Below are 72,089 nucleotides of genomic sequence, written 5' to 3' on the forward strand. Positions count from 1 at the left end.
GTATGTATGTATGTATGTATGTATGTATTTATTTATTTAAACATTTCATAATAGGTTGTTGTAGAAGGCCTAGTAGAGATGATAAATGCTTCTCTGAGGGAGGGAAGGATGTTTGCTTCCCTTAGGGACACAATTATTAGACCACTTCTGAAGAAACCTGTCTTGGATTCCTCAGAGTTGAGCAACTAAAGGCCTGTCTCCAACCTTCCATGGCTGGGCAAGGTAATTGAGAGGGTTGTAGCCTCCCAACTCTCATTTCTATCTAGACCCATTACAAACTGGCTTTCAGGTGGGCTATGAGTTGGAAATTTCCTCATTTGGCCTGATAGATGATCTCAAATTGGAAACTGAGAGATGAAGTGTGACACTGTTGGTCCTTTTGGACCTCTCGGTGGCTTTAAATTCTATCGAACATAGTATCCTTCTGGAGCATCTGAGGGGATTGGGGGTGGGAGGCACTACTTTGCAGTGGTTCCACTCTTACCTCTTGAGCAGATTCCAGATGGTGTCTCTTGGGGACTGATGTTCTTCAAAATTTGAACTTTGGTATGGTGTCCCTCAGGGCTCCGTATTGTCTCTGATGTTGTTTAACATCTACATGAAACTGCTGGGAGAGACCATCAGGAAATTTGGTGCAGGGTAGTATGCCAGTGACACCCAAATCTTTTTCTCCATGTCAGCTTCATCAGGAGAAGGCATAACCTCCCTAAATGCCTGCCTGGAGGCAGTGATGGGCTGGATGAGAGATAACAAGCTGAGGCTGAATCCAGATAAGACAGATGTACTTATTGTACATGGTCGGAACTCAGGAGATGATTTTGATCTTCCTGTTCTGGATAAGGTCACACTTCCCCAGAAGGAACAGGTCTGCAGACTGGGGGTGCTTCTGGACACATAACTCTCCTGGTGTTCCAGGTTGAAGCACTGGCCAGAGGTGTGTTTTATCAGCTTCGGCTGATACGCCAGCTGCATCCATTTCTTGAGATAAATGACCTCAGAACAGTAGTACATCTTCTGGTCACCTCTAGACTTGACCACTGCAATGCGCACTATGTGGGGTGCCTTTGTATGTAGTCCAGAAACCACATTTGGTCCAGAACGCGGCAGCCAGGTTGGTCTCTGGGTCATCTCGGAGAGACCATATCACTCCTATCTTAAAAGATCTATACTGGTTGTCGATAAGTTTCCAGGCAAAATACAAGGTCTTGGTTATAACCTATAAAGCCCTAAAAAGCTTGGGCTCTGGGTATTGCGCCTTCTTCACTATGAACCACTTCGCCCATTGAGATTATTATTATTTCTTCTTTACACAGTCAGACAGGTGTTATTGACTGTTTTGTTTTATCCAGACATTGAGTCCTTCCCAAGGACCTGGGATGGCTGGATTTTATTATCAATGTTGTTACTGTTATTATAGATATCATCGCAGAATATAGGCTGATCCCAGTAAAGATGCTTTTTGTAATTGGCTGGTGGTGCTTTCTGTGTCCCCTATGGTGTTGAGGTGCTCTTCAAGTTGTTTTGGAATTGCACCTAGGGCCACAATTACCACTGAGATTATTTTGGTCTTTTTCTGCCACAGCCTTTCAATTTCAATGTGTAGATCTTTGTATTTTGTGTTTTTTTCTATTTCTTTTTCTTCTATTCTGCTATCCCCTGGTATTGCTATGTCGATTATTTTGACTTGTTTTCTTTCTTCTCGACTACAGTTATATCTGGTGTATTGGGTGGCAGATGTTTGTCTGTTTGTAGTCGGAAGTCCCATAATATTTTTGCATCTTCATTTTCTACAACTTTTTCAATTTTATGGTCCCACCAATGTTTGGCTACAGGTAGCTTGTATTTTTTGCAGATGTTCCAGTGTATCATCCCTGCTACCTTGTCATGCCTTTGTTTGTAGTCAGTCTGTGCGATCTTTTTACAACAGCTGATTAGGTGGTCCACTGTTTCATCTGCTTCTTTACAAAGGCGGCACTTGCTGTTTGTGGTGGATTTTTTGACTTTTGCTCTTATTGCATTTGTTCTTAGTACCTGTTCTTGCGCAGCCAGTATTAAACCCTCTGTTTCTTTCTTCAAGTAGACATTCTTAAGCCATTGCCAGGTCTTGGTGATGTCTGGTTTTCCACTTATATTGTGCAAATATTGACCATGCAGGGGCTTCTTTTTCCATTTTGCTGCTCGGTTCTTGACTTGTTCTTTCTTGTAGGCCTGCTTTCTTTCATTGGTGTTGAATAGTTTCGTGTTATTGACCATTTGAAGTGCATCTTCTTCACTGTCCTTGATATATTCTTCAAGGCCTCTTTTCTCCTCCTCTACTGTTTGATGGACTTGCAGCATTCCTCTTCCACCTGAGCTGCGAGAGAGGTATAGCCTATCTACATCACAGCGGGGGTGCAGAGCATGATTGATGGTCATGATTTTCCTGGTCTTACGATCCAGCGTCTCTAGCTCTGCCTGGGTCCAGTCTATTATTCCTGCAGTGTATCTGATAACAGGTATAGCCCAGGTGTTTATGGCTTGTATGGTGTTCCCGCCATTGAGTTTGGACTTGAGGATTTTTCTAACTCTCCTGATGTATTCACTTCCAATTTTTCTTTTAACTTCAGTGTGTGCGAGGTTATCAGCCTGGAGAATGCCCAAGTCTTTGTAATGTTCTTTCTCTTCCAGGTTCTTGATCTTGCTTCCATTGGGCAGTTCTATTCCTTCTGTTTTTCTTATTTTTCCTCTGTTCATTATTAATGCAGCACACTTGTCTAGTCCAAAATCCATTGCTATATCGCTACTGAATATACGGACAGTGTTTAACAGTGATTCGATTTCTGACTGGGACTTTCCATACAACTTCAGATCATCCATGTACAGCAGATGGTTGATTTTCCTTGATGTTTTAGATGTTTGGTAACTGAGGCCTGTTTTGTTTAGTATTTGTGAATTTGGGGTTATGGCAATTACAAACAATAGAGGGGATAGTGAGTCCCCTTGGAAAATGCCTGTTCTAATGCTAACCTGTCCAAGTGTCTCACCATTGATTGTTAACTGTGTACTCCACAAGCTCATTGCTTTTTTAAAATAAATATCTGAATGTTTTTCCTGACACCAGTTGTTTCTAAACATTTTAGTATCCATGTGTGAGGCAATGAATCAAAGGCTTTCTTGTAGTCAATCCATGCAACACTTAGATTTGTTTTTCTTCTCTTGCAGTTTTCTAAAATCATTTTGTCAATCAGCAGCTGGTCTTTTGTGCCTCTGGTGTTCGGGCAATTTCCTTTCTGTTCAACTGGAAGCTGTTTGTTAGTTAATAAGTGTTGCATCACTTCATCTGCTATTATTCCAGTTAATAATTTGAACGTGGTTGGCAGGCAGGTTATTGGTCTATAATTACTTGGAACTGCACCTTTTTCTGGGTCTTTCATGATGAGATGAGTTTTCCCAGTTGTTAGCCATTGTTCAATATCACCTCCTTGCAAAATGTGATTGAACTGTTTTGATAGTTGTTTACGAAGGCTTGTTTAAGACAAAAGCCATGCAGTTCATCGTCGCCTGGCGCAGTCCAATTTTTAATTTTCTTTGCTCTTCCACTTATTAGTACTGGTGTTATTATTAGATCTTGCATTTGTTGGTTACATTTTTTGACCTCTTTCATCCAGCCTGCTTTTTTATTATAGTCTATTGGATTGTCCCATAATTTCCCCCCGAATTGCACTGTTTCTTCTTTATTTGGTGTTTCGAAGTTTCTTGCAGTTTCTCCTTCTATGCTTTGGTAGAAACGTATCTGATTCGACTGGAATTGGAGATTCTGCCTGTATTGTGTAATTCTGGCTTCATACCTGCTAATCTTCTTTGACACTGCTGTTATTTGCTGCTTTATTATTTCCAGGACTTCTCTAATTTTCCTTGAATCTAGGTGGTATTTTTGGATCAGATACTGTTTGGTGTTTTCATTCTTCAGCTTCTTGTCTTTCATATCTTTCAATTTACTAGCATCTGATCTAAGCCTGGAGATTTTATTTTCTAATCTAATCTTCCATTTAGGTGATGTACTGCTTTCTTTTTTGACAGGTCCACTGATCTTATATCCGAGCTCTTGTGTTGTTATTGTTGCTGCACTGTACATTAGTTGGTTTGTTTCTTGCAAATTCTTGGTTGTTATTTCTGCAAGTGCAGCATTGACATCTTTTAATGCCTGAGCAAGTTGCTTTTTGGTAAATGTTTTTAGAGCTGGAAGTCGAACCCTGGTGGTTGTTTGGTTCATGTGCTCAGATATTTTTCGCTTTAGTTCTTGTTGCTTTTCTGTTAAACGGCATTTGGGTTTTTGAGGTGAAGGCGAAGGGGTGGTTGCCTGGTTTTGATTTTGAAACAGTTCAGTAACAGTGGCGTCCTCTATTTCCAACACCTCCTCCACCTGCGCCTGAGCAACCTCTTCAATTGGTGGTAATTCTTCTTCCATATCTTGAGTCTGTGTTGGTCTTTGCAGTTCTTCCAGCTCAACTCCTGTGAATACTTTATTTCTTATTATGTATCTTCTCTGGTCTGCTAGCCTTTGTTCTCTTATTTCTGTATCTGGATGCTTCTCTTTCCAAATTTGGTACATTCTTTTTAAATAACCTCTTCTAGTTGGACTAGACTTGTAATAGCAGATCATTATTTCCATGTTGGCATTTTTGTATATTTTTTTCGGTTAAGCGACATTTCTTCCAGTAACTTTGCTGTCTTCAGCCCTGGTTGCTCAACTGAAGATCCTGTGTCCTGTTGCCCACTTGCCACCAGATGTCCAGGGACTATAGCACCTGGCGCAGTCCTTGTTGACCCGGGCGATGACCGATCCGGTATAGATTTATTAAAGTTACGTCTCACCATATTGTTGATGGGAGAGGCACTCTTTGTCTGGCTCCTCTGGTGAGACCTGTCCAGTATGGTTGGACCTCTGGCATAGCTCTCACCTTCCTCAGAGCACACAAGCCGCACAACCACGCCAAGGTAGTGCCTCAATGGGGAATTATTATTATTATTATTATTATTATTACTATTATTATCTTAATTTTTTTATATTGTTGTATTGCTGGTTTACGACCAAAACAAAGTTTTACTTACTTTACTTACTTATAAATGGGGAAGTATCAAATAACTGTAAAATACAAAAAGGAACTAGACAAGGTTGTCCACTTTCCCCATTACTTTTTATATTAGTTCTGGAAGTGCTTTGTAGAAATATTAGAGAAGATGACCAAATAGAAGGACCGAAACTCGGGAAACAGGAGTATAAACTTCACATATGATGTGGTGTGTTTTTTTGGAAAATCCATTAGGAAAGGTAATGGTAATTTTTTTTCTTGGGAAGAAATGGGCAAATTGGCTGGGTTTTATATTAATAAGAGTAAAACAAAGGTTTTGACAAAAAATGTGGACCAGATATCAAATGATAAACTTTATGAGATAAATTAATTGAAAGTGGAGAAGAAAATCAAATATTTGGGAATCTGGTTGACAAATAAAAACTCTTTGTTGTTTTCAAATAATTATATTAAAATATGGAATACAGTAATAGTTGATTTGCAAAGATGGACTAGAATGAATTTATCTTTAATGGGAAGAATTTCAGTTGTGAAGATGAATGTTTTACCTAAAATGTTGTTTCTCTTCAGATTATGCCTATAATTAATACAGTAACCTGTTTCAAGCAATGGCAAAAGGATATAACTAAATTTGTTTGGCAAGGAAAAGACCGAGAATTAAATATAAATATTTAACGGATGCTAAAGAAAGAGGTGATCTTACCCTGCCTGATTTAAAGCTGTATTTTGATTGCTGTTTGTTTGACGTGGTGTAAGGAATGGATAACATTAAGAAATCCCAGAATACTTGATTTGGAAGGATTTGATAGAAGGTTTGGCTGGCACTCATATTTGTGGTATAATAAAAGCAAAGTGCATAAAGATTTTCTTAATCACTGTGTAAGAAGGCATCTGATGGGAGTATGGGCAAAATATAAAAAATGGCTGGAGTGTAAAACTCCACTATGGGTATCCCCGATTGAGGCTTTGGCATGTAACGAGAAAACATGCAATCTGAATGGGGTACTTATAGAGATTTGTTATATTTTCAAGACAAAGGCTGTAAATTAAAAAATTTAAATGAAGTACAAAATTTTGTTAGTAATTGGTTTCAGTATCATCAGCTAAATAAAATTTATAAAAAGGATCTTAAGGTTAGTTTTGTGGATCAAATGTCGAGATTTGAGAAGGAGCTGTGTGAAAATGATGAAAGATTAGTCTCTAAGATGTATAAGTTGTTGCTTTTGGAGGAGACAAGGGATGAAGTGCGCAAAACAACTATGATAAAATGGGCTCAAGATGTGGGTCATCATATAAATATCGCTGCTTGGGAAAAATTATGGAAAACTGATTTAAAGTTTACTGCATGTTATACTTTAAAAGAAAATTATTATATGATGATGTATAGGTTGTATCTGACACCGAAAAAATAGTGTTAATGTATAACAATGTTTCAAATAAATGTTGGAAATGTGGACAATTTGAGGGAACTTTTTTCCTTATGTGGTGGTCATGTGGGAAGGCAAAGGCCTTTGGGGATATGATATACAATGAGCAAAGAAAAGTTTTAAAATGACATTTCTTAAGAGGCCAGAATCCTTCTTGCTGGGAATAACTGAAAGAGAGTTCTCCAGAAGAAATTCAACATTTTTAATGTATGCAACCATGGCGGCCAGGATAGTATATGAGCAAAAATGGAAAGACACTAAAATGCCCTCAAAAGAAGACTGGTTGATAAAAAATTTGAAATATGCTGAGATGGCAAAGCTTACAGCAGTTATAAGAGATGAAAATCTGGAATGTTTCAAAGAAGATTGGGAACCATTTTTGCTTTACGTAACAAATTATTTTTCTAATATGGGCTTTTCAGTAGGGTTTGAAATATAGTAATAACAGCAGGTTGGGTTGCGTAAGATCGAGTAGTATTGTGGAGTATGTATGTTTTGAATTATTATATCAATGTTTTATATGTACAGTTGTGAACTGTGCAGATAGGCAAGCGGGAAGTCAATATTTACTTATGTGTAGAATTAGATTAATGAATGCAATTTGAATGTAAAAGCTATTGTAAAATCCAATAAAAATTTAAAATGGACTTTAAGATGTCCGGGGGGAAGAAAGAAAAAAGAATGAAAGACCATATCAAGCGTGTGACCAGCAATGTGCATCGGTCCCGAGACCCTTTGGGATAGGCCCATAGTTGTCACTATGAACTCCTGAGCCACTCCGGACAAATCCCCTGCTAACTTGGCAAAGAGGCACCTGTTAATGTGGTGATTCTCTTTATTTAGCAGGGGGAGAATAACTGGCCCTATCCACCCCGAGCAAAGTACCTCCAGTGACTGTTGCTGGTTTCTATCTCATGTTCCTTTTTAGATTGTGAGCCCTTTGTGGACAGGGAGCCATCTTTCTTATTTATTTATTTATTTATTTATTTATTTATTTATTCATTTATTTATTTATTTCTGTGTGAAAACGGTATAGAAATTGAAATAATAATAATAATAATAATAATAATAATAATAATAGGTCACAAAGTGAACATTTATAAATAAATAAACATTGAAGTCCCCCAGCACCACAAGCCTGGCAGACTCCAATGCCAAACTCAAGACCAAGTCCATCAGCTGAGTTAGAGACTCCATCGGGCAGTGGAGCAATCAGTACACCAACAGAAGTCCCAGTCTATCCCTGGTCCCCAAACTAGGTGCACACATTCAATATGGTCAGACACTTCCACAGGGATCCTGGTCAGGAAGAGGTTATTCTTATAGACCATAGCCATTCCACCTCCCCGCTCACGTCCCTGCACCTGCTCTTCACCAGAGTACCCTGGAGGAAGAAGATGGGACTGGACTGGGCCACCTGTCTCCCCCAATCAAGTATCTCTGTAATACATACCAGGTTTGCTCCTTCATCCAGAATCAGATCATGGATACTTTCCGACTTATTCTGGACAGACCTGGCATTACAGAGGAGCAAGGTGAGGGTCTGTGGGAGGTTGGCACTGCTCCCCAAGGTCAAAGAGCTGGCTGGACAGCTGGAAGGGGAAACAGCTAATAAATTTCTGACTTGCCTTCCTGTGTAACAACTCACTGACCTTCCAACTTTACTTCTTCTATTCCCCACCACCACCACAATAGCAACCCCACTGTCTTTGGACACCCCCCCAATCTCCCGATCCCCAGACAAATCAAGACACATCCTGGAGAAGGTGGGGTGTATACATGAAATAAGGTACCAAAATATTTACAACTGTGGCCTAACATACTGGTAATTTTTAATGGCATTGAGAAACTGAACAGACACTGACCTTGTGCAGATTGTGTGGCATGTTGACATGTAAAACATCAGTCAGGTGAGGCTCTTTTCAAGTTCTTCATGAAGGCAGACATATAATCGTTAGTAATGATGATCTGCTGACTCATGTAAGAGATTTGAGATGCCCCGAAGCTTGTGGGTGTGGGGGTGGTTGGCACCCTATGTGCACTACACAACCCCTCGCTCTGGGCAACCCCAGTGCCCCACAAGTGGAATTATGGAGCTGCTGAAACCTCCATTATTCCCCATGGGAGAAATCTTAAAGACAGATAAGCTTCAACAAATCACAAAAAATCAGCCCTTTGCCTAATTCCTTTGAAATTTGGGTGGTAGATTCCATGCATTGGACACTACCACCACCAGCCACTCTTTTTGCCCTGGGACCCTTTTTAAAAATCCAAATCGATTCGGATTCGGATTTGGATTCGGAAAATTTGGCTACAAAACAAAACAGGGCTGATTCGGATTCAGAAAATTTGGGTACAAAACAAAACAGGGATGTTTCGATTCGGATACAAATCAAAACAAGAAAATTCCAAAATGCACACCCCTACTCTGTTCTACCTTTTTTTCTACCTGATGTCAGGTACTGGCTCAATTGACTGATTCACTCCCCTTCCCCTTTCTCCCATAAAACGTGACTTAAGTACCTTTTTCAGGTCACCCACGCATCAATATATTTTCACCTTTTCTAATAATGATTGGTCAAAAGAGTCTTGACCATTGGTGACCTATATTTTAATTTGCTATTCCCTTTGACATATAATTTTATTGGTAGGGGGTAGAGCATGCATCAATGAAACTCCAAGATCTGTAGTTTTGGGCATAGCCACCACCTCAAGCGAAACGCTTGTGGTGAGCACATCCTGTTTCTAGACCCTGTTTTCAGCGAAAATGAGGAAGAATCCTCACAGATTTGGGAAAGTTGGCCATAGCAAAACAGATGGTATTTCAAATTGTACAAAAAAGGTGGGGTGTTTTTTTTTGACAAGAATAGGGCAGAGGAAAATACACTTTAATTGAGATGAGGTGTGTGATGATGCAGTCAATTTGAAAAAGGTGCTTCTAAAATTGGGTAGAGCGGGGGGACTGGAAATCATCTACTACCTACTACCAGGCAGGCCAGAAACATGATCAGACTTGACCATGATCCTTTTCGATGGGCCTGGACCAATGCCAAGCACATAGGTCAAAAATGACCTCTACTTTGTCTTACACTCAGTCTATGGGAAAAGCTGGAGAAACATACTGCTTCCTTTCTTGAAGACCACAACTGATCAGTTTAGTGTTAGACTACAGGAAGGGCATTGTTCTATGGCCAGATTGACCAGTCTGCTTGACAATGGTTTTAGGAAAAACTAGGCTTTTGGGCCTATGATGGCAAAATCATACCTTCTCTGCCATCTTTACTGTGATCTGTTTTTCAGACAGTTTCAAGCAGTTTCCAAATGTCAAACGGTGTTCTTTTGGTGGTGCACCGGAGGGCACAACCAAGTGCATCTTGGCAACTTTCCTAGTTTAGCTTGAGTTCTACTTCAAAGGTAATTTAAAGGGATGTGGCATTTTGACAGGATGAGCATAAACCACAGAAAGTTCTGTATGATCTAGTTGTGATATAGGTAACTTTATTAAAAAAACACCTAGACACAAATTTTGTAGGTATTGATTGCGCAAATTCTACACACAATATGATTGACCAATTGATTTATAGGTCACAGAGGGGTGACAAATTAGGTGATAGGTTATCAGTGGTCTGAGTTCTTCTGACCAAGCATTATTAAGACAAACAAGGGGACAAAATTGGGGGGATGATGTCAAAACAGGTTATAAGAGGTAACTACAGAGACAGAGGAAAGAGAAAGTGTGAAGACAGCTTTCGATTCTCGACAGCCAAATTTCTGTTTGACGCCTAGAACATGGTGTCTGAACCCTGAAATTGTCTCTTACTGCTGTCTGCTGAAGGTTGTCAAGATTTGGGCAAGAATAAACGCTATTGATTTTTAATCTCTTGTATGTGTGTTTTTATGGGTCCTGGAGGAGCAAAACCAGCCAAGCAAAATGCAAAGTACCCAGACTTCTGAATGCTCTTTTCTCTTTTGGGGGAAGGAATTATGATGTCCCAATCTCTTACACTAGGCAATGAGGTGCTTCACACAATTAGTGTGAAGTGCCATGAGGGCTTCTGCAGGGAGAGCAGGCTTAGCCCGTGCTCCCTGAACATGAGCAGGCTCTTAGGCCTGGGCGGCCAGATCAGCTGCCCACACAATCTCTCATGGAATCGGTAGGGGCTGCAGGGATTGGGGGCCACCCGGCCCCCAGAAGTCCCAGAACACCCCTCGCGAGTGTGTGGGGCATTCTGGGGAGACCAATTTTAGCCTCCCAGTCAGGGGTCTCCTCGCAAGTTGCTGTAGCGTGGAGACTCGATGCAGTGTCTCACAACCAAGAAAACCAGGTTAATGGAGCACTCACTCCATTAACCTGGTTTAAGGGGAGGGTTTCTTAGCAGACTAGCCACCGTGGAACCACTGGGATTGCCCATGAGCCCAGTGGTTCTCATGATTGGTAGGCTCCCTTAGCCCAGTTCTCCCACATCGAGAGAATAGCCTCAATGATTAAGATAGGAGCAATGGTCAATTGTTCCAGAGTAACTCTGGCCAAATTCAGCCATAATAGGAAGCCTCCAGTTCCTTTGCCACAATTCTGAATTCTGCAAACCAGAGTTGAAGGCAAAAAGAGACCCATGGTTTCCCTCGCCAATCTCCACTCTGAACCTTCGGTCAGTGGCATTTCGCTGCCCTTAACTCCGGTTCTGTGGCACCAGCATTACATACGAACACTGGCACCACAGTTTCACCCCCATGGAGCCAGAGTTGAGAAAGGAAGCTCCTCACTTAATCGAGCCCAATTGGCTGTACGGGCTGTCTTTCTGTTGCATGTTACTTCTGAAGGTGGCAATTGTCTGCATGGAGGAATATTTTGTGCTTGCAAGAAGGGAGGAGTGATTTTTGGCAATCCCCCCTTCCTTCTACAGCTGCTTGTGCCTCCCATAAATATGCCCTTGAGGATTCCATAAGCCTCGGGGATATATTTTTATGTCTTTGCAGCTGCAGAGGGAAGATGGGATCACTTAAAATCACTCCTTCCCCATTGCAGACATGTAAAACATTCTTGCATGCATATGAAATTAGTTTGAATGTCAGCTGGTGTGAAATTCGCACTCTTATCTCACCAGTATGATGCTTCTTGAAGGTTCATTTGTGGAGTTCATCATGATTCACTGCTATGTACAGCTTAGGTTTGTTTTTCCTTCCTCGATACAGGATCATCAAGTAACTTCAGAAGAGTTCTGAACCAAGAGTTCTGCCCATTCTGTACATTCTTCATGCTATTCCACCCCTTCATCATTGTTCAGGATCTCTGCCTGCCTTCCTGCAATATAGATTTTCAGTGTTGTTGAAAACAGCAAATTATGTTCTGTCAGTCAGCTTTTTAAAACCACAATGGTAGCATGTATTGTGGTCTTTTGAAACAGTATGAAATTTATTATAATTGAAGTATCTTAATAGCAGCGATTTATTAGTGAGTATAATGGAAGTGTGTTTTGCTGCACATGAAAACAGCATGCTGAGGAGAGGAGAAAAACTGAAAAATACTGTCAAGGAAATCAAAATGTATTTCCACAAAGTCAGTGGCAGGCAGTGCAGTTTTAATTGCATGTTTAAAGTAAAGCAGCTAAACAGAAGACTTTCAATTAAAATTATTAGAATTCTAGGATATTTGAAGAGTTGAATTTCACCTCAAAGCAAATCACATCTGGAGGCCTACCTACAGGAGAGACACTATTGTTAGCATTTTAGTGGTGAGGTTTTAAGCTTTTCAGCTTGTATTGGTTTTTTATTCATGGCTAAGAACTTTTTTAAAGAGATCACACATACTAAAAATGCTTTTTTTATTGCTTTTTCCAACAGCTGTAATAAGTTACAAGAACTGCTGGGATGAAAATAAAAGGAAGTAGCAATTAAGGGGAAGAAAAACCCTAGAACAGAACACACTATGTCCTCATATTCACCTACCCTTTCATTATTATTTTTTAGTACAGAGAGTGCCTTGTAATGTTTTGACATCCCAATAGGTGGCATTACTTGCTCTAGGAACAAAAGATGAGCCATATGATTACCACCTCATAGTCCCTTCCGGTTGGTATGATAATGTTTCCATTCTAAATTACTTAACCCTAAAACAGGAATCTATATATATAATTCTCTAAGGGTGCCTGTGGCTAATCCCATGCATGGCAGTTCTCACAAAAGTTCATGAGCAGAAGCACTGTGGTGATTGGGCAGTGGGGATTCCATATGCAGATAGGGAGGAGGAGCCTGTGATGGTTAGGGTCAGTTGGAATGCAGCTGTTACTGGTTGAAGATGTTCTTGATTGTAGAGGAGAGGGAGATAGATAGATAGATAGACAGGGGTGTGTGAAGAGAGGGGTCGTGAGGGAGGAAAGAGCACCTTCAGGAGAAGGAAGCTGCCGTTGTGTTAATTATTTTATTTTATTTATTCTATTTCTATACCACCCTTCCAAAAAATGGCTCAGGGCGGTTTACACAGAGAAATAATCAATAAATAAGATGTATCCTGTCCCCAAAGGGCTCACAATCTAAAAAGAAACATCATTTAGACACCAGCAAGAGTCACTGGAGATACTGTGCTGGGGGTGGAGAGGGCCAGTTACTCTCCCTCTGCTTAATAAAGAGAACCACCATTTTAACAGGTGCCTCTTTGCCAAGTTCGCAGGGGTTACATGCTGAAACAATAATTAGATGATGAAACAAGATGAACAAGATCTATTAACTCAGGAAGGGAGAGAGGGAGAGAGAAATAGAGAAAGAAAAAAGAAGGGAGGGGAAGGAAGACAGGGGAAGAGCAAGTGGAGGATGGAGAAAGAGAGAAAAAGAAGGGAGGGGAAGAGAGAAAGAAGGAGGGGCAAGGGACGGGCCTGAGCCTGACAGCAGCCTGAGGGGAACAGGTGGGGAGGTCTCTGGGGACAGGGGACTGCAGCTTGGCCAATAGGTGCCACAATGCTGCTACCGCAACCAAGAGGAGTGAGGGGAATGGAGGAGTGACCAAGAGGGCTGAAGGGGATGGAAGCAATAGTATGGAGGAGGAGAAGGAGTATGGCTCAGGTGAGGGTGGAGAGATCTCTGAGATGAGGGGAGCTGTGCAAGGGGGTGAGGGGAGCAATCAAGTACTAGTGTGCAGATGTTCTATGCGGGTTAAGTACACACCTTATCAGATTTATATAATTAAAGTAGTTTACATTTTGTAAATGATTTTGATTATCTTTTACACAGAAGGGTGGGGAAATTAATGCCTACAAATAAATATTTTCTGTGAATTGCATTTGCAATAAAAAATAAATGCCTACAAATGAATATATTTTGTGAACTGCATTTGCAATAAAAATGGAGACTGCCAAACCATGGAAATTAGAAGAAATAAAATCTTACTAGCTTAACCCACATAGAGCATCTGCACACTAGTACTTGATTGCTCCCCTCACCCCCTTGCACAGCTCCCCTCATCTCAAAGATCTCTCCACCCTCACCTGAGCCACACTCCTTCTCCTCCTCCATACTATTGCTTCCATCCCCTTCAGCCCTCTTGATCACTCCTCCATTCCCCTCACTCCTCTTGGTTGCGGTAGCAGTGTTGTGGCACCTATTGGCCAAGCTGCAGTCCCGTCCCCAGAGACCTCCCCACCTGTTCCCCTCAGTTTTTACATTATGAATGTAAAAACAGCCTTGTGTACTGACTGCTGATACAAGCCTTGATGTTCTTCTAAATTACCCCTCCCCCACTCGCACAGGCACACAAAATAAGCACTAATTGGTTAAAGGATTTTGGCATGTTGACATAATGTGAGTAACCTCTTTACCTTTTTTGTCAAAATTATCTAGACTGACACTGATGACATAGGCAATTATTTTGTTTAGTCTGAAGTTAAGTGGAACAGATAGCTAGACCCCAAGCAAAGCAGGATAAAACGGATCGTCATGTAGCACAGAAATTAACTGCAAGGCATACATTTGGGAAGGAGGCCAAGAGTAAATTAATTAGTGGGACAAGTTTTTCAAAAGAAAAAGTTGAAATATCTGTAAGTGGGACAAGAATTCTAAAGAACTTGGCTCCCATCTGGGCAGCTAATTAAATGGCTGGCTAGCAGTTCCTTCATAGTTCAAAATCCATCTGCAGTTTGGATGCGTCTGTGGGATTTAAGTGGCCTTTGGCCTTGCAGACGTTCCTGAAAGATCAAACATTTTTAAAGAACCAGGCCATTACTCATTTACCTTATTATGACAAAACCTTAAAAAATGAAGTAAGTTCATAGAATATGTTGCAAGGTGGTTTGTTAGGAATGAGGAGTACAGTGATTAAATGTGTAGTTGTTTACACAGTTTGATACTTCTCTTTCAGTGCTGAAAAGGTTTAGGGCAGGCTTTACTTGGGAAAAGAGAGCACTTGAAACTGATACAAGAATCTGCATATTATTGTTTAATTTTACAGGTTGAGCCATCAGTATTGTGGTGCAGAACCAAGCACATATGCAAACAGCACCAGTTATTTAGCAATATTAGTCCAGCATCCCAGAACACTAAACTAGCTCCTTAGATACATATATACAAACTAGGGATGTGCATGACTATAACAATTGCATTAGGTTGGATAGGATCAGATCTCTAACACACAAGTAACTAAGGATGGTTGGATTCTGTTTAATTAAAAGTAAATCTGACCATCTGTTGGTTTTTTTTTTTTTTTTAAAGTAACTGGGAATTGTACTCACAAAGAATGCGGAAGAAAAGTGATGTAACATCAGAGAATCTAAGGGGAAGTGATGTACTATCAGATAATCACAGAGGAAATGCAGAAATCAGCCACTTTATTTTTAAAACTGTGTGAGTAAAAACTCGGCAAGCAGGCAGGCTGGTAGATAAGTAGCAGATGGGGTTTTCCCCCCAGCTGGGAACTGGGCGGGGGGAGGGGGCGGGGAGTGGACTCCCATTGCCATTTGGAGCTCCAAAGTGTTCTGATTTTGTTCAAACGGCATCAGAGACCACCCACCTGAACTAGGCTTACCAAGGCTGGGATGGAAGTATCTCCAAAATCCTCCAGCCTGGCCCATGTTGGGCCAGGTCTGACCTCCCCGATCTGATCTTGCACACGCCTAATATAAACTACTGCTCATCACCACACACTTTCTAGATCTAGGCTGGAAAGACTGTTCTAACACTTTACAATTCTGCAGATGGATTTGGATCAAAGTGCTTTCTAGAACACTGATGATGCAGGCAGGCTAGCAGGTTATCTGCTGTACTTATTGCCATTTATTTATTTATTTATTTATTTATTTATTTATTTATTTATCTATCAAATTTATACCCACCCAAACTTACCTCTCTGGGCGTAAAGATAGTTAATAGTAAAGTTAATGTTTATTATTTCTGTCAACTGTCAGACTATAAGCCAAATTATAATGATCAGATAATATTCAGAATCCACTATATTTTTTCTATGGAATTTGTGACCTCACCCACTTAGAAATTGCAACTCTGATATTGTTTATTAAGTTAGTTTGGACATTTCATTAATCACAATGATTTCACACTAGGGGGACTACTCCATCAAATATTTTAGTAGAATTCAACACATGAATCCTGTCTACCATCAAGTGAGTTTCCCACTCTGCATTAATTACCACTATTGGCATGGGTGATGGATGGACAAACTGACTACATGATGAGAAAGATTCAGGCAATCTTTGAGTTTTTCAAAATGCTCTGGATGGAGGGGGGGAAGTGGACTACAAGGATACTAATTCAATTGCTGAACCAGCTCCATTTCTTTTATCCTTAAATGAAAGAGTGTTCATCAAGGCTCTAAATTTCTATTTTGTAAACAAAGTCTGAAGTTTTAAGGGTGTTATCCCAAGTTAACTGTAGTAGGTCTTAAACCGATTGTCTGGATTATTCTTTCTGTCCCCATAGTACTCATAGAAATCCCTGTCTCTCTCATCCTTGCCCTAAAGCATATTCATCAGAAGTGTGGCACATATTCTGTAATTCTTTTAAAAAGAAATAAAAACAACTAGTTAAAACAGAGCCTAGACAAAATTCTGCAAGTATCCATAACTGAGAGACAATCTGATATACTTACAATAATGGAACTGGGCACATTATCTTAGAACAGTTTAGCATTAATAAGCCTGTGTGAAGAGCCCTGCTTCACTTTGCGGATCATTTTGAAGCTTCCAAAGAATTCCCATTTGACTCAACCCTATTCCGCCCCACTTTGAGGGAACCTGCTTTGCTCCACTGCAGCCTCAGAAAAGACTACAAAAAAATGACCACAGCCTCAGAAAAGATGACAGATCCCACTTGCACCATTACCTGGACTCCCTGGGAAAGGAGTTCTTTTAAATTAAGTTCTTTTAAAAAGAAAGTAAGTTCTTTTAAAAAATTAAGCCATGGAAAGTGGCTGCTTCCTCCCTTGCAATACTGTTCCCTGCAAGTCCTGGTAAGTAGTATTTGAGTTGGGGGTGAGGCAAAGCAAGGCTTCAAGGGGCGAAAGGGTATTGCCTGGTTTGCTTCTCTTAGACTCCACTCTGGCCCTCACCAGACAGCACTTTGCTTCAGGCTGAAGCAGGCCTAACCCTTGAAGCTCTGCACAACGCTAATGATTAAGACATGTACACACTGAATGGTCATGGAAAGGTATAAACCATAAGTGAACTCCTTGGATTCATGCTTGAAATAGAAAAGTTGCCTTAGGGTACATATAATCAGAACATAATCTGTTCAGTGAGGAGAAAAAACATAGTTGTCACTCCTTAAATCCCTTTGGTGTGACAATCCTTGTCATTGGAGAGTGTGGCCAGCTGGAAAACAGATGATTACATCTTGGTTTTTAAAAAAAGACTGACTATATAACTGTCTATATTGCCCCAAATAAATAATGCTAGCAAAAAACCCTCGCCCAGAGTTCGCTGTTTTAAAATGTAAAACTCATTAAGCCTTTTCACATGATCATCTAAATCTCAGTTAGAGACAGATAATCTAAGATTGTTTGCTTGTGTGAACCAGGGCAAATCCCTCAAGCCCTGGTAGTCCAAATCTGGGTAACCCTGCTACTAACTCTCAATCTTAACCCAGGTTAGTGAAGAGTAGGAGCCCTGCTACCTCAGGTTGTTGATCATGTGTCTGCTTTCCCCTAATTTTACAGGTCCCAGCCACCATGGCAGGACTGGAATTGGTGGTCATTATACATTTTCCTGTAGGTATAAACTTAGAAAAAGGGTAAAAACATAAGCTTGGATAAAATCTCTAATATTTGAACTGATTTGGATTTAGACCCCACAATTATTGCAGTATCTGAATTGAAGGTGTCCAGCAACAACTCTTATGTGGCCAGGCTGGATCAGTTCCAGTTTGTGAATCTGGCTATCTGGCAGGGAGGTTGTTGTAAGCCTAGTAGAGATCATAAATGCTTCTCTGAGGGAGGGCAGGATGTCTCCTTGTCTTAAGGCAACTGACATATTTTGGAGAAGCCTGTCTTGGATTCCTCAGAGTTGAGCAACTATAGGCCTGTCCCCAACCTTCCATGGCTGGGCAAGGTAATTGAGAGGGTAGTGGCCTCCCAACTCCAGGCAGTCTTGGATAAAACTGATTACCTAGACCCATTTCAAACTGGCTTTCAAGCAGGCTATGTGGTGGAGACTGCCTTGGTTGGCGTGATGGGTGATCTCCAATTGGGAATTGACAGAGGGAGTGACCCTGTTATTCCTTTTGGACCTCTCGGCAGCATTCAATACTATTGACCATAGTATTCTTCTGGAGCATCGAGGGGGTTAGGGGTGGGAGGAACTGCTTTGTAGTGGTTCCATTCCTACCTCTTGGGAAGATTCCAGATGGTGTCCCTCGGGGACTGTCATTCTTCAAAAGCTGAACTTCAGTATGGTGTCCCTCAGGGCTCCATATTGTCTCCGATGTTGTTTAACGTCTCATGAAACCGTTCGGAGAAATCAACAGGAGATTTGGTGCAAGGTGTTATCAATATGCAGATAACACCCAAATCTTTTTCTCCATGTCAACATCATCAGGAGAAGGCATAACCTCCCTAAATGCCTGCCTGGAGGCGGTGATGGGTTGGATGAGAGATAACAAGCGGAGACTGAATCCATATAAGATGGAGCTACTTATTGTGTGGGGTCAGAACTCAGGAGATGAGTTTGATCTACTTGTTCTGAATGTGGTCATACTTCCCCAGAAGGAACAGGTACGCAGTCTGAGGGTGCTTCAGGACACAAACCTCTCCCTGGTGTCCCAGGTTGAGGCAGTTGCCAGAAGTGCCTTCTATCAGCTTCAGTTGATGTGCCATCTGCGTCTGTTTCTTGAGATAAATGACCTCAGAACTGTAGTACATGTGCTGGTCACCTCCAACTATTGTAATGTGCTCTATGTGGGGCTGCTTTTGTACATAGTCCAGAAACTGCAGTTGGTCCAGAATGCAGCTGCCAGGTTGGTCTCTGGGTCATCTCAGAGAGACTATATAACTCCTATCTTAAAAGATCTGCACTGGCTGCAGTAATGACCTGCCTTGGCTGACTGCCCAGCAGCTGCAAAAAAACCATTCTTTTCAGAGGGGAAGGGAGAGCCAACAGACAGGAACAGAGATGGAGAGTAGTCAAAATGTTGCCAGAAGTCAAGTACCAGGAATTCCATTGGATGGTGGCGTGGTAAACAAGAATCACAGGCAGACAACAACAAAGAGGTCCAAATTTCTAGGTCAAGGTTGCTCACGGTAGGGCTGGTCACCACAGATGTTGAGCCAGGTCTCATGATCGGTGAGACCCGTTTTGGTGAGCTGAGTGGGGAGAGCAGGCTTAGCCCGCTATCCCCGCACATGGATCAGCCACCCACACGATTGCTGGCTCTGTGACGGAAGCCCCCGGAAGCTCCCCCTGTGAGTGCACAGGGCATGCTGATGAGACCCCCGGAGCCGGGAGGTGGCTTTTCACCTCCCCTCCGGGGGTCTCCTCATGAGTAGCCATGGTTCAGAGCTATGCCGCAGCTACTTACGATAAAAACCTGGTTTTAGGGGAGGGGTACTTGAGTGGGTTACCTGCTCTAGAACCACTGGGCTCTCAGCTGAGCCCGGTGGTTCACACGATTGCAGAAAATTGGGCTCGCAGAGGCTAGCCCAATTTTCTGCAATCGTGTGAATAGCCTCGTTGTTTCCAGTGCAGAACCAGCTTTCAGGCTTTTCTAAATAGGCAGTGTGCTGAGGGTCCCACCCAACACTGCAACTGGGCCTTGTCAGGGAGGTGCAGCCAGGTCAGAGCTGGATCACATGTTTCTTCTGGCCGGCCTCTCTGACCTATCCCTGAAGGGCTCTCAATCTAAAAAGAAGTCTGAGGTTGACACCACCAGCAGCTTTCAGAAATATACTGTGCTGGGGCTGGATAGTGACAGTTGCTCTCCCTCTGATACATATAAAGTAGTCACCACTTTAAAAGATGCCTCTTTGCTGAATTATCAGGCCACTAAAGAGGCAAGTTAAGGTCTATTAAGCACAAAACTACTCCCTAGTCCCATTTTATACCAACTGTGCTATATTCAGTTCTGCAGACTCATGTAACGCAGAACTCTAATAATAATCAAAAACTCTTAATTACCTGACATCCTTTTGTAATTCCTCTACATACCATGTCACTGTAACCATTTAGATAGTTTGCCCATTTATATAAAATAGCGGTTACCTGCAGGATGTGCTTCATGCAACTGAAAATGAAGTTGCAATGTAATTTTCTAATTCTAAGTACTAAGGGGAAAAATCTCCTTCAACACTTCTATGTATGCAAATTATGGAGTTAGTGGGTCCTGCCCTGAAGCACTTCCTTTGAGATAATTCAAACTGTGATCTCATTAAAAGTTTGTGATTTAATTTCTGTCAATGTTAGCACATTAACATTATTTTGTTTTGATATTAACATTACAATATATTCTCTAGTGATTATTTCTCTAATTATCTCATTAAAGTGCTGGACCAGTGTATAAGTTCCCCAAGAATGGAAACCAGATTGAAAGCAAAAATAGCTGTGATGGTGGTTATAGAAATATGATGTGCAATAAATATGTCAGCCTATGCTGCACAATCCCATCCAACTGTTATCCCTCTGTCTTTCATTTCTCTCTTCTAGAGCATTGTTCTGTTATCCCTCTGCCTCATTTCTCTCTTCTAGAACATATACATTTACTGCTTACATTACTGAGAACTAATAGTAAGAAGATTTATCAGCCCACTGTCGAACACCATCCCGCCCCCCGATAAGTGCCCTCATGCTGGTTCAGACAGTGGACGCCTTTGGACATAATGGAAAACCACATGTGCAGTGGACACACAATTTGTCCTTTGGATCCTTGTCCAACATGGTTTATTACATCTGGCAGGGAATTTGCTAGAGATGGTCTAGTTCACATGATAAATAGATTGTGAGCGCTTTGGGGACAGGGATCCATCTTATTTATTTATTATTTCTCTGTGTAAATTGCCCTGAGCCATTTTTGGAAGGGTGGTATAGAAATTGAATAAATAAATAAATAAATAAATAAATAAATAAATAAATAAATAACCTGCCCTTGAGTGGTGATGGATAACTATAGGCCAGTCTCCAACCTCCCTTGGGTGGGCAAGGTAATTGAGAGGGTGGTGGCTAATCAGGAAAGAGTGAGGAATGAGGGATGAGCGAAGTACGCCGGGAGGTATACTCCCAGTAGGATCACCCAAAGTACAAAGGTCATCCCAGCTGCCCAGCTAAAGCAAGCAGGCAACTATATTAGGCAGCAGCAATATAGGAAGGTGCTGGAGGCAGACAATCACTTCAGTGACGACAAAGGCATAATTTCATTCTGCATGGGAGAAGGTAAAGGTAAACCACTCCAGTATTTTACCAAGAAAACCACATAGATAGACAAAATAAAATGATTGTTGATGTAGTGCCAGATGATGTAGTGCCAAGGACCTCAGGTCAGATGGTACTCAATATGCTACTGAGGAAAGGCTGAGGATATCTCAGAGTACCAATGGTGTTTATGACGCAGTTAGACTAAAGCCTTTTAGATGTCTAGCAGCTGATGTTGCCATGCAGGAAAAGAAAATCCAAAGCTGCAAAGACAGAATTACAATGGTAACGTGGAATGTAAGAAGCAGAATATGGGAAAGCTTGACACAGTGAAAGATGAAATTAATCAACTACAGATTGGCATCTTGGGCATCAGTGAATTAAAATGGACTCGAATGGGACATTTTCAGTCAGAAAATCATACTGTTTACTACTCAGGACATGAAAACCAAAGAAGAAACAGTATTGCTTTCATAGTCAGGAAGGATATAGCGATGACAGTACTTGGGTACAATGTGGTCAGTGACCAACTAATATCAATTAGATTTCATTGACAACCCTTTAACATGACAGTTCTTCAAGTCTATGTGCCAACAACTGATGCAGAAAAGGAGGAAGTTGATGAGGTTTATGCTCAAGTTCAGTCTGAAATTGACAGAATATGCAAGCAAGATGTGATGCTGGTGGTTGGAGACTGGAATGCCAAAGTTGGAAAAAGTAAGAAGGAAAACACAGTCACACTATGTGGCCTAGGAAACCGAAATGAAGCAGGAGAACGACTTATTAGTTTCTGCCAAGCCAATGATCTCTTCATTGCTAACACATTCTTCAAACAACCAGAGTGGCACCTATATACATGGACATCACCAGATGGAGTACACAGAAATCAAATTGATTACATTACTGATGCAACAAAGTGGAAGAGTTCAGTTATAACAGCAAAGATATGGCCAGGGGCTGATTGTGGAACAGATCACGAACTGCTCATGTGCAAGTTCCAAGTCAAGCTAAAGTGGAAAAACAAAGCTATCCAGCTTCCACAATATGATCTTGAAAATGTTCCCACCATTTTCAAGGAGAACATCAGGAACTGCTTTGAAGTTCTGAACCTCATTGATAGGGAACCAGAGGAACTGTGGAATGAAATCAAAGAAGTTGTGTCGGGGTTTCCTCCCCTTCACCCTGAGACAGGAGTGTGTGCTCAGCCAGTCGGTAGAGTGCCGAGAGAAGCCGGGGGCTCCAGATGCCAGGACAGCCCTGACAATTACCTCTCCGAAGCCAGAGAGGATTCAGAGAGATGTGCAACAACTGATGGGGGATGGACAAGTGTCATGCAAGAGGCAGCAGATTGGTGGAGAGGGAATAGCCAGGATAGCAGCTCCACATCTGCAAGCAGCTGGAAGAATTATAAGGCGGGGGGTGGAGTTGAGGAATGGGCCCCCTTTGGAGGCCAGGGATTGGGTGTCCAGGACATGTGCCTGGCCAGGGAAGATGGAGCCGGCTGAAAGCGGGGAGGAATGTCTGAGGTGCATGGATTTATTTAAGGCAGAGGCTGCCGAGGAAGAGCAGATCAGTCAGGATGGGGTATGTGGGCCTGACATTCTCCCAGAGAGGGGCTCAGGCTTTTGGCTCCCACTGATAGGTGAAAGAAGGGAGTGAATAAACTTACTTAATTCCCCAACTCTGAGACAATGCCCGCACCTATGATTCACTGCGAGAGAGCAGAAAGGTCACTTTGGAGAATTCCTCCTTCTAAAAGGTGGACAAGTTGTTAAGGATGAATGTGAAAATCCCTGAACGGCTTAGGCCCTGGGTATTTAAAAGAGCATCTTCTTCACGACAAGCCCCAACACCCATTTAGGTCATCTGAGGAGGTCTGTCTCCAGTTACCGTCAACTTGTTTGGTGGCTATACAGAGACGGGCCTTCTCAGTTGCTGCCCTGAGATTGTGGATTACGCTCCCTGCTGAGATACAATCCTCCACATCTCTGGCAATTTTCAAAAAACACCTGAAAATCCTTTTTTTTTTTTTTGCCCATGCTTTCTCAGCTTTTTGGGGAAAAATAGGTTTTAATCTTTGGTTTATTTTAAATTGTTAAATTGTTTTAAGTTTTTGTATGTGTTTTTAACTTGTTTTATGCTATTGTTAACCACCCAGAGACGAAAGTTTGGGGCAGTGTACAAATTTGATGAATAAATAAATAGAAGCAACTGCCAAAGACCAAGAAACAGAAGAAAGCAAAATGGATGTCAGGACAGTGGAAATTGCCCAGAAGAGGAGAGAAGCCAAAGTCAAGAAAGATAAAGACCTCAAGAAAGAACTTCAGTGGGAATTTCAGAAAGCTGTTAGAAGAGACAATACTACAGTGACATCTGTAAAGACCTTGAGGATGGAAATAGGCATGGAAAAACTAGAGAAGTTTCCCAAAAGATCTCTGAACTCAGAGGGAGATTCCAACCTTGAATTGGTATCTTAAGGACAAATAGTAACTGATTCAAAGAAGATCAAACAAAGATGGAGGGAGAATACTGAAAATCTGTACAGCAGGGACATCAACAGCCAAGATACACTAGAAGTTATTCTCTACATGCAAGAACGTCTAGTAGAAGAAGATGAAGTTAGATCAGCACTCCGGTCATTACCAAGTAGGAAGGCTGCAGGAATTGATGGAATAGCTACAGAAATATGGCAGGCAATAAAAGAAGAATCAGTCAAAGCTCTAACCAAACTATGACAGCAAATTTAGAGAAAGACACAGTGGCCAACAGATTGGAAGAGGTCAGTCTACAGATCCATACAAAAGAAAGGAGACATAACAGATTTTGCAAACCATCACACAATATCCTTAATTTCACATGCTAGCAAAATAATGTTCAGTATCATCCAATGCAGATTAGAGCCTTATGTGGAAAGGAAAATGCCAGATGTTAAAGCTGGTTTCAGAAAAGGCCGAGGGACAAGAGACATCATTGCTGATGCACATTGGATAATTGAGAAAGCCAAAGAATACTGGAAAGAAGTCAATATGTCCTTTACAGAAAAGCCTTTGACTCTGTGGACCATGTCAAGTTGTGGAATATCCTTAGGAAAATGGGCATCCCAGAACATCTCATTGTTCTCATGAGAAACCTGTTTATTTATTTATTTTATTTATTCATAACATTTATATACCGCCCAAACTTTAGTCTATACATAGGACAGGAAGCCACAGTTCAGATGGAGCATGGAGAAACAGACTGGTTCCAGATCAGCAAAGGAGTAAGATAAGGCTCTCTACTTTCCCCTCCTTTATTCCATTTATATGATGAACATATACTGAGAGAAGCTGGATTGGAAGAAGATGAGCATGATTTTAAGGTTGGAGGAGGAAACATCAATAACCTGCACTAGTCTGATGCCACCACTCTGATAGCTAAGAATGCAGATGATCTGCTAGCTCTAGTAATGCAAGTCAAGGAGCACAGAGAAAAATTGGGACTATAGTTAAATGTAAAGAAGACTAAACTAATGACAACAGGTACAGCAACCAGCCTCAGAATTGACAATGAAGACATTGAAGTGGTGGATAGCTTCTTCCTTTTAGGATCCACCGTCAACAGTAAAGGATCCAGCAGTCAAGAAATACACCACAGACTAGCACTTGGTAGGGCTGCAATGAAGGCCTTGGAGAGGATATTTAGATGCCGTGACGTGTGTACAACTACAAAGATTAGAATCGTTTGGACAATGGTTTTCCCCATGACACTCTTTGCATGCGAAAGTTGGACTTTAAAGAAGCAAGATAGAAAAAGCATTGATGCTTTTGAACTTTGGTGCTGGAGAAGACTTTTGAAGATACCATGGACAGTCAGGAAAACAAAAAAATGGATCATAGAACAAATCAATCCAGAATTTTCACTCGAGGCACAAATGGCCAGGCTCAAACTATCATACTTCAGATACATTATGCAAAGACCCAGAATGCTGGGGAAAGTTGAAGGAAAGAGAAGAAGACGACAACCAGCAGCAAGGTGGATGGACTTGTTTACGACAGAAATGAATGCACCACTGAGAGAGCTTAAAGACCAAGTTGAAGACAGATCATCCTGGAGAGTATCTATCTATGTGGTCGCTAATAGTCGACACCGACTTGACTGCACTCAATCAATCAATTAATCAATGGCTGATCAACTCCGGTCAGTTTTGGATGATACCGTTTATCAAGATCCATTTCAAACTCGCTTTAGGGCAGGCTATGGGGTGGTGATAGCCTTGGTCAGCTTGATGGATGATCTCTTCCAAGGAATGTTCAGAGGGAGGGTGACTCAGTTGGTTGTTTTGGACCTTTCTGCAGCTTTCAGTGCTATCAACCATGGTATCCTTCTGGATTGCTTGGGGGATTTGGGAATGGGTGGCACTGCTTTGCAGTGGTTCCATTCCTATCTCTCTGGTAGATTCCAGATGGTGTCACTCAGATAGTTGCTTTCTGAAATGAGAGCTATTGTATGGTGTCCTTCAGGGCTCCATCCTATCTCCAATGCTTTTAAGCATCTACATGAAACCATTGGGTAGAATCATCAGGAGATTTGGAGCAGGGTGCTATCAATATTTATTTATTTGTTAGTTAGTTATTTATCATATTTTTATACCACCTGATATATAAATCTCTAGTTAGTGTACAAATTTTAATATTAAATATCACAGGTTAAAATACATAAAACACAGTAAAAACAATATAAAACAAATTATTAAAATTATTAAAATTCTAATTAAAAGCTTGCAAGAACAGGAAGGTCTTGAGGGTCTTCCTGAAAACAAACAGAAAAAGAGATGCTCATATTTCAGCAGGGAGTATATTCCAAAGCCCTGGGGCATCCACAGAGAAAGCATGGTCCTGAGTTGCCACCAGACAACCTGGTGGCAACCATAACCAGACCTCTCCAGAAGATTTTAACAGGAGTCAAGGTTCATGACAAAGGAGGCACTCTCTTAAATAACTTGGACCCAAGTTGTTAAGGGCTTTATAGGTAATAACCAGAACTTTGTATTTCACCTGGAAACATGCCAGCAACCAGTGCAGTTCTTACAAAACCAGTGTTATATGGTCTCTTTGTGTTGTCACAGAGACCAATCTGGCTGCTTCATTCTGAACCAATTGTAGTTTCCGAACTATGTACAAAGTCAACCCCATGCAGAGCGCATTACGTAGTCAAACCTGGAGGTTACCAGTATATGTACCACTGTTTTAAGGTCATTCGCCTCCAGAAATGAACGTATCTGACAAATCTGTCAAAGCTGATAAAAAGCTCTCCTGGCTGCTGCCTCTACCAGAGAAACCAGAAATCCCACCTCCCTCAAGCGATCCAGAAGGATACCATGGTTGATGGTACTGAAAGCCGCAGAAAGATCCAAAAGGATCAGCAGAGTCACACTCCCTTTGTTGATAGCCAGTTGGAGATCATCCATTAGGCTGACCAAGGCAGTCTCAACTCCATAGCCCACACAAAACCCAGTTTGAAATGGGTCTAGAAATGCTGATGACACCCAAATCTATTCCTCCATGACATCATAATCAGAAAATAGCATAGCCCCCCTAAATGCCTGCCTACAGGCAGTGATGGACTGGATGAGGGATAATAAATTGAAACTGAATCCAAGCAAGATGATGGTACTCATCATCGTAAGGGGTCATACTTTGAGGGACATGATAGATTTTCCTGTTCTGGATGGGGTTGCACTTACTGCCCCTGAAGGCATTGGTACAGAGCACACTACAGTTATGTCCATTCCTTGAAGATAATGATCTCAGAACTGGGGTGCACTCTTTTATAACCTCTAGGCTTGACACTGCAATGTGTTCTACGTGGAGCTCCTTTTGCATGTCGTTCGGAAACTTCAGTTGGTTCAAAATGCAGCAGCTAGATTGGTCTCTGGGTTTTTTGGGAGAGACCATATTATGCCTGTTTTAAAGCAACTGCATTGGCTGCCAATAGGTTTCCGGGCAAAATTCAAAGTGCTGGTAATTTCCCTAAACGGCTTAGGACTGGGTTACCTGGAAGAGCACCTTCTTCTGCATGTTCCCCACTGAACATTAAGATCATCAAGAGAGCTGCATCTCCAAATACCACCAGCTCGTCTGGTGGCAACTCGGTAGTGAGCCTTCTCTATAGTTGCTCCTGGGCTGTGGAATGCACTCCCTAAAGACGTTTGTGGCTTGACATCTTTACCAGCTTCTAAAAGACCCCCAAGACACACTTTTTTTAGCCAGGCTTTTAATAATGTTTTACATTTTAATTTTTGCTTAATCGTTGGTTTTATTCTGTTTTTATTGTGTTTATTTTTGTAAACTGCCTAGAGCCTTTGGAGTCAGGTGGTACAGAAATCTATTAGTATTAGTATTAGTATTAGTATTAGTATTAGTATTAGTATTAGTATTAGTATTAGTATTAGTATTAGTATTAGTATTAGTAGCCTCCATCCTCCCGCCCCCCTGCTCCCAGATGGCACTGGCTGCACGGGCTTCCTTTGGCACACGAAGGAAAGCCACGACAGCCAACTGAGTAGGAGGGAAGGAGTAGCTTCCTACCCTCAACTCTAGTTTTTGCAGCTTGCACAAACTAGTGGACACGGTGGAAGAATTTGGATGACATGATGCCCCTTTTGGAGCCAAGGTTCTGGAAGCAATGAAACCATGGGTCCAGTTCATGCATTCGGACAACCAAAATCTTGAACTTCTGGCACTGTTGCCTGCAGTTTCACATTATGACTGAAGGCAGCCAAACTGTCTGAGTAGTGGCCTAAGTAGTGGACAAAGAGGGAACATACCACTCTGGCTGCATCCCACTCATCCCCATGTTCTATTCCTAGCCTTCCATAGTCACATTGGGTTGGAACATTCAAACCAGTCCCTGACCAGATGACTTAAACCATAGTTTTAAAAGTCTGAATCAGCCCTCACTCATTACTAGCACTGATCTGAACAGAGGCAGTAAAAATGGCCATTTACAGGAGGTGAACATGAAACATTCCTAACATTTTGTGGGGATCAGCTTACTGCTCATTAGTGGCAGCTGCAGATGTCCCTTTTCATTTAAAAGATCTATTCTATGTTGCACTTGTGTTTTTCCCCCTTCAGTTTATTCTGTGCCGTTATAGCTATCAGCAGAAGCAGCAGTGCACACACTAGACCTCTTCGTGGGGACTGGCTCTATCCAGCTGCCTCCCCCCCCCCCGCACACACACAAAATCCCCTTGGAACGATACTAGATGACATAGAATTATTCCAGGGGCTTTCTGGAAACAAAATGGCAACCAGATGGAGCTGGTATCTGGGAAGAAACATAGAAAGCTTCCAGTGTTTCTTCTGCCTTTGCCTACAAAAGTGCTCTATCAACTTTTGAAAAGAAAGAAAGAACAAGAACACCCTCCTAATGCTGCCATCAGAAAGTAATAAGCTATCTCACTTAAAACTGTACAAGAATTTCTCATCCATCCCAGAAATTTCTTGCCTGCCATTTGTTTCATTTCTCTCTTCTTGAACTCTCGAATTGCATTGAAATTGCTCCTAGGAGAATATTTGGATCAGCTCTCTCTAGTGTAACTAAGCCGAAGTATGAGTAACTGAAGGAAATGCTCATTTTCCCTCTGTTTACTGTTATCATTGCCTCATTTTCTCTTCCCATGTCAAATTTTAGATTGTAAGCTCTTTGGGGCAAAGCCTTCTCCACGTTGCTAAGCATCATGCACATTTATGCCACTATATAAAGAATATCCAGTTTTATCCTGGAAATTCAGGATTAGTGGCAGGCAGCATATTGTATAATATAACAGAAAAGAAAAATACTGTTAGGCTATTCACACGAGCATGCAAAACTGGGCTACAAGACCCCAGCCTGGTTTTGCATGCTCGTGTGAACCACAAGGATCACGCCTGATCCCTGTGGTTACACGGCAGCAAACCTGCCTATTGAGCCACCCAGTTAAATAAGCTTAAGGGAGCGAACACTCCTTTAAACTCAGGTTTTTTTAGTAGTGTTTCAGTCGTATCGGCTTGCAGCTGCAGCTGGTACACCCAGGGTAGGGGCGGGGGTCCCAGTAATGCACTGTGCATTCATGCGGTACATTATTTGGTCTCTGGGGGGGCAGGGTAACATTTGGGAGATCCACATGCCCAGGGACAAAGGGGAGGTCATCTGCAGGGAAGATAAGTTAAACCCACCTTCTCTGCAGCCCACCCGTGAGTTCTTCTCACTGATCATGAGATTTACTCTTGTAAATTAAAAAAGCTGCCAAATTAATCTGGACCATCAAATGTTTGTCCAAATAGGTTTTACTACTGTTTCCTAAATATGCTCAAGCTAGAATTATGCTGAAACCCTAGAAATTTCAATGTATGTGGAGCAACTGCTAAAACGTGTCTTCCCTCTAATCTGATGCAAGTATATACTATCAACAAAGTGCTTTGGGGCAATCTCTGGAGCCACAATAACATGGAAAGTGGCCATAACCCAAGGAAAAAGTTCTGTACAATTCAGATGCTTCAAGACCCAACTTGGAGCTCATTTCTGTGTAACAGGAATAAACTATTCATCATCAAAAGTTCTGCATAAAATAAGATGTCATTTCAGATATAAGCATTGCAAGCTACTAATGCATAGCCAGATGCTCTGCTTACCACACACTAGCCATGAATTAATATCAGCTACTTCACACCTTGTCATACTTAAATAGTAGATACAGCTATAAGCCAGGTAGCTAGGTCAAACTTGACAGGCTCCTCAATCTGATTTCACCCCACTAAGTTCCTCTCCATGTTCTCATATTTTGTCCTATAAATAGCAACTATCTTGAAGCCCACTTTCATTCTTATTACATGTTTGTGATCCTCTTTTATACTCATTAAGCAGCTGCTGTGTTTGAAAGCCAGAAAATGATCATTGAAAAGGTGTGTGTGAGCCTCTTCATTTGACTTGTCAGATCCTTATAGCATAGCTTAATGATGAATGTGTTCATCAGCATGCACAACTTCATTTCCATAAGTAATTCCGTTGGTTCGTTACTTACTGTTGCCATCAAGCAGATGAGCATCTTTTTGAGATAACTGTTGAAAACAGGCTAGAGAAGCATTTATTATGTATTTCTTAGGACTGCAGTATGTTGGTCCGACAGGCATGTTGGACTCAATAGGCCCACTATTGGGCACTATGGGAATGAGTTCAGATATGACAGCAGGGAGCCTTGAGAGTCTAGAACCTATGACTGAGCTCCCTGCTGCCATGAATGAACTCAGCTGGAGTTCCAATGAGTCATAGCATTCCTGTTGGGTTGGTTAAATAGCCAGTTTGCCACTTCTCAGCTGAGAGGTGAAGCACTGGCTGTTATTTGATTTTTAAATAGCTGTACAGTGCCTCTAAGCTGAGAGGCACCAAGCTGGCCATTTAAAAATGAACCCCCAAGAGAAGCAGATTGTCATTTGCAGAGGTAGGATGTAAAAACCCCTTTACCTTTTACATCCCTACCCCGCAAATGATAACTTTTCTGCTGGCATTTAATTTTTAAATGGCCAGGCCAGTGCCTCTTAGCTGAGAGGTAGCTATTTAACAGTCCAACAGGAATGTCATGATTTGTCAGATTTCTGATCTGGCATGCCCCATCCTGACAATCTGGTAAGTCATGTTGGTCCTCCCAGCAATTTTACAATGTGAGGGTTGCGATAAGGTTTTTCTCAATTAAAACAAAACAAAATACCAAAATTAAAACTGGGAAATTGCACTCACTGTGAAAGCTGGAAGAAAATAAATGCAACACCAGAGAATCACAATACAAATAAGATGAATATGACCAACATGGTCTTGGTTTTAAATTAAGCCAAGTAGCCGTGGTGGAATAGTCTGGGGAGATGTGTCTGGGAGAGCAAAAAAGTGGGTCTGGAGTGGGGGCGGCAATATCACGGGTAGCGGGCAGAGGGAGGTATGGCAGTGGGAGTTGGGCAGGCCGTTACAGGGGAAAACGGTCCAGGCAATTGAGGCCTGTTCCTTTTTCCGGCCCTTCCCCCAACCCTCTGACCCTAGGGAGCTCTGTGAACACTCCTTCGAGGATTAGGGTGCTGCTGCTAAATGCCAGGTCAGTTAACGCAAAAACATCTCTCATCCACGATTTGATTGTGGATGAGCGTGCTGACCTGGTATGCGTGACGGAGACCTGGTTGGATGCGCTGGGCGGGGTTGGTCTCTCTCAGCTTTGTCCTCCAGGTTTCCAGATCGTGCAGCAGCCCCGCCTCGAGGGTCGGGGAGGAGGCGTTGCGGTCATCTTTCGAGAGACCCTCCCCGTTTCCAGGTGCCCAGTCAGGCAATCTCAGAATTTCGAGTGTTTGTCCTTGAGGGTGGGCCTCCGAGATAGGCTGGGGATTCTGCTGGTGTACCGACCACCCCGCTGCACTTCAGTCTCCCTACCTGAGCTGGCGGGGGTGGTCTCGGAGGTGGCCTTGGGTTCCCCCAGGCTTATTGTCTTGGGGGACTTCAATGTCCACGCTGAGGTCCCCTTAGTGGGTGCGGCTCAGGATTTCATGGCCTCCATGGCAACCATGGGCCTGTCTCAGTTGGTATCGGGCCCTACCCACGTGGCGGGACACACTCTGGATCTGGTTTTTGCCGATCGGGAAATAAATGATCTGGAGGTGGGGGAATTTGAGATCACTCCCTTGTCATGGACAGATCATCACCTGGTGGGGTTTAGTTTGACTGCTCCATCTGCCCTCTGCAGGGGTGGTGGGCCGATTAAGATGGTCCGCCCCCGGAGGCTTATGGATCCGCTTGGATTTCAGATGGCCCTCGGGGAGTTTCCAGTGTCCAGAGCTGGTGACCCTGTCGAGGCCTTGGTTGATCTCTGGAATGGAGAGATGGCCAGGGCTGTTGACACGGTTGCCCCCAAGCGCCCTCTCCGGCTTGGTGGAGCCCGTTCTGCTCCTTGGTTTTCCTCGGAGCTTAGGGCGATGAAGCAACTTGGACGATGGCTGGAGCGACGCTGGAGGAAGAGTCGTCACGAATCCGATCGAACACGGGCTAGAGCCCATTTTAGGGACTATGCCGTGGCGGTGGGGGCGGCGAAGAAATGCTTTTTCTCCGCCTCCATTGCGTCTGCTCAGTGCAGGCAAACAGAGCTGTTTCGTGTGGTGAAAACATTGCTCCACACATCCCCCCGGACAATGGGGGAGGAGTCATCTATGGCTCTTTGTGATCGGTTTGCCTGTCGCTTTGCAGATAAAGTCGCTTGCATCCGTGCTGACCTGGACTCCAGAGTTTTGGCAGTTCCGGCAGACGTGCCTCTGGTACCATCTGGTCCCGTTGTGTTGGATTCTTTTCAGTTGGTGCGGCCTGAGGATGTGGACAAGATCCTGGGCAGTGTGCGGGCGACTTCATGCGCTCTTGACCCTTGCCCTTCATGGCTAATAAAAGCTGCCAGGGAGGGGACAGGTAGATGGCTGGAGGTGATAGTTAATGCTTCGTTAAGGGAGGTCAGGATGCCATCGTGCCTCAAGGAGGCGGTGGTAAGACCTCTATTAAAAAAGCCTTCCCTTGATCCCTCCAACCTGGACAACTATAGACCTGTGTCTAACCTCCCCTTTTTGGGCAAGGTGATGGAGCGTGTGGTGGCGTCCCAGCTGCAGAGGGTCTTGGATGATACGGATTATCTGGACCCTTTTCAATCTGGCTTCCGCCCCAGGTATGGGACTAAGACTGCCTTGGTCGCTCTAGTGGATGACCTACGCTGGGAACTAGACAGGGGGAGTGCGTCCCTGTTGGTTCTGCTGGACCTCTCGGCGGCGTTCGATACCATCGGCCATGGTATCCTTCTGGGCCGCCTCTCGAGTATGGGAATCGGAGGCACTGCGTTGCAGTGGTTCCGGTCCTTTCTTGAGGGGAGGGTTCAGAAGGTGGTGCTGGGGGACTACTGCTCGGCCCCGTGGCCGTTGGCCTGTGGGGTCCCGCAGGGATCGGTCTTGTCCCCCATGCTGTTTAACATCTACATGAAGCCGCTGGGAGAGGTCATCCGGAGATTTGGACTGAGTTGTCAGCAATATGCGGATGACACTCAGCTCTATCTCTCCTTGTCATCTGATCCTAGGGAGGCGGTGGATGTCCTGAATCGGGGGTTGGAGGCCGTGATGGGTTGGATGTGGGCTAACAAACTGAAACTGAATCCGGATAAGACGGAGGTACTGTTGGTCAGTAGGAGAGCCAATCGGGATGAGGAGATTTTACCGGTTCTGGATGGGGTTGCACTCCCCTTGAAGGAGCAAGTACGCAGCTTGGGGGTACTACTGGACCCGGCTCTGCTTTTGGAGGCTCAGGTGGAGGCGGTGGCCAGGGGTGCCTTTGCACGGCTTCGGCTGGTGCGCCAGCTGCGTCCCTTTCTCGAGAAGGCAGATCTGGCCACAGTTACCCATGCCTTAGTCACGTCGCGGCTGGATTACTGTAACGCGCTCTACGTGGGGCTGCCCTTGAAGAATATCCGGAAACTGCAGCTAGTGCAAAACGCGGCAGCGAGGGTTTTATCCAGAGCTGCCCATTGGGAACATATCACCCCCATTTTGAAAGAGCTGCACTGGCTGCGGGTTCGTTTCCAGGTCCAATTCAAGGTGCTGGTTTTGACCTTTAAAGCCCTAAACGGTTTGGGCCCAGGGTATTTGATGGACCGCCTGCTCCCAAGGGTTGCTGCCCGCCTGACGAGGACATCTGAGGGGGCCCTGCTCCAGGTGCCGACAATGAGGGAGGCCCGGTTGTCATGCACTCGGGACAGGGCCTTCTCTGTTGCTGACCCCAGACTCTGGAATGCTCTCCCAGTGGCCATTCGTTCCTCGGACTCCATCACGGCTTTTAGAAAGCTTTTAAAGACTTGGCTTTTTACCCAGGCTTTTACATGATTGTTTTCTACTGCGGCTTCTCTGTGTTTCTATTTGTTGTATTTGTTGTGTTGTTTTTTTGCCTGTTTTTATATGTTTTTGTACTTTTAACATGATGTTTTTATTGTGTTTTTATTGTATGTTTTTAACTTTTGTAAACCGCCTTGGGGTTATCTTTTTAATGAAAGGCGGTATATAAATGCAAAAATAAATAAATAAAATAAATAAACATATTGGTCATCCCTATGTGTCCCTCCAGCTGTAGCAAATGTGGTTCAAATTGGTTAAACAGTTCACAAGTTAGCCCACTTGCACCTCAAAAGTTTATGCATCCGCCATCTTGAATCGGTGTGGATGGCATCATTACAAACTACACAGTTGATGTGACCCTGTGTGTCACTCACTACAACTGTACCTAATTTGGTTTAAATTTGTTAGACAGACCACAAATTAGCTCGCTTGTGTCTCAGATGTTCAAACAGCTGCCATTTCGAATTGGAGTGGATGGCATCAAAGCATACACACCATTTGGGCATCCCTATGTGTCCCTACAGCTGTAGCAAATTTGGTTAAAATCAGTAAGGCGGTTCACAAGTTAGCCAACACGCCTCAAAAAGTTTATGCATCCACCATCGTGGGTCAGGATGGATGACAACATCACAAACTATGCTGTTGAGGTGTCCCTATGTGTCCCTACAACTATACCTGATTTGATTCATATTGGTCCAGGCACTGGAAAGTTGATAGGGTGGGAGAGGACACACAGACACACACACACACAGCTGGGTGAATTCATAAGCCTACTGGAAAGTAGGCTAAAAAGAGCAGACTCTCACCACCATTTGGAGCTCTGAAAAGCTCCAAAGTCCAAACTGAAATGGGCTTCCCTAGTTCGGATCAGGAACTACTACTACTACTACTACTACTACTACTACTACTACTTCCTCCAAAATGGCCCATATCTGACGTTCCTGACCTGACATTGCACAGTCCTACCATTTTTAGTTTTATTAGAAGTCTATTCACTTGGTTAGGCTGACATACAGTACATGACCCAAGGCTTCCCAGTGGTTGACATCCAGACTAAGTTGTTCATGAATAGTCCCATTGAAATGAGTGAGACAAGTTAGTTATGACTAATTTGTTCCATTAATTTCAGTGGGGCTACTCGTGAATAATTTAATCTGGATGTCAACCAGTGAGATTTATAGCTTAGGGGTTCATGGGTTTTTCACATCTTGAACCAATATTCTAGTTTCTTAACCATACTCAGTGGTCAATATAAATGTCACTGGCTACATGTTAACCACAATCCTTGTTTCCTGCAATATCCATTAACATTTGAAAGGGGAGTCTTTTTTACTGCCAAACTAGCTGGTCATCTGAAAGACCAGAAAACTATTTTCCAAATGAGATGAAACCCTGATCATTGCTTTTCTAGTGTTCATTTACATGTATTGCCATAACATTATTGTCATAATGTAGTATCATTTATAGTATCATAATGTAGTATAGTATCATTTTGTTTTCTTTGGTCCTTTTTTTAATAACCACTCTCTTTGCATTCACTCCAAAATGTTTAATGCTTTAATTATGACAATATTTTAACATTTACTGCCAGCATAGACACAGAGAATGATATAGAAACTGATTCCTATATCAGAGTGATTTGATTTATCCTGGCTAAGAAAGGTAATAAAGATTGGCAGGAGAGCTGACATTTGGGGTTAATTTACCATCAAGAGCTTTAGTGATCCTTTAGTTAACTTCGGCTAAGCATGACTACATTGATTCATGAACCACCAGAACAGAAGGATAGGCCGTGGAAGATTAGTTTTGTTCTTTCAGTTTAACATCTCAAAATTGTCCATGGACAAAGGAAGACATATTGAAATTCAGGCTTCAAGGCCAGCAATTGCAAAGAAAGAAAGAAAGAAAGAAAGAAAGAAAGAAAGAAAGAAAGAAAGAAAGAAAGAGAGTTTGGTTGGTATAAAATAAATTGTATCCACCCTCGCTCTGGGCCACCCCAGCACCCCCCGAGTGCAGTTATGGGGCTGCTGAAACCTCCATTCTTCCCTATGGAGAAAAACCTTAAAGCTACTTGTGGGGTGCTGGGGTGGCCCAGAGTGAGTGGTGGTCTAGTGCAAAGAGGGTGCCAACCACCCCCATGGGTTACTAACCCATGGCGTACTGGGTTTTGTTGTTTCTGAAGTGTTCTGAGTGTAGATTATTTGGTAGCATATAAGATTTTCAATGACAAACTATGAATCCACTCTCATTGCTAACCTTAAAGACACATAAACTTCAAAAATCACTTTAAAATCAGCCCTTTGCCCAATTCCTTTCAAATAATTCTGATAGCTTCCTGCCCCCCCCTTGGGCACTGCCACCCACCACACTCTGCTCTAGGCCACCCCTTTGCCCCCAACGTGAAGCTATACATTTGCTGACACCTCCATGCTTCTTTATGGAGAAAAACCTTAAAGATGCGTAAACTTCAAAAATCACTTAAAAATCAGCCCTTTGCCCAATTCCTTTCAAATAATTCTGATAGCTTCCTTGCCCACCCTAGGAACTACCACCCACCACACTCCACTCTACTACACCCCTTTCCCCCCGACGTGAAGCTATACATTTGCTGCAATCCTAATTATTCCCTGTGAGGAATTCAAAAATACTTTAACAATTCACCAATAATCAGAGGAGTGTCCAATTGCCTTGGGGTTTTGTGGGTGGCAGGCACCCCTGTCTGTCAACCACCCACCCTGCATTTGTGCCCCTAGGTGCTCCACAATAGGGGATATGGACTGGTTCTGGTCCCATTATACTCTATGAGAAAAATAATTAAAAATATTTCAAATATTCATAAAAAATCGTAGGTCTGTCCTATTGCTTCAGGGTTTGGGTGGTTGTTGGCATCCATGGGTGCTCCACAACAAGGTATAATGGCCTGGTTCGTGTCCCATTATACCGTATGAGAAAAAATAAAAATAATTTTCAAAAATTCATTAAATATTGTATGAGGGTCTGATTGCTTTGGGGTTTGGGTGGCAGGTACCCCTGGGTGCCAGCTACCATCCTACCAATTTTTGGATGTACAAACTGGTTCTAACTGGTTAGAACAGGTTTTAATCAAACCACCCCCTGTTTCAGTTCGAATTCGAACCTGCAGCTCAAACCTGATGGCTGGTTCGGTTCGAATTCGAACTTTTGAACCATCCTGGTTTGAATTCAAACCAGTTCAAATTTGAACCGGTTCACACATCCCCAGAGGCGTAACTAGGGAAAACGGCGCCCGGGGCAAGCACTGAAATGGCGCCCCCCCCGCGCCCCCAACATACTACATTATACTTAGGTTTTTCCTCACAAGCGCCTGCTGCCACCGCCATGCCAGGCCACTGACTGGCTGCCAGGCGCCAGCAAAGCAATGGGGGGGGGCACGGGCGGCGCGGAAGGGACCGCTCGTGGGGGAGGGGGCGCTGACGTGCTCCCTTGACTACTGCAGCGCTGCTGCACTGAGCAGGAAACATTGGTATTAACAAAAAATTTTTTAAAAAAATGAAATTTTTTTTTGTCATGGCGGCGCCCCCCATGTGACCAGAAAAGATGGCGCCCGGGGCACGTGCCCCCCCTGCCCCCCTATAGTTACGCCTCTGCACATCCCTAATAGTTTGCATATAATCTGCTATGAAGCCAGAGGGGGCACTGTAGTTTGCTCTGTACTGGTTGGGCTAGCTAGGAGTTTCTATTCTCCTTCCTGTTCCTGTGCTTTTGTTCTGGTTCCTGTGTGAGTCAGCAAGTTCTAGACTGATCTCGAAGTGCCTCTTTTGTTTGTCTCACAAGTAAAGTTATCTTAAACCTTTCCCTGGCATTTGTTCTGAAAACCACACAGACAGCTCACATTCTGCAACAGAACTCTCCCACTCCATTCCAATGCTAGTCTCTATTACCATTGTAGGTTCTGATATGCAAAGACTGGTTGTGTCATCTGAACCCACCCATCTCAACATACCCTGCCCTACTTTCCTCGGGGAATGAAACACCTGTAACTGAGATTTCAGTTCAAGTAAGTTGCAGATGTCAGGTTCCCTGAGAGAATTAGGGCAGGTATGTCAAAACTGGTGAGTTCAATCAACATGTCCAGGCTTCACATATCAGAGCCTAAGATGGAAGTAGAGGCTTGCACGGTGATGTGGGTGAGTGGGAGTGTGCACTTCTGGGGCAGCGGCAACCTCAGGTGCTGTCATTACCTCTGGATCCACCCTTCGTGAATCAATATTTCTGCTTAGGGGAAAAACCTCCTGAAGGAGTTTTCTGTATCTCCCAGATACAGAAAGATATAGAAGTCATTCTCATGACCATGGTGGGAAGGGTGGGAGCACACCATCTCCCAGTACACCATCTCCCGACCCTTACAAGCTCTGCTGCTCACCCGGCTCACGATCGGCACTGCAGCGAGCAGTAGAGCCTGGAGCCGGAGCAGGAAGTCCTTCAGCATCCCACAACACACCACAGCAGGAACCCTGTGCATTGGGTGATTGCCCTCCTGCTGGGCACTCTTGCCACCCAGCTTCGTGCACACTCAGGTGCTCGCACCCTTCTATACTCAGGTGCACCCTTCTATACTTCATGTGAACAGCCCCATAATCTTCCAAATGTTTTCTATCTTGAATGGAGACAGGCTGGTTAAATCACTAATAATAGTAACATCACATATAAAGGCTACATTTACAATAAAAATGGGGTGGGGGGAGGCAGGGATGGACCTCCCTTCCAGCAAGATGTTCGTTGCAATCCTCTGCAGTGTGCCAGCACACGCTAGCATAATCAGTGCTGCTCTGAGGAGCAGGGATTTCCGGAGGCAAGTACTAGCTTTCCTGGCCTCCAGAAATCCCTCGAATCAGGAGTCTAGTGCTTTAGAAGGCAGGGAGAGCTGCTTCAGCCATTCTGCGAATTTTGTGCTGGCTGGATTTTGCTTGTGAACAGGGCTGTGTAAACGGGGCATCTGTTGTCAGATGCTGGGGTGTGACTGTGGTGTAAGGTCTAGCCCCCGTAGCGCTGCAGCCCAGGTTCTTTGAACCCATTCTCACAATGGTGACTCCGCCCATGGATGCTTCTGAATACCAGTTGCAGGGGGGCAACAGCAGGAGAGAGGGAATGTCCTCACCTCTTGCCTGTGGGCTTCTCAGAGGCATCTGATGGGCCACTGTGTGAAACAGGATACTGGGCTAGATGGGCCTTGAGCCTGATCCAGAAGGGCTGTTCTTATGACATTATGGGGAAGAGACAATATTCGATTATCTCCCTTTCCATCTGAAGTTCAACTTCACTGTGCCTCCGGAAAATATGTCCATGAGGGCTGCAGAACTCTAAGGGACATATTTTGAGGATGCACAGTGGGCTTTAGAGGGAAAAGGATAGTTGAAATTCACCTCTCCCCCAATGTGATGGCTCAGTGATAGTCTGAATGTCAGCCAACATGATTAATGTCTGTAGATTAATTCACATATTTTGATTAATTTCAGCAGATTGATTCATATATTTCAATCAACTCACATTGTAAAATAGTTCCATATATATCTATAGGTTTTGCTGCACAAAACTAAAATGGCTTCCCTTTTGGAATGTGTTTCTTCATTGTACTTGCCACTACAAGGCTCATTTGTACCATGCTATTGTCATTAAAGCGATTACTTGTCAAGTTAATTATATCAAGACCAACTCATTAGACGATTTCACAGCAGGTTGCATGGTCCATACTGTGCTATAATGTCTGACAGTGAGAATTCATCTTAAAATTGCTTGCCACAATGTTGTTAGAAAGCCTAAAGGCAAAATATGCTTTGTTATTATTAAAATACAGTTTAGACAAATATTTTTTGCTAATTAATATTTTCATTAAGGAATTGAAAAACTGTAAAACGTAGCCCTCTCACAGTGAAATTTCCAAGCCACAATCCAATGCAGAGTTTGGTGCCCTGAAACCCATTGATTTCAACACATATAAGCACACCCAACAGTGTTTTGGATTGTGGCCCCTCAGAGAACATGCAATAAGTTAAGTGATGTGCAAAACCTGCAGGAGGAAATCCATCTTTAATTCTATTTCCTAAGCTTCCAAGCAGCAGCAGCTTTCCTGAGTAAGTGCGTCTGACTACTTGAATTCAGCTGGTTCCATCTGTGCTGCCTGTTTTTCAATATTATCAATTACTCACTTCAATGAATAGCCCCAGATGTGAGGGTTTTTGTTTTTGTTTTGGTTATGCATTTTAACTTGATGATACACATTATGAAGGATGTAGTCTTAAAATGTTGCACAGATATAGTAGTATCTGTGTCACATTGCATCATAGCTTTTGTATATTATTTATTTATTTATTATGCCTAAAATAGCCAGGCACTACAAAAAATGGCTCTGTTTGCCAGTCTCAATCTATATATTCATATGCATATGGTAGGCCAAAGAGAGACAGAGGGACTCCCCTGCTTCTACAAAACATTGCTGGAAAGCTGCAGTTCCAGTGTGGTTGGACAGTATTCATGGCAGGTAATAATCTGCCATGTTTGAACTGGTCACAAAAGATTTCTTTGGCACCCATATGAAAGAGGATCCAACTATTCTCCTAAGAATATGTTGAATTTTTGGTGACATGAAGATTTAAGCTAAGTTTAATAAAACTAAGGACAAGTGAGCAGAAATTCTGGAGGTGCTCCTCAAAAGAGCAATACATATAACTGCAACTCAACATTCAAACATAATGAGTTTAGGTGATTCCTGCTTTGCTGTATGATAATAAAATGACTGCCACAGTAGTAATAAACATTGGCTGTTGGACTTACACCTGCTATTGTTTAAAATTATTGTTCGTGAGATGTATGCTAATCAGTCCCCTTGCTTAGAGAACAAAATACAGATTAAAATGGAATTGACCAATGCACGTGATAGAAAAAAGACAATATGTCCTTTGTCCCAATCTGTCCTGATGAGAAAGAAAAGATAGAATCTATTAATCAATCTGCATACATCTTATACCTTCTTAAATTTCTTAATCCTTACAATGGAGAGATGTTATATCCCTTTATCTACTCCCCAGGGAATGCATGACATCTGAGAAGATATCATTGCTACATGCAAAACAGGAAAAATTAAGTTAATTAACATGCAATCTGATCCTAAGTCTTGCGGTGCAAGCAGTAGGTACTCACGATTATGTGAGTGAACCATGATGATGATATGACAGAATTGCAGGAATGTTTTGCGACCATAGCAAACAATCATACTGTACACATAGAGAGAAGAGAGATTGGTCCCAAAGGTCCACTGCCTTGTTCCAGTACATGATCTGGGATTACCTTTGGAATTCATCTTTCATATGAACACATGCTGTCTTCCACTGAGAGGCAGATGATTGGTCTTTGTAACCCAATGTTGTCTATTCTGACCAGAAGCAGCTCTTTAAGGATTCAAAAACAGCAGTCTTTCCAGCCCCACTATCTGAGATCCTTTTGAATGCAGATGGGGGAAATGTAACTTCAAAGATGCAGTGCATGTACTCTGCAACGGAGCTATAGCTCCCCAAATTAATCTAAGGGCAGGTTCAGAGGAGGTTCAAGTGATCATGTACTCACTTTTGTCAAAGCTTGTTGGTCCGGGGCATGATTCTCCTATTGGCATCAAAAGTTCTTGGGTTCAATTCCCAAAGACGACAAGCTCATGCCCATAGAGAAAGAAAGGGCATACGTTTAGGGTGGGTTCAGATGACATGGAGAACCAGCAGCTTGGATGAAACACCAATTTCCAGAGTGCTCCTGCGAACTTCACTTCCAATGTCAGGATGCCTATGCCAATACTGGGTGTGCCATGAGACCCCATCCATATTAGTATATTATTGGGGATTCAGAGCCGCAACCCTCCCCTGCAGGGGTGAAGGACCTATTAGGATGGTCTACCCAAAAACGCTGTTGGATCCAGTAGGATTCCAAGAAGCCTTGGAAGGCTTTAAGGTTGGTTGTGCCAATGATTCTGTCGATGCTCTGGTTCAGACTTGGAATAATTAACTTTCTAGGGTGGTAGACCTGATTGCCCCTAAACACCTTCTCCGACCTGCTTCTGAATTAGCTCCTTGGCATACGGAAGAACTACAGGGACTGAAATGGCAAGGTAGATGCCTAGAGCGCAAGTGGAGAAAGACTCGGCTCGAATTTTGAGAGATTACAACACAGAACACATTTAAAGATCTATGCTCTGGCAATGCTCGAAGCAAAGAAGCAGTTCTTTTCTGCCTGCATTGCTTCTGCAAGCTCACATCCAGTGGAGTGGACTAGGGTTGTGAGAGAGCTAGTACATGTCCCTCCTCCCTTGAATAAGAATTTGGATCCATCAGTTACCCCTTGTGACATTTTAAATGAGATTTTTGCAGATAAAATCTCTCGTATTCAAGCTGAACTAGACTCTGAAATTACTGCAGAGTGTGCTGTGGAGGTGTCCAGCAGCTCCTCTTGTATGCTAAATTGAATCAATTTCAGTTTGTTACTCCCAAGGATGTGGACAAGCAGCTTGGGACACTTGGCCTTACTACCTGTTCTCTTGATCCTTGCCCAGTATGGTTTATACGATCTAGCAGGGCGTTTATATAACCAGGGCTTAGATGATCTATCAGCAGTCTTGTTAATATCATTAATGATGAAATTTAACAATAAATACATTATTATAAATAAATAAATAGTATTTTGTATGGTTATTTTATGTTTGTATTTTAAATCTTTTTAGAGCCCCTGGTGGCACAGTGGTAAAACTGCCGCCCTGTAACCAGAAGGTTACAAGTTCGATCCTGACCAGGGGCTCAAGGTTGACTCAGCCTTCCATCCTTCCGAGGTCGGTAAAATGAGTACCCAGAATGTTGGGGGCAATATGCTAAATCATTGTAAACCGCTTAGAGAGCTCCGGCTATAGAGTGGTATATAAATGTAAGTGCTATTGCTATTCATTTTAAAAATATTTTAGCTTAATAATTTAATTGTGTATTTTTATAGTCTTGTGTTAATTTTTCTGTGAACCACTTTGGGATTGTTTTGAAAGACGGTATATAAATTTAACAATCAATCAAATTCATTAATGTTTCTCTGAGTTAGGGCAGGATGCCACCTTGTTTCAACCACTGTTGAAGAAACCTGCATTGGATCCTTCAGAATTAAGCAATGGCTGTCTCCAACCTCCTATAGTTGGGCAAGGTGATCGAGAGCGTGGCGGTGTATCAGCTCCAGGCAATCTTGGAAGGAGCAGGTTATCTGGACCCATTTCAAACTGGCTTTTGGGCAGAGTTGAGTCAGTCTTGGCCAGCCTGTTGGATGATCTCCAATTAGGAATCAACAGGAGGTGTGTGACTCTGTTGATCCTTTTGGTGGCTTTTGATACTATCAATTATGGTATCCTCCTGGAGCACCTGAAGGGGTTGGGAGTGAAAGGCACTGCTTTGTAGTGGTTCCACTCCACTCTTGGGTAGGTTCCAGATGGTGTCACTTGTTATTATTATTATTAATTTGATTTCTACACCGCCCTTCCAAAAATGGCTCAGGGCAGTTTACACAGAGAAATAAGAACTACATATGATGGACCCCTGTCCCCAAAGGGCTCACAATCTAAAAGAAACATAAGACAGACACCAGCAACAGACACTGGAGGTACTGTGCTGGCAGTGGATAGGGCCAGTTACTCTCCCCCGCTAAATAAAGAGAATCACCACATTAAAAGGTACCTCTTTGCCAAGTTAGCAGGGGTTTTCAAAACAAGAGCTATTGTATGGGGTTGTGCATAGCTCTATTCTATTTCTTTTTTTTTTTAACATCTACATGAAACCGCTGGTAGTGTTCATCAGAGGATTTGATGCAGGGTGCTATCAATAAGCTGGTGATATCCAAATCTATTTATCCATGTCAACTTCATCAGGAAATGGCCTAACTTCCCTAAATGCCTGTCTGGAGGTGGTAATGGGCTGTATGAGGGAGAACAAACTGAGGCCGAATCCAAGCAAGATGGAGTACTCATTGTGGGAGGTTGGAACTTAGGAAATGGCTTAGACCTGCCTGTTCTGGATGAAGTTACACTTCCTCAGAAAGATCAGGTACATAGTCTGGGAGTACTTCTGGATGCAAACCTCTCCCTGTTCTCTCAGATTGAGGCAGTGGCCAGGAGGGCTTTCTATCAGCTTCAGCTAATATGCGAACTACGTCTATTACTGGAAGTAAATGATCTTAAAACAGTGGTGCACATGCTGGCAACATCCAGACTTGTCTACTGCAGTGTGTTCTACGTTGGGCTGCCTTTGTATATAATCCATAAACTGCAGTTGGTACAAAATGCAACAACCAGGTTGGAGGGGTGTGTATGAAATCAGTATGCCTAGTTCAGTTCAAGTCTGAACCAGACTTGAACAAAATTGGGCATGTTCGGTTTTTACCCCCACCCCCCTGAACATACCCCATGGTTTGGCTAGAATTCGAGCTGGTCCGGGGTTCTAACAAAAAGTACTTTTTAAATAACTCACCACCTCCGGGGGGGGGGGGGGCGCAGCTGTGTGTGTGGGGGATCTGGCGATTCTCTATCCTCCTGCCAGCCTCCCTCTGGTCTCCATTCAGCCCATTTTGAGCCATTTTAGTCCGTGTTTGGTAATAAATACTATGACAATAACAAATATGTATCTACCACTCTTCAACCAAAGTTCACAAAGCAGTTTACATAGAAAAATATATAATACATAAATAAGATAGCCCCCTGTTCCCAAAGGGCTAACAGTCTAAAAATAAATTTAATAAATTTACCAGCAACAGCCACTGGAGTTAGATAGGGCCAGTTGCTCCCCCCGCCCTGAAATATAAGAGAATCGCCATTTTAAATGTCTCCTTGTTCAGTTAGCAGGGCTAAGTAAGTAAGTAAGTAAGTAAGCTGTCCTACTTGTGGTTTGGAAGCCAACATCCATGTAGGTCATTATTGATTTTTAGCATGCAAAATAGTGCTGTGTGTAGGGGGAAATCTATCTATCTATCTATCTATCTATCTATCTATCTATCTATCTATCTATCTATCCCAAGAGTGTGTTCTCTTTGGCAACACCAATCAACTGTTCATAGCACAGGAGTACCAACTTCATGCATGCCCCCCTCTCCCTATCAGATCACCCATGCTCCCAGCTTTGTAAACAATTACCACTTGCTCAGAGGGAGACCATTTGTTGTACCAGTGTTTACACACCCTATGCATAAGAGTGTATGTTTTGGGTGGATAAGCACCCAGGCTCAGTTCCTGCATCACTTATGCCTTGTTCGAAAGCTGCTGCTAGACAACACTTGGCAAGAAGGACCAATTATTCAGTATAAGGCAACAAGGAAGGAAGGATCTGAAGATATCACTGGCTGACATCCAGACCAATGTGCACATTGGATAATGTTTTGTGTTCACAATAGGGGGCATCCTTCCCTCTACAGCTTTCTGTGCCTGCCAAAATTATGTCCCTACAAGATGGAGACATATTTTTTCTATGACACCGAGGGCTGCCCTTCCCTCTTGCATGGGCACAATGTTATTTGGCATGCACAGTGTTAGTGGCTGATATCCAGACTATCTTTACAGAAACTGCTGCTTCATAGGCCTCATGAATTAAAGGAAGTTTCCCCTCCCCTCTTATTGTGAAACACTTATAGTCATTTCAGTGACTTACTGAATTATTTTTGGTCATTTATCAGTGTACATATGCATTTCCTTGTAATGGACTGTTTATGAGAATGACAGCTTGAATGAAGAGAATGTAAAGAAACTAAAGTTCCATATACTGGTGCATAAATGGAGGAGGAAGTCTCAGCACAACTGGTCAAGAATCCTCTTACCTCACCAATTCGTTCACGTGTATGTATGTATGTATGTATGTATGTATGTATGTATGTATGCAACAAATTTATATACCACCCAAAACCTATGTCTCTGGTCAGTTTACAATAAAAACAGTACAAATTAAAACTGAATTAAAACATGAAAACAATTTAAAATTCATATATATATGAATGAATATAACCTTTATTTGTTAGCCATCCCATAACAAATTGTTCTCATTCAACACAATGTTAAGTTTAAAAAACCAGCGTGGTGTAGTGGCTAGAGTGCTGGACTAGGAACCGGGGAGACCAGAGTTCAAATCCCCATTCAGCCATGAAACTAGCTGGGTGACTCTGGGCCAGTCACTTCTTTCTCAGCCTGACCTACTTCACAGGGTTGTTGTGAGGAGAAACCTAAGTATGTAGTACACCGATCTGGGCTCCTTGGAGGAAGAGCGGGATACAAAAAAAAAGTAAAATAAATCTCATTAAAAGCCTGGGTGAACAAATGTGTCTTAACTGCCTTTTAAAAAGTTGTCAGAGATGGAGAACAGGGAGCACATTCCAAAGTATCAGGGCAGCAACAGAGAAGGCCCGTTCCCGAGCAGCCACCAGATGAGCCAGTAGCAACTGTAGACAAACCTCTCCCACTGATCTCAAAGGGGAGCGGAGGTCATGGCAAAGAAGACATTCTCTTTCATACCCAGGACCTAAGCTGTTTAGGGCTTTATAGGTTATAAATAGGACCTTGTATTTTGTATGGAAACTTATCGCCAGCCAGTGTAGCTCTTTCAACACAGGAGTAATGTGATCTCTCATAGACCATACAGCCTCTGAGACACATAATGGTGGTATTCTGTGGGGACTTTTGTCATCTCCCCCATTGTCATGGATGGATCACCATCTGGTTAAGGTAGAACTTAATCCACCTCTGCAGGGGTGAAGGACCTACTAGATTGGTCTGCCCGAGGTGGTTATTGGATCCAATAGGATTCCAAGAAGCCTTGCAGGGTTTAGGTTTGGTTCTGCTAGTGATTCTGTCGATGCTCTGGTGCAAACATGGAATAATGAACTCTCTAGTGGAGTAGACACAATCACTCCTAAGCATCCTCTCTGACCTGCTTTAAAGACAGCCCTGTGGTATTTGGATGAATTATGGGAACTGAAGCAGAGAGGTAGATGACTAGAGTGCAATTGGAAGAAGACTCTGCCTGAGTCTGACCGGTCACAAAATAGAGCACATTTGAAGATCTATGCTCTGGCAGTGCAGGTGGCAAAGAAGCAGTTCTTTTCTGCCTGCATTGCTTCCACAAATTAACCTCCTGCTGAGTTGTCTAGGGTTGTGAGGGGGTTAGTATGTAACCCTTCCCCCTTGAATTTAAACTTGGAACCATTGGTCCAGGTACTGTGCTGGGGGTGAATATGGCCAGTTACTCTCTCCCTGCTAAATAAAGATAATCACCACCAGGGGCGTATCTAGTGTGGGGCAGGCAGGGCACGTGCCCCGGGCGCCACTTGAAGGGGGCACCATTTTTTTAAATTAATTTTTTTTTAATGGCCAACGGAAACAAAATGGCCACCAATGCTCAAATGGCCTGTGTGAGGCCCTAGGCCATGCCAGGTCTTGCAGAGGCCATTTGAGCATGCGCGGCAGCCATTTTGTTTCCAGATGCCATTTTTTTGAAAAAAATTATTTTAAAAAATGGCCACCACACATGCTCATATGGTCCCTGTGAGGGCCTAGAGGCCAGCGGGGGGAGGGGGAACCTTTGCAGACCCCCCCACAGCCTTTAGGAAGCCCCCGAAAGGGGCTACAGGTAAAAAGTTTTAAAATTTTAATATAATATAAGTCACTGTATACATATTCAGTTTGGCACTATGTACAGAGAATCAGGGCTTGTGAACACTGAGCTGAAGCTTATGAGCTAGGATTGTATTCATTTGCTCTTACTTTGCTTCTTATGATAGATTAGTTAAATGTGATGTCAATAATATTAATGATGAGTTTGTCTTTGAATCAGTGTGAAATCCTTAGTATTAAGGCCTACTGGGAGTTTCTTGCTCTCTTTCTCTCATTTTAACTGTTTACTCTGCATATCCTTTAATTATTTTCAGAGTATCTGGGAAAAGTCAAATTCTCCATTTATTTTTAAAACTTATGTAATAGTGGTGCTACAATGCATAGTAGGGAATTAGACAGGCACTTCTGTTTAGTTTTCCAAGTACACCTCCACATAGTATTTGGGTATTTCATGAGCCCCAGCATACTGAAATTTGTAGTTTTCCAGCATTTTTTGGTCTGGCTATGTCCACTGCTAAATAGTTTTTGAATTAAAAGATTAATGAGCTTGACTTGTATTTTTGAGCTGATATTATGGTAAAGTTATCTGAAAGATGGGTGTCAGATGTTTGGACAGGGGGCGCAATTTCAGTGCTTGCCCTAGGCGCTATTTTCCCTAGATACGCCTCTGATCACCACATTAAAAGGTGCCTCTTTGCCAACTTAGCAGGGGTGAACATGATTTTAGGGTTATCCTAAAATGAACCCTTTCTAAATACAGAAGGAATTATGTATTATGAAAACTAAAGACTTATCCTGATTTACACAATTAGGGTCAGACAAATTAAAAACACATCCTTCCACTCAAAATCCTTCCAAGAAGTGGGAAAAGGTTAAAGTGGTGCTACTGATATGTTAACCCCGCATGAGGGAAATATAAATCAAAGAGTTGAATTCATGGCACAGTGGAAGGAAGAATGAGGAGCCTAGATCAAAACTGCCGTCAGCCAAAATGGAAAAATGATCTAATGTGTGTACAGAAACCTCAGGAGTTACATATGATCTATGGAAGACATTCTTTGGTTCATGTCAGGGCAAGACCTTTGTGAGCAGTGACCAGACTGCATCTGTGCTTATGAGGGCAAATGGCAAGTATTAATTACTTGGCTGTCAAGCTCAGAACATGCAAATTCGGACATTAATGAAGGTACATGATAATCTCCTCCTAAAAATATATATCCCATCTGTTTTAGCAGCTTTTTGACATGCTTCCCTTCCTATTCCACAGGGTGCTCCAAACTGGGTTCTTTTCCAGTCCCCAGATGGATACCTGCTTTTGCCCTTGTTCATCCCTTCTTATCATGGCTTCTCCTACTCCTTTCCTCTCTGTGTCACTTGTTACTCTTCTCCTCTTCTCATCCCTCTCTTCTCTTCTGTACCTCCCGTTTAAATTTAGATGGTACAATCCTTAGGGCTTTCTCTTCCTGACATTTTGGACCCTAACCTTGTTGGACCCCGTAAGTTTCAATGAAATGTGCCCCCATGTGCTTACAGACTATGGGTTCCCTGCTAACTGGGCAAAGAGGCACCTTTTAAAAGTGGTGACTCTCTTTATTGAGCAGGGAGAAAGCAACTGGCCCCATCCAGCCCCAGCACATTATCCCTCTAGTGGCTGTTGCTGGTGTCTATCTTATGTTTCTTTTTAGATTGTGAACACTTTGGGGACAGGGATAGGTCTTTATTTATTTATTTGTTATTTATGTAAACTGCATTGGAAATTTTTGTTGAAAAGCAGTATATAGATATTTGTAGTGCAATTTGCAGCACTGTCCTGGCAGCTACATAGCTTAAGAGTTGTCCTGCACTGTTGTTGGAAGAGCAGGAGGATCTAATCACTGGCTGCCAATATGCTTCTGGGCAAAATACAAAGTGCTGGTCATTACCTTTAAAGCCCTGAATGGCTTAGGTCTGAGTTATCTTAGAAAGCACATTCTTCTGCATGATCCCCACCACACATTAAGGTCATCTGAGGAGGTTGTCTCCAGTTACCACCTGTTCGTCTGGTGGCGACTCAGAGGTGGGCCTTCTCTGTAGCTGCTCCTGGGCTGTGAAATGCACTCCCATCAGAAATCTGCAATATGAATTCCTTACTGGCCCTCAGGAGAGCCCTTAAAACCTATCTGTTTGGCCTGGCCTTCCAGGTTTTTAAAATATCTGTAATTGGTTTTAATGTTGTAACCTGGTTTTCGGGATTTTTATTATTATTGAGATTGTTTAATTGCTATTTAATGAGATATATATATGCTGTTAGTTGTTGTTTTATACTGTTTTATTATTTTTGTTTTAATTGTTAACTGATTTTAATAGTTTTGTTTTAATTGTAAACCACCCTGGGCCATTTTGGAAGGGCAGTATAAAAATCGAATAAATAAATAAATAGGTGGAAATCTGAATGCTACAATGGGTCAAGATGATGATGCCTTATTCAGGGCTTTTAATGTTGCTCTGCCAGCAGAGCCTGACCCCTCTATTCTTCCTTCCAGATATGCCAAGAATGGGAAATGCAATCTGGCCGGCTTATGTTTGGCTCAGTTGGCCCTCCAACTTAATTTAATTATTTTGAACGGGGTTCTCTCTGGAGACCATCCAGCTGAGTTCACCTTCTGCTCAGGATGGGGCATATCTTCTATTGATTATTGGCTTGCTTCTCACAACTTATTTAGCTGCGTGAAATAGTTGATAGTATTGCCCTGCCCCGATAGTGATCATTTCCCTGTAATTCTAACGTTAATGATTCCTCTTGGCAGGTTTTTTTCCAAGGATAATTTTTCTGTTGCTGTTAGCTCTAACTTGGGTAGCATCCAGGTTAGTTGGAATGCTAGATGCGCCTCCTCCATTTCTATTTTATTGAACTCAATGGAGATGTTGAGAACTCGGGAGATGATTCTGGGGGCTGCTGGGGGCACGCAGGTTCTTGAATCTTATCATATTCTGATTCAATGTATCCAAGAGCACTTTCGTCATGGTATGGAGAGCTCTTGTCCTCCTAAACCCAGGTCTAGAGTATGGTTTGATCATGATTGTTGGATCGCCAGAAAGAACCTTGTTGCAGTTTATAGGGCATTCCAGCAGGATTCTATAGCGGTTACACCAGAAAGCTTAATGGTAGAAAAGAAGAAGTATAAAACCATCCTTAAAATTTTTTTAAAAAAAGAGGCTTTAAGGTCCTCATGGAAGGCTCTTAGAGGCAGCTAAGGGATCTAACTCAATTTCCTTTTGGCGCATTGTGAATAAGCATCCTCATTCCAGCATACCCCAGGCTATATGTCAGATCTCTATGAATGAATGGGTGTCCCACTTGAGTGTTTTATACAACTCTGAGACGTTCTCTTCAACTCCAGTGAAGTTGGAGCTTGGCTCCCTTCCGGTTTGCCCCCCTGTTATGACCGCTGAGACTGAGAGCCTTATAGGAGATCTGAAAGAGGTCAAGGCCCCAGGGTCCGATTATATTTTTCCTGAAATTATCAAAGCAAATGCTGAGTGGTGGACTCCTTTGATGGTTGCCCTGTTTACTCATATCGATGCCACAGGGTGCTTCACAAAAGAATGGAGGATGGCTATTACCGTGCCCAACTTTAAGAAGGGAGAGAGGAATATTTCCTCTAATTATAGACCTATCTCGCTCTTAAGCATTGTGAGGAAGTTGTATGCCACATGTCTTTTAGTTAAACTGCAAGCCTGGTTAGACGAGCATGCCATTTTAGGGGAAGAGCAGGCTGGATTTAGACCTGGGTGCTCTACCCTCAATCAGGTATTCATTCTCCGGTACCTAATTGAAAAATATGGAAGCAAGCCCAGGTCCTCTTTTTTGTGGCCTTTATCGATTTTAAGTCAGCCTTTGACTCTGTACCTATGTCTTCTGTGGGAGAAGCTGAAGCAAACCAACACTGATAAGCGGCTGCTTTTCTTGATACAACAGCTTCATGAAAACTTGAATATTAGAATAAGACTTCATCCCAAAGGAGCTTTATCCCAGCTGATTCCTACCAGTAAAGGAGTGAGACAAGGGTGCATTTTAGCTCCTATGCGTTTTAACTTTTTTATTAATCATCTTGCCTTGTGACTCTAGTGTTCATTCTCCATCTATTGCAGGAGTAAGTATGCCTCGATTATTATATGCAGATGATGCTGCCATTATGGCCAGATCGCCAGTTGGCCTGAGAAGAGCCTTGAAATGTCTGGCTCTTTATTGTAGAATCAACCAGCTCTCCATTAACTATCAGAAGTCGAAGGTTATGGTCTTTGTGAGAAGACCCAGACTGTTACGCTTGTCAATAGATAATCATCAGCTCGAGCAGGTTTATACCTATAAATATTGGGGAGTGGTCTTACATGCCAGAGAGACTTGGAAGGCTCATATGGAATATGTAACCTTGATGGCTCAGAGAGGTTCCCTGGCTATATGGAGGTTTTTTTATACTGGAGGAGGTGAGATTATACCAGCAGCTCTCAAGTTGTTTGCAGCCAAAGCTAGGAGTCAGCTATTGTACGTTATGCAGTTTGGACCCTATCCTTCCTATAAACCCCTGGAAGCTGTACAAAATAAATTTCTTAGGGCAATCCTGAGAGCACCCAGATGTGCTTCTTCGGTGATATTGAGAGTTGATCTGGGTGTTCTGAGAATTGAAGCCAGAGCTTGGATGCTGATCCTAGCCTAACTTCTTTCCTCAAGGATGGATCTTGGTGATTTTGGCTGATGGTTTTCAGTCCTCATGGGCCCAGGCAATTCATGATAAAATTCTTTCACTGGGATTTTCCATGGATTATCTGGTTTTTCTGAGCCATAATCAAGCTCTACTGGCCCCGAAGCAGAGAATCGTGGATATTGAAAACCAACATGAACTCTCTATGATCCCTGAATGCTCAAGAAGGAGGTTAGATTTATGTATTGATGTTAGAGGTCCCACTACTTATTTTATACCTTAGAGAACCCGTGCTATCTGAGGGCTTTTTTTAGAGCAAGGTATGATATGGTCCCATTGGCTGTGCTTGCGGGGAGAATAAAAAGAATACCTAGGGAAGATAGAATCTGCCCTTGTGGCTATGGGAGAATTGAATCCATCCAACATGTCTTGCTCCACTGCCTGTTCTACAGAGAGCTAAGATGCTCCCTGATATCTCCCTGTCTGGCACCTTTTCTAGAACGCTCAGAAGATTTTTGTGTTTCTTACCTTCTGGCAGATCAATTTCTACCTGTTACATATAAGGTGGCAAAGTTTTGCTCTAATGTTATGTGGTTACATCAGCATTTTATTTCATGCGTATGTTCTCCTTGAACTTTTAGTCTTATTTTCTAGAACACTCAGAAGATTTTTGTGTTTCTTATCTTCTGGCAGATCAATTTCTACCTTTTACATATAAGGTGCAAAGTTTTGCTCTAATGTTATGTGGTTACATCAGCATTTTATTTCATGCGTATGTTCTCCTTGAACTTTTAGTCTTATATTCATACTTTAATGTTAGCAATTGTGAGTTAAGTTTCCGTTTGGTACTGTATGTGATTGATGTTTTATTGCTTTCTAGCAATTGTTAACCTTTTGCAGGATTTTCTGTATTTTATTATCTGTAATTGATTTGTAAGCTGACCATGGGTCATTAAACAAACAAACAAAACAAACAAACAATAAGATGTGTGAACTAGCATTGGATGTGTCTAGCACTGGACTATTGAAAGTATCAACATCTTATTCTCATCCCCATGTCCCCTTTTAATACTGGTTGGTATGTATTTGCCTTTTCCTCTTAATTCTATGCCATACTTCCCACATAACTCTTTTAATATAATTCAAATGCTTCTGTTTTCTTTTTCAATTCCCAAACATCACTATCTGAGGGCCTGCTAGGGGAATCTGAGCTAACTCCATTGTGAGAATGAGCTGGCAGATGATGGCATAGATTTTGCCATTTCAATTTGGAAGAAATTATCTGAAAATGACAACAAAAAAGCAGAGAGGAGAACACACTGAAAGAATCACAGTGGTGACTGTTAAAAGCTCTAAGAATTTGGGAAAGTCCACATGGCAGGGTTTTGTTTTGTTTTTTCCCTTAAGAGGAAGAAGAAAGAAAAGGAAGTGATTGGTAATGAGAACAAAAATGTTGCTGCTTGGAATAATCTCAGCAGACCCATCAGTGGTTACAAAGATGCGATATGCTGAGGATACACATGTACTAAATTAGGAACTGCAGTGAAGCAGGTAAAATCGAAAGCAGAGGGACAGCCACATTTTAAGAAAAGTCATTTGTTGGTAATGTTCAAAGATGTTCAGTCCCCAGTTGCCACAGACTACCTAAGGTTGCTTTGCATTTGGTTTGGCACATTCCCATATATTAAAAGAATTGTTCCAGATGAACAGTCCAGTTTCAGACCTTCAGAAGGCTGGCTTCAAATAGACCTAAGGGATATTTACAATCTCATAGCTCAACAGCAGACCATTTGTTTTCTATGCTTAAGGTCCTCCAATCTCCAGCATCTCCCAGTGAGGGCTTTCAGGTAGCAGAGTTCAGAAACATCTCTGCCTGGAAACCTGGGGAGCTTCTTCCACTCAGGGTAGACAATACAGGATTAGATGGACCTATAGTTAAACTCTTTTAATCTCAGCAGCAAATTATAAACCGTTGCCTTTTCAGATGATTGGCTGACATCCTGTCAAATTATGCAATGGAAGCCCTATTGAAATTAACTAGTCCTTTAGAGTAACTCCTGAGTTGTACTACTGAGTAACTTAATCTGAATGTCAGCCACTGAGTTTTGTGCTATATATGCAGCTGTATGCAACAACTGAATAACACTTAGAAGCACTTCTGTTTCAGGGATACGACGTCTTCCCAGTACTCCCACCATGCAATATTTTGTCATGTTTCTTCTGTGTGAAAGCTACCAAATACAGCTCTGGAGCTGCATCCAACCCCCTCAACAACAGAGGTAATGTAAGGCTGATGAGCTTTACTATATCCCCCAGTAGCCAGCACAGGGATGAACCAATGTAGCACAGCAGTGATATCACCAAGCTGTGCTGGTTGAAGGAGGCCAAGGCCCACGCCTGCACTGCATGAGCTGTGAACAAGGGACAAAGAGGGAGCAAATACTGATGTGTGTGCATGTTTATGGCATCTCTGTACCCTGCCTTCTTCCCACACCTCATGTATGGCCACATGACATCAGCCCATGGTTTCCACCAGCAAATAATGCTTCAAAGACTGCACAGTTACATTTTCAATTACTCAATAGACTCTAATTCTGCATCAAACAAAATGGCTCTGAGAAAGTTAGTAATGCTTAAATCCCATTGAAATCAAACAGTTTAATCATGTCCCATTGGGATTTAAAAGCAACTAACATTTTCTAGATTGGGGAATACATGTATACAAAGATGTACTGTCCAATTTTCTTAATAATGAATGTTTATCCATTCTACTGCCCTCCAGCACTTGAGACTGTTTGTCATACATTTAGTTATCTGCTTCATCTCTTCAGGGTCTTTTGTGTAAGTTCACATGCTTTTGGCTCTTTCCTAGCAAATTGACCTGAAAAGGTACTAGCATTCAGCTAAGCCCTACATGTTCATTGGTCTGGCTATTTCCTCTGGTAAATATTCAGGACAACAACTTCACATATAAAGTCCATAAAATACAAGGTTGTTTTAGATGCTGAGTTTGATCATTATTTTACATATTTGTTTCCATTAATGCCACTAGTAAATTCAGACAACTATTTTGCTCAAAATGATGGCTGCAGTTGGCACACAATGGACTGACTGAAGCTTTCATCATCACATGCTGACTCACCACAATATAGTGAGGTCATGAACACAACCATGGTAGCGGTGGGGAAGGCGGGTGGGGGGAAAGGCAGAGCTGCACTTACCTTCCCCCCCAGATGATGGTCCTGCTGCTCAGAGCAGCGTGGATCAATTGCTCACACAATCCACACTGCTTTGAGCAGCGTGGATCACTGGAGGCCAGAAAAATGAGTTCCAGTCTCTCCAGATATCCCTGAATGCACCACACAAGCAGTGTGGTGCATTCAAGGATTCGCTCTCAAGCTGGGCGCTCTAGGCACCTAGCTCTGTGTATGCTCAGGCTGCCTGCAGCCCAAGAATACACACAACCCAGACCAGACCTGTGGTAAAGGGTGCATGTGTGAATAGCCTCTGTCTTTTTTATCTGCTACAACTAGTATCCCATGATATCATGAAAGATCCCATGATATCAAGAAATAAAATTATCACCACATGAATGGATTGTTAACAGTTCATCTGAAATCACTCATGGGGAGCATGAAGAATAATTAAGGAACTCTTCCTATTTCTTTTAATGACATGAGAATGTTTCCTCCTTAGTCGGAAAATATTGTGTGCTACTGATTCTGGGCAAAATATGTCTATGTCTTTCTTGGATCTAGCAACATGTACTCATCTTTCTAAATTTTTAGACATTGAGATGATTTGCAGGAACACTTCTGGCAGATAAGAACATAATGTGAGAAGTAGTTCTCACTTAAGAGGTACTTATGAAGTCAATATTTATTTAGTAATAATATTGGCTACTGTGGAATGACTTTCAGATGCAGATTTATTTCAGAAGTACCACAGGGAAGAGATGACTTGCAATGACTCCCCGCAACTTGCGAAATGAACATAATTTAGAGATTCTGCTCTTATGCATTGAAATTTGCCTTGAGACCTTTTTAAATTACAAGCAGTGCTGTGAAACTGAATGTACTGAAGTGATTTTATGCTTTATATAGGATGGGTTGTTAAACAATAACATTAAGAATGTCAGGGAATGCATAAATGTACAATGAAGGTGTCAACAGTATATTAATTTTGCCAGTTCAGAAGTAAATAATACAGCTTCAGAAGGAAAAATAAAAGCTAGGTTATAGTGATCATGGTCTAGATTTGATACTGGTATTTCCTGGTACTGTCAGATATTTGAACTGAAAGGAACCTTGAAGATCTTCTATTACAATCCACCTCTCAGTGCCAGAAACTGCTACAGGATCCCAAAGAGTTGGCTGTCCGGACTCTGTTTGAAAACCTCTAGAGAAAGAGAGCCCACCACTGCATGAAGAAACTGTTCTGCAGCCACACAGCTCTTACAGTTAGAACGTTCTTCCTAAAGTCTATGCTACACCAGCTTCCTTGTAATTTCAACCCATTGCTCCTAATTTTACCCTCAGGAACTCCTTTGTGACAAGCCTTCAGATATGTGAAGAAAGCTGTCATATCTCCCCTGAGTTTTCTCTTCTCCAGACTAAACAAACCTAGCGCTTTCAATTGTTTTGTAGAGGTCTTGTTCTCCACATTCGTCACCATCTTTGTTGCCCTCCTCTGTACCAGTTCAGTTCATCAATGTCCTTCTTAAATGTGTGCCCTTTATATCTTCTAAAGGCAGGAGGGTGGATTAGGTTTGGGACTGTACATGGAGAAGGGCATTAGCCCTTCCTTTTGCACTGTGGTCCTAACAAAAATGCCCCACATCTGGAGGTATTTACCTAGGTAGGGAAGCTTCCATTGGTGCCCATGGAAATGTGGGCTTGCTGTTATATAATCTATGAAGTAGTTCTTCAAAGTTCATAATGCCCTTGGGCAGTTCCTCACTAATTGTGCTGAGTACAGGTGATGCAGTTGTCAGAATATTTCTTACTCTTGTTTAAACTTTTTAAAATCTTAGAATATTAGTCAACATTTCTTTCATTTGCAGAACAGGACTGATTAAATTTGACACAAAAAACAAGGAAGAAATGAATGTCCCAAAGGGCAGAGTTACAGAAAGTATGGAAAATATCATTCCACCAAATGTTTACATTATTAAAGTGTCATTTCTATAGCACTGGAGGACATCCCCCCACATTATTAGGAAGAGCAGAAAAGCACACTGGGAGGGGGAGCAGGATGTGCTTGTTCATGTCCCTAATCATGTTGTGGGAAGGGCCAGCTCAGGTGTATCATCCACACCAGCCCGAGAATGTACATGTAAAATTCACCATTTCAATCTCACAACCATAAAGCATAAACATTAAAATGTCAAGATGCATGAAATGTATTTGCTTACTGACCTGCCTTTGAGTCTGTACTAGGCCTCCAAGGCAGCTTATCTTTTAACTGTAGCTAGAGGTTTCCCCTTATAATATTTTCTTTACTATAGAAACAAAAGTCCCTGTAAAACGCATGGATAATGCAATATCTTTCCTGCATATGTAACCATGCCAAGTTTATCTTTGGTATTCTGGGCTAGTATAACAACAACTAGCTGACCTGGTGCAGAGCATCTATGCCCCTAGTTCCGCCTGTCTCTCCTCCTTGTCTCTCCTCTCATTCCCCCCCCCAGTTCATTCTCCCTCGACGGCCTGCCTGGCTGCCCCTTCTCCTCCACGGCCGGCTGGCCTGGCCGCCCCTTCTCCTCTGCACTGCTTCTCCCTTGCGGCTGGCCGGCCTGCTGGGCTGCTGCTTCTCCTTTGTGGCTGGGCTGCTGCTTGTCCTTTGCGGCCAGTTGGCCAGCCTGTCTGCCACTTCTCCCATGCAGGCGGCTGGGCCACTTCTCCTCCGCAGACTGGCCACCGCTTGTCTGGGGCTGGCTGGCTTGGCCACCATTTCTCCATGGCCGGCCGGCCCTGTTGCTAATCAGCAGCTGCTCGCAAACTCTTGCAAGTGCTCCCATACATGGGATTAGCAATGGGTACACCTAGGAGAATTATATATAAAGAAAGATAATAATAATGATGTTGCTATTATTACTATTACTATTAACATCATCATCATTATCATCATCATCATCATCATCATACTTATATGTACCCCCTGATACATGTATCTCCAGGTGGTGTACACAAGCCAAAAACACAACAAATATAAAACAGAATAAAAACAATGAAAACACTTGCACAGAATACAACAATTAAAATATGTTCACAGAATAAAACAAAACAATTTCACAGAAGAAAACACTGGAATAGTTTAAAATTGGTTTTAATCAAAAGCCTGAGAAAACAGGTGTGTCTTCAGGGTGTTTTAACAGTAATCAGAGTTGAAGAAGCTCTTATTTTGATAGGAAGTGCATTCCAAAACCCTGGAGCAGCCACAGAGGCCCAGTTCTGACTTGCCATCAGACAAGTCAGCAGAAACCGTAGCGGGACCTGGCCAAATGCTCTTAATAGGTGCCAGGCTTCATGACAAAGGAGGCGTTCTCTTAAATAGCTTGGACCCCAGCTGTTCAGGACTTTATGGGTAATAACCAGCACTGTGTATTTTGCTTCTAAATCTATTGGCAGCCAGTGCGGTTCATTTAGAATTGGTGTTATATTGCCCCTTTGGGTGGTCCCAGAGACCAGTCCAAGAATCCCAGTGACATTGCACAACTACATGATTGTCTTGCACTAATGCAACTGTTTGTTGCACAAGTACTCCATTAGGCTGGATGTCAGCCAGTCAGTTCAGGAATGAAATTTCTCCAGGTGGATTTTCTAGGGTGTGCGTTTTGTTAGTTTTTTAAACCCTAAAACACCTTCAGTTAACCTCATTTAAAAGGGTGGCTAAATAGATGGGCTTGCCAGCGTGGAGCTACCGGACTTACCCTGGGGTCCACTGGTTCTCATAATGAATCCAACTAGGCTGGGCTCCCTTAGCCTGGATTTGCTTGCTCGTGAGAATAGCCTCAATGCGATCTGTCTAATCAAAGTCGGCTCAGTGGATTGAAGGGAGGGAGGAGACAGTCAAGGATGGATAACAATTCTTTCACATTATTTCCAGGGGCTATTTCTCTCTTTATTTCCCGCCCCCATCTCTATAGATGTATATAGCTCCAGAGGAGCTGATTTCAGGCGATGTAACGAAGCCCATCTTCTGCTAAATGTGGTAAAGGAATTTGATCCTGAAACTGAAAGAAGAAGGGCAGATTTCCCCAAGGGCACATCAAGGGGGATTTATTTTACACTCTGTAAAAGGAATGAAAGTGTTCTGTTCTAAAACCCTGAATTCAAAATCACTTACCACAGTGGATGGGAATGGAACAAAGCAAGCAAGCAATGGGGGGACTTGCTGTTGAACAGACAATGGCGAAAAGTACACAGATCACAGCATGCAGCGAAAGAACAAGAAACCACCAGGAGAGGAACATTATCAGCAGGTAATAAATGATCTCATGAGGAGAGGGGTCAATACCAGACATGCAGCTCCTGGGGAGAGGAAACAGTATATTTCATTTGGGCTCCCTGCTTAATTAGAAGAGGCACCTGTGGGAAAGGTGAGCCCTCACTAAAGGAACCTCAAACTCTTCTGTTGCGCTATTATAAGAAAACAGAAGGCCAGGTAGAGGGGAGGAAACTAATAAAGGGCCCAGCATCTCATAAATGCTGTCAGAGCAGGAGTATAAATGTGAGTATATAACAGAAGAATAGATGTGTTTAATATAGAGCTTAGCGATGGAAAGCATTTACGGTCTCCTAGAGGTACGCAAATCTGGAAGATAATGAATCCTTTCCATTTCTGCTTTTGTTCTCTTCAAAAATGACCTTTCACCAAACATATGCTCTTTCATGAGCAAGGCCTATATCAGCCGAGACACAATGCTAAATTCTTTGGAGTAGTGATACTGTCACAGTATGGTGGTAGCCTGCATTGTGAGTGGGAAGGGAGGGAAGCAAAACCATTCCTTTAGCCTCCTGTCTGATTCTCTGCTTCTATGGCCTTCACCACTTGCCACCAAGTGGAAGTCTCTCTGTCCACTGGCTGGCTCCACCAAACAACCCTTTATTACTCCAGTCCTAAAAATGTTTAGGTCTCACTAATTTTCATAAGTCAAGTGCTATGGAATTAGATGGGATGAGAAACAAAAAAACAAAAAACAAAACAAAAAAACAATGGCATGGTATGTCAGCAACAATGCTGAATTTCCCCCCCACTTAACTGAAAAACTAGGTGACTTTACACCAAAATGAATGACCTGCATTCATTTTAAAAGTGAATCTGGATATAGACCTCCTCAAATGCAGGGTGCAAATAGGAAGTGCACAAGTTCATGCTTTGAAGATAAGATATAAATGATTGTGGGTGTGTACAGATCTGTACACATGTAAACTGTACAGCATGCAAATCGTATGTGTATTGAACATAATGCGTAAATACTTAGGGCTCAAGTCTTTCCTTAGCAAGTGCAAATAGGCACAATCAACTGTCATACTGTTTGGTCCCATTGAAATGACTCAGCAGTGTGTAAGAGGGTGAAAATGACTCAGCAGAGTTAATCGGAAAAGGACTCAGAAGAATGTGAAATATCTTGAGATTTTTCAAGGCATGTTCCAAAAAGCTGCTTTAGGTACATTCATGTGTTAGAGTGTGTGTCAAAGATGTATGCAGCATCAAATACACTAGGAATGTCTCATGGAATATATAAAATATATGGAACAGTATAGAAAAATGCAAATAAATACTTCTCATTAAAATTATTAATCAAGGAAATTGTTTCTTTCCCTGCTACACTACCCTCAGATTCAAGAATAGTTTGCTAATAAACTCATGAATACATTATGAACATTTAATTGCATACTTTAAAACTTTTATGCTGCTAATTTTTCAAAAGAAAAATCAGTATGTTGGCAGCATATTAAGAAATATTCAAATCATTTAAGAAAAAAAAACAATTTTCAAAATGAGATAAAATGTTAGAATGCACTATAGAGGTATTATCTTAATCTAGTATATTTTGGAAGCTTGCCTATTATTTATTTATTTTAAAATGATCCTATTGTAAAGACTGAGATCTTCTCATAGAAATTTCAATCATTTGTAATGTGATTTTAAGATAATATTAAGAACAACAAAGAGGAAAATATAATATGTTTGTGACATAGAAATTCCCACCTCAGACCCCCACAAGTCCCCTAAGGTTAATTTTCTAGATGAGTTTACTAGTGTCTAGGTATAACAGTATAGAAGTCACTTTTTAATCTGTAGTCTCTTTATGAGTAAAACAAAGTCGGCTTTTTGGCACTCATTCAGCACCTCCAGTTATAAGAAATCACTCTCTTTCACTCTTTTAATGCATTAAAGAACAGTTATCATCTTAGAGCTGGTTACTGTGTCCAATCTCGAATTTCCCTTAATGCTTGCTACCAGCTTCTTATGTATTTTGGCATGCAGGATTCTGAAAACCAATAGTACCACACAATAAGTGAACTCAGCATGTGTTGGAATATTATTTTTCATTTATGTACAATTGTGTCAACCTCCTATAATTATAGCCAGGCTTCTCTGAGGTGCTTGTAATAACCAGGCTTGTCTGGTTTTCAGATATTCAGCCAAACAGAAACGTTGTGACCCTCCTATAATTTCTAAGTTCTAATCAAGACTCTCTCCCTCCTTTGATCTTTTTACTATCTTGTCTCAATTCCCAATGCATCACTGACAGACTGATGAACCACTTTTAAGGTTCTGACAACCCACTGTTGGATTCACATTAGACAGGAGACAAAACAACTTGCCTAATGTTGTGTTCTTCATCATTGTTTATTTATGTGTTAATAACATCAGGTTTATTTCAGGGCTATTAGATGCTAGGGATGTGCAAACAGGTTTGGAACCGAACTAGTTTGAAGTCAAACTGGTTAAGTTCAAAGGCTCGGGGTCTAGCCGAACCACCCCTGGTTCAGCTCGACCCTGGACCAAACCCGTTCACGGTGTCCGTGAACATTTTAATGTAAAAAACCCTTTTTGATTTTTTTTTTAAACTTACCCCTCCAGTGGGAGGGGGGTTCACCAAGGTGGTGGTGGGTCTGCATAGGCCATACCCAGGCCATGCAGAGGCCCATTGCACAGGCATGGCCTCCTCCAAAAAGGCCACCACACCAGGGGAAAGGCCCAAACAGGCCAAACAATGACTGAACGGGCCGGTTTTAGAAGGCAGGGAGGCCGGCAGGTTGAGGGCAATCTCTGTGGAACCTCAGCTGCCTCAGAGAACATCCCCCCCAGGAGTAGGTTTTTGAAAATTTAAAATAAAAATCTTACATAAAAAATGCCCGCAAACCCCCCGGACCAGACTGAACCAGATGGAGGGGTCAAGGTGGTGCCAGACCAAACTGGCCCAGTCTGGTAGGGTCCTGTTCGGACTTGAACCAAACTGGACCAGCTGGTTCTGTGCACATGCCTATTGGATGCCCCCTTGATGGTGGCTGCTTCTTATGCTATTTTCCTTCTCTCTCTTTTTGCCCTCACAGTCCTTGTCCTCATTTGCCCATCTTGCCATTTAGTTCTGCTGACCATGAATGCCACATCTGATGTAATGTTGTCATAGACACTCATAAAGAAAATCACATGGCTTTCCTCAGCCAATGGTATTAAACAGCAGTGTAGACAAATGAAGCTAACTGTTAGGAGGGTAAAGAAGGAAAATGGCTGGAGCTGTACCAGAAGATCAAAAAGGCACTGAAGAGCAGCAAAACAAGATTTGTTTGTTCGCTTGCTTGCTTCTAAGCTCCTATGGTGTTCTTCTGTTTAAAATGCCCAGGGCTCCAACAAAAATGGAGAAATACAAAGCAATTTAAAAATAAGGTTGGCAATAATTTTTTAAAGAGAAATTTAATGTGAATGTCATGGTTTCTCTCAAAACAAAACTTATGAGAAATTTCAAAGGAAGCCAAACAAATTAGAATGGCAGATGAAAATTCTCAAAGGATTTGTGCACATCTCCTACAATACAATACAATGTAAAACAATTTAAATTTAACCCTGTAGGGACAACAACAACAACAACAACACACACCCCGCGCCAGATTCATTACCATCTAGCTGACATGATGGAAAGCTTAGACAAGTACAACAGTCTTTGCCTGGTTCTGGCAGTGTATCAGACTTGGTCCAGATGAGTCTCTAGAGAGGGCATTCCAGATAATGGCACCACATTGAAACTTTTAAGTTAATGTAATTTTAAATGTCTACTTTGTCTGAAGCATGTGAGACGTATGTATATGATCAGCTGTTTGACTAATAAGGACTAGGGATGTGCATAAAACCGGTTCTCCCGCTTCGGTTCAGATCCGAACTGGGTCCGAACCAGACCGGGGTGGTTCGGTTTTGGTTTTGCCGAACCACCCCCCGGTCTGGTTCAGATCTCAAAAATTAGCTGGTTTTGAAGGGGACCTTGTGTTCTACCTGCCACCCAAATTTCAAGTCGATTGGACGTTCCTCTGATTTTTTACAATTTTTTAAAAAAAATTCAATTTTTGCCCATAACTCCCAATATGGAGCACTTAGAGGCAAAAAGCTGGGGTGGGTGGTAGCCACCCATGGGTGTCCTCCACCCCAAAAATCCCAAGGCAATTGGTTGCTCCTAGTATTATAGGTGAATTTTTGAAAATAAAAAATTTCCCATTGGCTAGAATGGGGGTTTTGGGCTGCCCCAGACCCACCTCTGTGGGGAGGCAGCACCCCCAAAGTGGGTCTGGGGCCATGGCAAAAATGGCCTCAGTCCTTCCCAGCAATCCCCGGAGAGATAGGAGTGATGGTTTTTTTTATTAAGATTTTCTAAGGCATTAAATAATATCTAATTGGAAAGAATAGAATGTGTGTCACTGGGTGAAAGGTGATAAAAAGCCACATAGAGAGACAGTTATTCATTTAATGCCTTAGGAAATCCTAATAAAAAAACCATCACTCCTATCTCTCCGGGGATTGCTGGGAGGGACTGAGGCCATTTTTGCCATGGCCCCGGACCTACTTTGGGGGTGCTGCCACCCCACAGAGGCGGGTCCGGGGCTGCCCCCCCCCCAAACCCCAATCTAGCTAGCCAATGGGATTTTTTCTCTTCTTTTCAAGAAATCCACCAACAATGCTAGGGGCAACCTAACAATTGCCACCCCAGCTTTTTTGCCCCTCTCTCTGGGCGCCCTAACACGTAACACCCAGTCAGTCCACCTTAATGCCTACCTACTACCACCACACCTATCCAAGCAACTAAGAGGACACTCAGAGAGACAACACCAACTCTCTGATCTAACAAAAAGGCCACTGCTGTTGCTGCCTGCCAGCACAGCAGCAGCAGTGGAGCAGCACACTAAGCACAACAGCACACACACAGAGAAGAAGCAGGAGGCGGAGCAGCAGAGCAGCAGACCTGCTGCTCTGCATGATGGGTGATGTGATGCCCAAAGAAACCACCGCCTCACTCAGTGCCTGCCACTGACTAGGCCCGACAGACAGAAGCCAGCCAACCTGCTCTGCTCTGCTGCTCCCCATGGATGATGCACACACACCCTACATCTGCATCCAAACCAGACCAAGCGCGCAGAGTCAGCACAGGCCAGCAGCCACCAGCCCAGCAACAACAACAACTACTACTGCTACCACCACATCCAGTGTTGCTGCTACACTAACATTCCCATTCCAGTCACGCGCGCCACAGCCTGAGCCTAGCACACAGCCAACAGCTGCTGCCAGCCAGTGCCTAGCAAGCCAAGCCAACATGAGGAGGAGACCTAAGTAGACAGCGCACACACACCAACCCATCACAATGCAACTGCAAGGGGAGAGGTCACAATTACAGGCAGGAGGAGGCGGCGAGGCAATCCTAGCACAGATTTGAGTTTAAAATCCACCAGGACATCTTCTTCTTTCTACCACCACCAGCTGTAGTGTCTAGTTAGTGAGTGCTGTGCAGCAGCTCAGCTGAGCTGCATGTGAGGATGATAGTAGCTAGTTTAGTTTCAGCAGACTGAGCATTGAGCATGGGCAGTGGCATTGGGAAGCAACACAATTACACAACACTTACCTGCTGCTGCTGGTTCTAGAAGTTGCCTCTTCTCGTCTTTTCACCTCTTCTTCGTGTGTGTGTGTGCAGTGAGTGCATGCCTTTTGCCTTACTTGAAAGAAATGCTTCTCTGGTCCACCACCACATATTTGCTCAAGGACACAGAGGCCCAAGGCAGGTGGTGGCATCAGTGTGAGTGCATGTGTGCTGGTGGTGTTTGCCACCACAGGTGTTTTGTGTGTGTATGTGTGCGCTGCTTAGCTAGGAGGGGGGGAGGGAGGGAGGGAACGGGGGGAGGAATGGGGGGAAGAAAGGGGAAGGGGAGAGGGATGTGGCAGAGGTGATTGAAGGGGGAGGAGGGTCCGGCTCAGAGTTGGGTCAGCCACATATTAAGCACACACGTGATCAAGTGTGTGCTTCGGTGGGAGACCAGATTCTCATCATCTGCCAGGCCGGGGTTTGGGGGCAGGTGAGGTGGTGGTGGGCTGGAAGGGAGGATGGAGGGTGGTGAACAGGAAGGGGGGAGGATGAGGGGAGGGATGGAGGGAGGCATGGGGGGGGGGAGGAAAAAATGTAGACAGACACACAGCACAAACACAGAAGACAGCACACTACACAGAAAGCATCCACACACAGAGACAGTGCTAGGCATCCATTCACACAGACAGACAGACACACAACAGGAAGAGAGACAGACTGAGCCTGCACCACACACACACACACACACACAGAGACCCAGTTCCCCCCCTGCATAGTTATCAATCAATATGTTGTGTTGGCAGCCAGTTCATTGCTATTCTGATGGTTTTTGGTTTTTTTGCCATCAGCCAACATCAACAGTGACCACAATCAAGATGAACATAAGATGATAATAATGCATTCGTTTCATTATAAAAAATCATCAAATTATTTTCTCCATGTAAACCAAGCCCCCCACACACATGATTTCTGGTAACATTTTCAATAAAATCAATTCATTTAGCATTCATCAATCATTTTGTTCTCCCTTTGTTACCTCTTTTTTTTTCTTTTGCATAATTTTGAGGGTTGGTTTCAACATGGGGTTTTACAGAAAAAATTATTTACATGTTTATTTACATACAAGTATTTACAATATTTACACTGCATTAGAACGTATACCCGCCGCTGCCGCTGAGTCTAGTACTATTTGGGCTGTGCTACTTTTGGGGTGTGTGCCGTGCCCATGCCAGGTCCCCAAATGCTGACAGGTGGAGAGATAAGGGCCTGTGCTGGTCAGCATTGGGTTTCTTTTTAGGTAGGCATGGGCATTGTAAATATCTGGCCAGTCGCAGCACTACAACTACTACTACCAATGCATCTCTGTGTGGGCACACTACACTCTGTGACTGGCTGGCACGGCTCAGCATCTGGCACGTCAGCTCAGCTAGAGGTGGAAGGGGGGAGGGGAGGGATAAGCACAGATGTAGAGCCAGGCAGGTGACCAACCAGGGGGCAACCCACGGTAATCACTCGCCTGGCTCAAACTCCAGCTTGGAGTAGCCCAACAGGGGGAGGTTCACCTTAAGGAAGACCAGCTGCTCCACCAGACCAGGGTCCAAGTGGGAGCGAGAGGGTGTCACCACGTCCCCGGCACGTGAAAACACCCGCTCGCTCTGGACACTGGTTGGGGGGCAGGAGAGGAGGCGCACAGCCACCACCGCCAGGTCCGGCCAGACTTGGCGGCAGCTCGCCCAGAACTGTGTGCAGTCCACGGAGCCTTCCTCCACAGGCTCCTCCAAGTACTGCGCAACGCATTGCTCAGCACTGGAGGGGGGCCTGGCAGGCCGAGCCTCCCGCACACCGGGCAAGGCGCCATGGCAGAACCGCTGAAACCACTGGGCGGATCTCGAGTCGGGAGCAAGTGGCTGCTGCGATGGCGCTGCCTGGGATGCCGCGCTGCTGGACTGGGAAGAGGAAGGGGAAGCTGACACCGGCTGGCCGCCCATGCTGCTGCTGGGTGCGGGTTGGGTGGCTGCCCCCGCACCACTACCAACATCCTGGTCTCTGCGGGCCCTAGCGGCCTCCTCCTCCCTAACCTTCTCTACCAGGGTGTCCCTCCACCCGGGCAAGTCGCCGGCACTAACGGCATTGCCCTTGAAGGCTGGGTGACAGAGACAAGCGAGGACATACTCCTCCCTGTCTCCCAGCTCAACAATGAGCCACCTGTCAACCCCAGACTTCAGCCTCCCAGCCAGAGCACGACCCTCTGGCGTGGTCAGAGAAATCTGGAGTTCACCCATCAGCTTCTCCAGACCCATAGCTGTGGGCAGCGCCTGGCTCAAGGGCGTGGTGTCGCCACACAAGCCCTTCGTGGCAAACTGGAAGGGCTCGAGTGCCGACACCGCCTCGGACATCTGCTTCCACTCTGCGTTCGAGAGGTTGCAGACATCCAAGGACTCGTCCCTCGCCAGGGCGACAAGGGCTCTTTCCTGCTCCAACAGGCGCTGGAACAGGAGGAAGGTGGAGTTCCACCGCGTCTCAACATCCGTAGGGATGAGATGGCGAGGAAGCCCAAGGTCCTCCTGCTTGTGGCGAAGCAGTCTCCTGGACTTCTCGCTGCGGTGGAAGTGGGCGGCCAGCTTGCGAGACTTCTCGACAAGCGTGGCCGTGGCAGCAACAGCAACTGGGATGGGGCGCCCCCCCCTCTCCTGGGACGCCTTCAGCTCCTTAAGGCCAAGGGCATTCCTGACGGTCAGATGGAGCGTGTGTGCCATACAACGTATGTTCACACAGCCCATGACCGACTCGACAGCGGCGGTAACGTTGGATCCATTGTCGGTGACAATGAATCCCCTAGAGAGGTGTGGACACCCGCCAATCCACTCCTCTATCTGGTGGTCGAGTACGGCCGCCACCTCCTCCTTGGTGTGCCTCGTGTCCATCGTCTCCACGTGCAGGACGGCCCACCTGTGCCATAGTGCAGCGGGAGCCGCGCCGGACCCGGAAGCATCACCCAAGGAGGTCCCCTCACTCTCCGGTCCCCACCAGTGGGCAGTGAAGGCCAGGAAAGCAGCGTGCATCCCACTGACACTGGTCCAGAGGTCAGTCATGAAATGCATGCTTGTCCCGGCCGGAGCTGCACGCAGCTCAGCCGACACGAGCTCCCTGCACTGGCGGTACAGGGAGGGGACCACGTTCCGGCTGAACGTGGTCCTTGAGGGGATGATGTATTCGGGCACCAGGTATTGGAGAATCCAGCAGAAGCCGTTGTTCTCGACCACCTGAAATGGCTGGTCATCGGTGGAAATCATCTCCCCTATGAGGCAGGTGAGGTGATGATGGTCCACGCGAACAATACACTGGCTGCCCGACAACTGCATCCACCGCTGGACTGGCAGTGTAGCCTGCCTTTTGGCTGGCACACTGCCGCTGCCCGCCCTAGTGGCAGATGCACAAGGCGCACTAGCGCTGCCAGCCTGTCCCCTGAGACCTGGGTGGTGACGCTCTATGTGTCTCCACATAGGCATCATACCCAGGTGCGCAGGGTCCCTTCCACGGCTGACAAGCATCCTGCAGTGGACACAGCAGGCGTGGAATGGGGCATCTTGAGGGACCTCAAAATGCGCCCATACACCACTGCGCCCTGGGTGCCGTCCTAGGCCGTTTCTCACAGGGTGGCTGCAGTCCGGGGGGGGGCGGCCACCGCTGCCTGCCCACTGCTGCCACCCAACCCGCCCCTTCCGCCCTCCACACCAGAGGAAGGGCCTGGCTCAACTGGCATCAGAGAGGCAGGCCTCTCCTCCACCACCTCGCCAGACCGCTCCCCACCAGAGTGTCGGGCTTCATGAGGCTCCCTCTCTCCTCCCCACACCCAAATGCATTTCAAAATAGGGGTGTCCCTATTTAAAACTGCCAGCTAGGGAGAGAAAGGGGGCAACAAAAGGTGCACAATTGCACACGCACTAACCCCTCTTCTTCCGGTCCTTCTCCTGCCGCTCACTGCTGGTCACAGATGCACCGCCGCCAGCCAGCCACCCTGGGCTGGGACACAGGCAGGGCAGCCGCACGAGGCACAGGCAACCGGGGTAGTTCAACGATGGACGGGCAGAAGTGAGGAGACAACACTATTTATGTGTTGTTGCTCCACACACCCCCAAGCAGAGACAAATGAAATGAACAACTTTCAAAAGAAAAAAAAACGATGGCGGGGACCTCCAGGTGAGGTTGGAGGTAGGCTACTGTGTTGCTGCAGCTGTGGTAGGAAGAAGAAGTGAAGGGATGAGGAGAGAGAGAGAGAGAGAGAGAGAGAGAGAGAGAGAGAGAGAGAGGAAGAAGAGAGGAGGAGCAGCCCGGGGAGCTGTAATGTAGCAGCAGGGAGGGGGGATTAGGGTGTGGGAGGACAGCAGCAGCAGCGGTCCCAAGAGGAGAGACCAGAGGGTGTTTGGGGTGGGGTAGGGTGTGTTTCAGGGGGTCTGGGGTATGTAACAGGGAGTCAGGGGGGCAAGGGGGAGAGACCAGAGGGTGTTTGGGGGGTGGGGGGTGTTTCAGGGGGTCTGGGGTATGTAGCAGGGAGTCGGGGGGCAAGAGGGGGAGAGACCAGAGGGTGTTTGGGGGTGGGTGGGGTGTGTTTCAGGGGGTCTGGGGTATGTAGCAGGGAGTCAGGGGGGCAAGAGGGGGAGAGACCAGAGGGTGTTTGGGGGGGGTGGGGTGTGTTTCAGGGGGTCTGGGGTACATAGCAGGGAGTCAGGGGGGGCAAGAGGGGGAGAGACCAGAGGGTGTTTGGGAGTGGGTGGGGTGTGTTTCAGGGGGTCTGGGGTATGTAGCAGGGAGTCAGGGGGGCAAGGGGGGAGAGACCAGAGGGTGTTTGGGGGTTGTGGGGTGTGTTTCAGGGGGTCTGGGGTATGTAGCAGGGAGTCAGGGGGGCAAGAGGGGGAGAGACCAGAGGGTGTTTGGGGGGGTGGGGTGTGTTTCAGGGGGTCTGGGGTATATAGCAGGGAGTCAGGGGGACAAGGGGGAGAGACCAGAGGGTGTTTGGGGGGTGGGGGGTGTTTCAGGGGGTCTGGGTATGTAGCTGTGAGTCAGGGGGGCAAGAGGGGGAGAGACCAGAGGGCAGGGTGTGTTTTGGGGGGATTAGTGTGTGTCAAGGGGGCAGAATCTGGATGGGAGGGGGCAAGGCAGGAGGGGAGGTGGTGGTGGGGGGAGTGGGTTTCTGGATGGGAGGGAGGGGGGAAGCTAGGAGCAGGGCCACACAAAGGGGAACAATCAATGAATCAAACCAAACCAATCAATATGCAAAAAAGTCCAAAAAAGAAAACCTGGGACCAAACTGGGCAGAAAGTCTGGGGGGGGAGGCAACAACAACAACCAGCAGCAGGGAGGAAGGGGACTAGGAGAGTGGGCAAAACCAGAACCAGAAGGAGTTTTCACAAGAAAAATCAAAGGAAGGCAAGACTCAACAGGCAGCAGCATCAGAACTCAGGCAGCCAGCAACAAAAAACAACACAGGCAATGGTACAAATTATTAATTAACAATCAAACCAACCACAGCAGCACATATATAAATTAACACAGAAGCAATAAACAATCAAATTGAATGAAAATCAAAAAGTTGAACAAAAACAAACAGGCAAGGCACAAAACAGCAATGATTGAGAGCAATGCAGATGGGTGGGGTGGGGTGGGGTAGGGGAAGCCAAAACTTTGGGATGAATGAGTGAGAGAGAGAAAGGGTAAAGGGAGGGTGGGGATAACACAGAAGAAAAAACAACAGCAAAAGCTGGGGAAAGTTGATGGAAAAGTAAAGAAGGTAACTTTGGACAGACAGACAGACAGAGAGAGGATGGACAAAAGAAGGTGGCACACAACAACACAGAGAGAGAGCGGAGAGACAGACACAAACTAATATGACACAGTCAGGGACTCACAGCAGACACCAGCAGCAAAAGAGCAAGGTCTCAGAGATGATACCACAACTGCAGCCAAGAGAAGTTTCTAGGCAAGAGGCTTGGGTTTATATAGGTTTGAAATTCCCTCCTTTGGGAGCCCCCACCTTTGCAATCCCCCCACGGCCAACAGGGTGCCAGCTCTCAACAGTGCAACAGCCAAGCAGCCTACCAGACCAAAGGACTCATTCTGGCCAATCAAAGGATCAATAGCGCAGCCAATACAATGCCTGAAAATAGCATCACAAAATTGATGCCGGGAGCAAAAGTTTCAGGAATGAGCCACAAAATGGAGGACACACTTCTAACTTCACAGAGACACTGAAAACAGTCCATAGACGCCTCTGGCACACCCGAACCGGTTCGGAAAATCCGAAACGGTTCGGATCCAAACCGGCTCGGATTCGGTCCGGATCGGTCCCAAAAGGGCCCGATTCGGTCCGGGATCGAACCGCCAAATCTGAACCAAACTGCACATCCCTAATAAGGACATGGGTAATATCCTTAGTCTGTACTGATAACTGCTGGGAT

The sequence above is a fragment of the Hemicordylus capensis genome, chromosome 2 (assembly GCF_027244095.1).
Source record: "Hemicordylus capensis ecotype Gifberg chromosome 2, rHemCap1.1.pri, whole genome shotgun sequence".
Lineage (NCBI taxonomy): Eukaryota > Metazoa > Chordata > Lepidosauria > Squamata > Cordylidae > Hemicordylus > Hemicordylus capensis.